Raw genomic sequence first — 59,095 nt, forward strand, 5'->3', positions numbered from 1 at the left:
AGTTTCTGCTTCCAAATATTCCCCTATATTATTCGCAAAGCTACTCTAGAATAACATAAAATGTAGACTTAATGATAATTTATGCTGGAGAGGTTTTGGGGTAAAGGGAACACTCCTGCATTGCTGGTTTGAGTGCAAGCTGGTACATCCCCTTTGGATGTCAGTGTTGCAATTTCTTAGAAAATTAGGAAACAACCGTCCTCAAGACCCAGTAATACCACTTTTCCGTATATATCCAAAGGATGTTCAACCATGCCACAAGAACATATGTTAAACTATGTTCATAGCAGCATTGTTTGTCATAGTCAGAATTTGAAAACAACTTAAACACCCTTCGACCAAAGGATGGATAAGGAAAATGTAGTACATTTACACGATGTTGAATGACACAGCAGAAAATAATATAATAATATCTTGAATTTTGCAGACAAATAAATGGAGCTAATAAACATTATTTTGAGTTAGGTAATCCTGACCAAGAAAGACAATTATCACATGTACTCACTCTTAAGTAGTTTCTAAACATAAAGCAAAGAAAATCAGCCAACAAATCACAATCCCAGATAACCTAGAAAACAATGAGGACACTAAGAGAGACATACATATCTAATATTCATGGGAAGTAGAAAAAAGACAAGATCTCCTGAGTAAAATGGGAGATGGGGAAATGGGGGAGGGTTGAATGGGAGGGGAGAGGCAGGGAGGTAGTAGAGAAAAGTGTTAGCTCAATAAAAATGCATAACATTAAAACATAGAGAAAGGAGATTTATAAGAAAGATAGATGAGTCTCAGTCCATGTCATCCAACAGAGGCTGCTTGTGGAAGGATAGTCCAAGAATGCAGTGCTTACTATATCAGAAGGCTATTTGAATACCCTGTTTTCAAAAATGCTGAATCATGAAGAAGTAGGTCCTAATGACATTAAAGGAATTGACTCTCTGTCAAAGTTAGGCACAGAGCATAAGTTTTCATCTTTGATGTCAGAATAGAGTCTTGCAAAAGAATTTTTGGCTCAGATAAAAGTCTTTGATTTCTTACTTCAAGATATGGATTAGAAATATATTATCCTACTTCAAATTAAAAAAATTTTCATACTTGTGTGACCTTCACTTTTGACTATAAGTTAATTCTATATTTAGTCAAATGATTAACAAGATTAGCCATCACAAGTACACCTCTTGTCAACTTTAAACACAATTATAACTCTTTATGTCATGAATAATTTACAAATTAAAACAATATCCAAGTCATAATAGTGCCTAAATATAATATGACACCACATAATATCACATATGCATTATCTTTAAGTGGGTCATAATTATACATAACATAATATAACTGTTCCATGTACAACTGAAAATATAAATTTAGAAAAGGTGGCAATGCCCCTTGACAGACATTTATGTAATATCGCAAACTGAAATTTGACAACCGTGGATATTCTCTTATTTTATTCAAATAACATTTTTTCACTTATTTTACATACCAAACACAGTTTTCCCTTCCGTCCTCTTCTCCCAGTTTCCCCCTGCTTTCCATAACTTGATTCCCTTCCACTCCTCCCCTTTCTCCCTTTAGAAAAGGGCAGAACCCACAGGCTGGAATAAAACATGGCCCATCAGTATGAGGCAGGACCTAGCTCCTGCACTTGCACCTTGGTTGGGCTGGGTATTCCTCCATGGGGACCATGCTTCCAAAAGTCAGCTAAGCGTCAGTGACAGGACTTGATCTCACTGCAAGGAGCCTTACATAGAGACCAATCTACACAATTGTTACTCAGATGCAAAGTGCCTAGGTTCATGCCGTGGAGGCTCACTAACAATTGATCCAGAGTCCAACAGCTCCCACTAGCTCAGATCTCTCTGTGAGTTCTCCTACCATGACACTCCTGGACTCTTATAATCCATACTCTCTTTCTTCAGGAAGATCTCCAGAGCTTAACTCAGTGCTTAGGTGTGGAGCTTGCATCTGTTTTCACAGTTTCTGGATAGAGTGTCTCTGGTGACAATTATTGTAGTCACTAATCTGATTACAGTAGATCGTGAGTTCAGGTACACTCTCCATTATTCCCAGGAGTGTTAGTTTGGATTATCCTTGTGTATTTCTGGAGGTTTATCTGGTACCAGTTTCTCCCTAACCCCAAAATGCTCCCCCATCAGGATAGTTCTTTAGTTATCTATTGTTATATAATATAATGAATAAATTAAAAGAAAACACAAATATCTGAATCATCATATTCTTAGAAAAACACTCATGTCAACTATAATCCTCACTTCTGTAACTGTTCATGTGGCCGTATCTGATATTTATAACTAGATTCATCTCCCATGCATTTTGGTTTTGCTCCAAACTCAAAAAGCACCATAGGTAGCCTTGCTTCTTTGCCTGGCTAAGAAACCCACACCTTCATTCCTCACTGATCTACATCATCCTACCGGGTTTAGGCTGTTGTAGTTTTCCATTAATCTTAATCACAGGACTTGCTATAAGCAAAGGATGCTTGAAGTGGTTTCCTCATTCCAGACATATCTTCCTATCTCCATTGTGGTGCAGCAATTCAATTTCCCCATTGTAATCTATATCAATCACCCCTCCCAACACTGTTATTTATTTCTTAGTCTTAATTAAAGGGCACCAAAAACCTAAAAGTTGCCAGGGCAAACAGTTCAATGAAATATTTATTGTGGCTTCTGACAGTATTGCTCTCACAACTATATGTAAAAGTTCTAGTCCACAAGAAGTTAATGTGAATGGAAAGGAAACAAAAGTGTTTCTAGTGTGTGAATAGTGGTTATAATGTGTATAAATTTTTTTCAGACTTTGATTCATGAACGAATGGATCTTGGCTATGTGATAAACTATACCAGGTATTAGATGCTTATTCAAAATACATACTGCCCTCTGAGAACCCTATCCAAGTCATCCAGCCTGATGACACGTAATTGACATTGTAACTGTTTTCTTAGGGCTATCCCATTTTTTTATTTTTATTTTTTTCCATTTTTTTTAATTAGGCCAGATGCTCCAGGATGTAAGGAAACGATTAGAAAGTACACACCATGATATGGGGCTTGCAATCACTCTTCTCTAGCTGCCACATGAGTTCACTAGTGAGAAGCAATACTGTACAGAATAATATGGAAGTGGATAAGCTATTCTCTAAGTCCAAAGGTGGTGGTTTTAGTGGAGGTATGTGCAGGAGAGGAATCTTTATAACATAACCAGAATATGTATCCACTTGTATATAGTTAACACATTGTGTTTTACACGAAGGAAGAGGTCCAACATTATAAATCTGCTACAAAGTCACTGGCTGGTCAGCCCAGGTATGGGGCCATATCTGGGACTCTGGTATTTATCTGCTGTGTGAATATCTGGCACTCAGCAATAGGTGTGTTCTGGTCAGCCTTGGTACGGGATGTTGATGTTTTGTAAGCCATTCACAAATCCCATCTCAACAGCCATGGTTACTTTTTATGGGCCCATTTGTCAGGGTAAGGAAAGGTTAAGGGAAAAGGCTGACAATCCACAGAGTGTGTCCTTTTATCTACTGTGTTATTAAGTGCTTCCTCAGTCAACGTCCCAAGCTGATGAGCATTTACATGAGGAACAATTATTTTCATATACCTCACCAATTTGAAGATAACTATCCACAGAAATCTTTCTCAACAATTTTATAATCATGCTCTGCTCAAGACCCTGACCATCCAACAAATCAGGAATCAGCAAACAATCCCACATCTGGCCAATTCTTTTTCAAACAGAATGTATAAGCATGTGTAAAGTCCATTATTCTTGAAATTCTGAAGAATTTTCCTTGCCAATATCTTTCATGGTTGTACCAGAAAGGGGTTGGAATACAGCACCTGCCCACATCTGGGTTGTAACTGCATAACGTGCAGGATGTGTAGTTAATCTAGCCATAGTCTTCTCTTCCTCAGTCACCTAAACATAGGAAAACCCCCATGAGGCTATGTGTTCAAAGCCTGCAGCAGATGTCATTGCAATTGGAGTAGAGACAATAGGCATTTGGACAACTTCATGTAACTTGCTTGTTGTATGACTGCATCATACATATACAACTTCCTTTTGATACATATGGTTGCTGTGAATATCCTACTTTTTGACATGGTGATTCAAATAATACCTAGCACATGTTGGGCAGCTCAGGTTGCAGAGTAATGTGGTATCCCCATGTCAAAAGTTCAGCTTTAAAAAAAGCCCAATAGCAACCAAGAGCTGCCTTTCAAAGAAAGGATAGTTATCTGCACACAAGTGTAGAGACTTGTTCCCAAAACCCAAAGTCTTCTTCTGTGATTCTCTTATAGGGGCTTGCCAAAGGCTCCAAAGAGTATTTCTACCTCCTACTGAGACCTCTAGTACCATCTATTCTTCTAGATCATATGGTCCAAGTGGTGGAGTCACCTGTATAGGAACTTTTACCTGTTGAAGAGCATTCTCCTGTACCAGACCAGATATGAAGATAGTAGCTTTTGAAGACACCTGGTATAGGAGTCAGAGTCACATACCGAAATAAAGAATGTGCTCTCTCTAGAATCCAAAAAACTAAATAAATACTGTATTACTTTTTTGTTTGTGGGAAGGGCTAGGCAGGTGCAATATATTGTCCTTAACTTTGGAAAAAATATCTTTACATGATCCACACCACAGGATTCTTAAGAATTTCACTAAGGTAGAGGGTTTTTAATTTTTGATTGTATTTATTTCCCATTCTCTGATGCAGATATGTGTTTGCAATGAGTTCACAATGGTTGCGTCTTCATACTTATATGGTCCAATTATCATAATGTCTTTACTACAGTGCATCAAAGTAACAGTGTTTGAAAAAGTTATATGAGCAAGGTCTGTTCCAACCAATTTATTTCACGAGTCTGCAGGGTGAATGTATCCTATTAAATTGTAGTTTAAAGAATGCTATATTGATTTTACCACTGTGGAACTAAATGGTGTATAATCCAGGCTATTGTTTTTTGTTGTTGCTATTGTTTTTTTTTCAGTTGACAACAGTGTAACAGATGGAGTGCCAGTGTCTCTCAGCTCATATCTAGAACTGAGAATTTAAGATGATTGTCTTATGGCTCCAGATATTCCCTCTGTTTTACCCATGGATTGCAAGGATTAGATTTCTCCATGTCTCATTAAGTCATAAGTGAGGCTGCTGCTGCAAAACTGAGCAGAAGACATATGTGCAAGTTCTTGAGAAAATGCAACTGCTAGTCTCATCAAGCGAAAAACACATTCTAAATATGCACACCCTAGGTAACTCTCCAATAGCTGTCCTATCCTGAAGAGTTCAAGTCTTGTACCTAATATGCCTTTAGCTAAAGTACAAGAGAATTGTAACTATAACTATCTAGTCTTCAACCCCAACAAAGCTCTGAGAAGAAAAATAATATTACCTGAAGATTCAGGAAGTCCAAGTAAGTGACTTCCAAAAAAAAAAAATGTAAGAAATAATAGAAAGAACAGGTCACCTGGACAGACACCCAATGTTTCTCTGTAACAATGAGACATCTATCTTAGGCTATAGTCTTAGAATATTATCATCATTGTATTCAACATTACCAGTGTCAGCACAGACTTTTCCCCTGGAGGAAATAAGAACACACTAGAGGGACATATAAGTAATCTGTGACTCACAGCTCCTCATGCAGGAGAATCTACAATGATCCTTTGGAGGCTGTTTTCTTCAGGTTGCTGGATGCACTCACATTTTATTATTCTTTGTCTTAGGGTGCTGGGTCAGGGTTAGCCTCTACCATTGTGGTTTCTCTACCATTTGGTTTCTCTGGAGGGGTAAATTCAAAATTTCTGAGTTTTAACATTACCAATGCAATCAGTAAGATATTAATCTCGTTCTGTTGAGTACTACTATTATAATAGTCTCAATCTCAAGATTTTAAATTTCCTTCAATTGTTTACTAAGATTAGACTTGAAAGTGCTTCTCATGGTTCTTAAAGCATCTCTCTCCCATCTATATTTCTATCCCTCTGGAATGAGTGCTAATGCTTTTAACCTAGAATTATTTTTTTCCACCAAAAACCTTCAGAATGAGTCAAAAGCATGAATATATTGTCTTTTTTTGTAATGTGTATTCAGTACAGATTACACATAGTGGTAGTGATAATGTATCTAAAATTTTTATCTCTTTTTGTAAACTTAAAAAAAATTCTTAAAAGAGAGCAAGGCGCCTTTTATCCCTGGCTCATTGGTCTACCAGGGATCCCTGTTTAGGTGCTGAGGAGCTCCATCTGGAAGGGTGAGTGTGTGCTATCCAGGGGAGGATTGTCCCGGAAGAGAGCACAAATCCCCCTCCCCCAGCTCCTTCTGCAGGGCTGTCTTTCTTACACACGATCCCCCCCACCAAGCCTGCGTGGTCTGCAAGGTCCTTTGCTCAGGAACAGTTTTCTGCTCCTACACTAAAGCTACTCACGCAGAGTGGTGAGTGCCTGCCTACCGGGCAGGCCTCAAGGACCCCCAAAGGGAGCACAGGCACCTTCAGCTTGTGCAGCAGGATCTCCTGTGTTCTACTCGACCCCACCCTGCCCCCCAAGTTTGCCCATTTTTCCCCTCGGTCATTGGATTACCAGGCGTCTATGTTTCAGTGCTGAGAAGTTTCATCTGGACGGGAACGGTTCCTGCTTCTATACTGAGTTGATACACCCAGAGAGTCAGTCACAGCAAAGTCTGGACCAAGACACCAGGCCTCTCATGGCTCCATTTGAAGGAAGAGATGGGAAGGTGCCAATGCAAGAATTTCTCCAATAACCTGAAAGGCAACATGACATCACCAGAATCCAGGGATCCCGAAATAAGAAGAATTGTACACCCTACTCCAGAAGAATTAGAAGAAATCAACTCAAAAGTGAATTATATGAAAATAATAGAAGGCCTTAAACAGGAGGTGAAAAACTGCCATAAACAATTAGAGTTTACAAACAAAAAGGTAGAGAAAATGAATAAATCGCTCAAAGATACCCAAGAAAACCAAGAGAAACAAGAAAAAGCAATCAAACAGGTAAGGGAAGCAGTTCAAGACTTGAAGAGTGAAATGGAAGTAATGAAGAAAACACAAACCGAGGAAAGGATGGAGATGGAAAATCTGGGTAAACGAACAGGAACTACAGAGACAAGTACTACCAACAGATTACAAGAGATAGAAGAAAGAATGTCAGAAACTGAAGATACCATAGAGAAAATAAACACACTGATCAAAGAACACAGCAAAACCAACAAATTCTCATCACAAAACATTCAGGAAATCTGGGACACAATAAAAAGACCAAACCAAAGAATTATAGGAGTAGAAGAAGGAGAAGAAGTGCAGCTCAATGGGCCAGAAAATATATTTAATAAAATTATAGAAGAAAACTTTCCCAACTTAAAGAAAGATATTCCTTTGAAGGTTCAAAAAGCATACAGAACACCGAATAGATTGGACCAAAAAAAAAAAAATCTCCTCGCCATATAATAATCAAAACACAAAACATACAGAATAAAAAAAGAATATTAAGAGCTGCAAAGGAAAAAGGCCAAGTTACTTATAAAGGTAAACCTATCAGACTTACAAATGACTTCTGTATGGAAACCATGAAAGCCAGAAGGTCCTGGATAGATGTACGGCAGGAACTAAGAGACCAGGGATGTAAGCCCAGACTACTATACCCAGCCAAGCTTTCGTTCACTATAAATGGAGAAAACAAAATTTTCCAGGATAAAAACAAATTTAAACAATACGTAGCCACAAATCCAGCCTTACAGAAAGTAATAGAAGGAAAATCACAACCCAAGGAGTCCAACAATGCCCACAATAACTCAGACATCTAGAGACCCTTCACCAGCGCAACTCAAAGAAGGGAAACACACAAACTCTACTACCAAAAAAAAAAAAAAAAAAGGACCAAAGTTAACAACCACTGGTCATTAATATCACTTAATATCAATGGACTCAACTCACCTATAAAGAGGCACAGGCTAAGAGATTGGATACAAAAACAGAATCCAACATTCTGCTGTTTACAAGAAACACACTTCAACCACAAAGACAGGCACCTACTCAGAGTAAAGGGCCGGGAAAAGGCTTATCAAGCAAATGGACCTAAGAAACAAGCAGGTGTGGCCATACTAATTTCTAACAAAGTTGACTTCAAACTTAAATCAATCAGAAGAGATGGAGAGGGACATTTTTTATTCATAACAGGAACAACTGATCAGGACAAAGTCTCAATCCTGAATATCTATGCCCCTAATATAAAAGCACTCACTTACATAATAGAAACATTACTAAAATTCAAGGCAGTCATCAAACCACACACACTAATAGTAGGAGACTTCAACACTCTTTTCTCACCAATGGACAAGTCAATCAGACAGAAACCTAACAGAGAAATAAGATGATTAAGGGAGGTAATGAATCAAATGGTCTTAACAGACATCTATATAATATTCCAACCAAATAGGAAAGAATATACCTTCTTCTCTGCAGCTCATGGAACCATCTCGAAAATTGACCACATACTCGGTAACAAAGCAAAGTTAGACAGTTAAAAAAAATATTAGTAACCACCTGTGTCTTATCAGATCACCATGGATTAAAGTTAGAAGTCAACAACAATGCTACCCCTAGAAAGCCTACGAACTAATGGAAACTGGACAGTAAATTACTGAACCACACCTGGGTCAAGGAAGAAATAAAGAAAGAAATTAAAGTCTTCCTGGAATTCAATGAAAATAAAGACTCAACATACTCAAACCTATGGGACACAATGAAAGCAGTCCTCAGAGGAAAGTTCATAGCACTAAGTGCCCACTTAAAGAAAACAGAGAAAGCACACATTGGAGACTTCACTGCCCACCTGAAAGCTCTAGAAAAAAAAGAAGCATACTCACCTAGGAGGAGTAGAAGACTGGAAATAATCAAACTGAGGGCTGAAATCAACAAAATAGAAACACAGAAAACAATACAAAGAATCAATGAAACAAAAAGCTGGTTCCTGGAGAAAATCAACAAGATCGATAAACCCCTATCCAAATTAACCAAACAGCGGAGAGAGAATACACAAATTAACAAGATCAGATGAAAAGGGAGACATAACCACAGACACAGAGAAAATTCAGAAACTCATTAGATCTTACTACAAAAGCCTATATGCCACAAAATTGGAAAATGTTAAAGAAATGGACACTTTTTTTTAGATATACCATATACCAAAGTTAGACCAGGACAAGGTGAACAATCTAAATAGGCCTGTTAGTCGCGAAGAATTAGAAGCTGCTATAAAAAACCTCCCTACCAAAAAAAGCACAGGTCCAGATATTTCAGTGCAGAATTCTACCAGAACTTCCAAGAAGACCTAATACCTATACTCCTTAATGTATTTCACAATATAGAAACAGAAGAGACATTGCCAAATTCCTTTTATGAAGCTACAGTTACTCTGATACCAAAACCACACAAAGACTCAACCAAAAACTCAATTATAGGCCAATCTCACTCATGAACATCGATGCGAAAATCCTCAATAAAATACTGGCAAACCGAATCCAAGAACACATTAAAAAATTATCCATTATCATCAAGTAGGCTTCACCCAGAGATGCAGGGCTGGTTCAACATATGAAAATCTATCAATGTAATCCATCATATAAATAAACTAAAAGAAAAAAAAACATATGATCATTTCATTAGATGCTGAAAAAGCATTTGTTAAAATTCAACATCCTTTTATGATAAAGGTCTTAGAGAGATTAGGGATACAAGGGTCATACCTAACTATAATAAAAGCTATTTATAGCAAGCCGACAGCTAACATCATATTAAATGGAGAGAAACTCAAAGCAATCCCACTAAAATCAGGAACATGACAAGGCTGTCCACTCTCTCCATACCTTTTCAATATACTGCTTGAAATTCTAGCAATAGCAATAAGACAACATAAGGGGATAAAAGGGATTCGAATTGGTAAGGAAGAAGTTAAACTTTCATTATTTGCAGATGATATGATAGTGTACATAAGCGACCCCAAAAACTCCAGCAAAGAACTCCTACAGCTGATAAACACCTTAAGTAGCATGGCAGGATACAAGATCAATTCCAAAAATTCAGTTGCCCTCCTCTACACAAAGGATAAGGAAGCAGAGAGGGAAATCAGAGAAGCATCACCTTTCATGATAGCCAAAAATAGCATAAAATATCTTGGGGTAACTCTAACCAAGGAAGTGAAAGACCTATTTGACAAGAACTTTAAGTCCTTGAAGAAAGAAATTGAGGAGGATACCAGAAAATGGACGGATCTCCCTTGCTCTTTGATTGGGAGGATCAACATAGTAAAAATGGCAATTCTACCAAGGGCAATTTATAGATTCAGTGCAATCCCCATTGAAATCCCATCTAAATTCTTCATAGATCTTGAGAGGACATTAATCAACTTTATATGGAAAAACAAGAAACCCAGGATAGCCAAAACAATCTTATACAATAAAGTAACTTCTGGAGCCATTACCACCTCTGACTTCAAACTCTGTTACAGAGCTTCAGTATTGAAAACAGCTTGGTATTGGCATAAAAACAGAGAAGTCGACCAATGGAATAGAGTAGAAGACCCAGATTTTATCTTACAAACCTATGAACACCTGATTTTTGATAAAGGAGCTAAAAGTATACAATGGAAGAAAGAAAGCATCTTCAACAAATGGTGCTGGCAGAACTGGATGTCAACCTGTAGAACAATAAAATAGATCCATATCTATCGCCATGCACAAAACTCAAGTCCAAATGGATCAAAGACCTCAATATCAGGCTGAACACACTGAACCTGATAGAAGAGAAAGTGGGAAGTACTCTACAACATATGGGCACAGGCGATCACTTCCTACGCATATCCCCAGCAGCACAGACATTAAGGACAACATTGAATAAATGGGAACTCCTGAAACTGAGAAGTTTCTGTAAAGCAAAGGACACCGTCACTAAGACAAAAAGGCAACCTACTGACTGGGAGAAGATCTTCACCAACCCTGTAACAGACAAAGGTCTGACTTCCAAAATATATAAAGAACTTAAGAAACTAGACTTTAAAATGCTAATTAACCCAATGAAAAAATGGGGCACTGAGCTGAACAGATAATTCTCAACAGAAGAAGTTCAAATGGCCAAAAGACACTTAAGGTCATGCTCAACCTCCTTAGCCATCAGGGAAATGCAAATCAAAATAACTTTGAGATATCATCTTACACCTGTCAGAATGGCTAAAATAAAAAACACCAATGATAGCCTTTGCTGGAGAGGTTGTGGAGTAAGGGGCACACTCATCCATTGCTGGTGGGAATGCAAACTTGTGCAACCACTTTGGAAAGCAGTGTGGTGATTTCTCAGGAAATTCGGGATCAACCTACCTCAAGATCCTGTAATACCACTCTTGGGAATATACCCAAGAGATGCCCTATCACATGACAAAAGCATTTGTTCAACTATGTTCATAGCAGCATTATTTGTAATAGCCAGAACCTGGAAACAACCTTGATGTCCTTCAATGGAAGAATGGATGAAGGAAGTGTGGAATATATACACATTAGAGTACTACTCAGCGGTAAAAAACGACTTCGCGATTTTTGCATGCAAATGGATGAAAATAGAAAACACTATCCTGAGTGAGGTATCCCAGACCCAAAAAGAGGATCATGGGATGTACTCACTCATAATTCGTTTCTAGCCATAAATAAAGGTCACTGAGTCTATAATTTGTGATCCTAAAGAAGCTAAATAAGAAGGTGAACCCAAAGAAAAACATATAGTCATCCGCCTGGATATGGGAAGTAGACAAGATTGCAGGGCAAAACCTGGGAACTTGCGGGTGAGGTGGCATGGGGCTAAGTGGAAATGGGGTGAAAAACGTGAAAAGGGGAGAGTGGGGGAGCTTTGGGGAATGGGATGATTGGGATAAAGGAAGGGTGGACACGGGAGCAGAGAAATATATATCCTAATTAAGGGAGCCATCTTAGGGTTGGCAAGAGAATTGACTCTAGGGGGTCTCCCAGGTGTCCAGGGAGATGTCCCCAGCTAGTACCTTGAGCAATCGAGGAAAGGGAACCTGAAATGACCCTATCCTATAGCCATACTGATGAATATCTTGCATATCACCTTAGAACCTTCATCTGGCGATGGATCGAGATAGAGACAGAGACCCAAATTGGAGCACTGGACTGAGCTCTTAAGATCCAAATGAGGAGCTTGGAGGGAGAAGATGAGCAAGGAAGTCAGGACCACGAGGGGTGCACCCACCCACTGTGACAGTGGAACTGATCTATTGGGAGCTCACCAAGGACAGTGGGACTGGGACTGAATAAGCATGGGATGAAACCGGACTTTCTGAACGTGGCGGACAATGAAGGCTGATGAGAAGCCAAGGACAATGGCACTAGGTTTCGATCCTAATACATGAACTGGCTTTGTGGGAGCCTAGCCAGTTTGGATGCTCACCTTCCTGGTCCTGGATAGAAGTGGGAGGACCTTGGACTTCCCGCAGGGCAGGGAATCTGGACTGCTCTTCATTCTAGAGAGGGAGGGGGATTGGAGTGGGGGGGAGGGGGAGAAGTGTAGGTGAGTGGGGGGAGGGGGCGTTGTGTGCGAGGAGGGGGAGGGAAATGGGAAACGGGGAGCAGGCGGAATTTTTTTTTTTTTTGCAACAACTAAAAAAAACATAAAATAAACAAAAAAAAAAAAGGAAAAAAAAAAAGGAGAGCAAGGCACCCTGCCCTGTAGGGAGTCCAAGGCCCTCCCCAACCCAGGCTTAGGAAGATTTCATCCAAAGAGAATAGGATCACAAAAAGCAAGTACATGCAATAGAGACAAGTCCCAGTGCCATTATCATTGGCCCCTTCGTCTGCCCCAACTGTCAACCACATTCATAGGGTCCAGTTTGATCCCATGCTCGTTCATTCCCAGTACAGCTGGAGTTGTTGAGCTCCCATTAGCTCAGGTACACTGTCTTAGTGGGTGAACCAACCCCTCATGGTCTTGATTTCCTTGCTCGTAGTCTCCCTCCTTCTGCTCTTCATATGGACCTTGGGAGCTCAGTCCAGTGCTCCGATGTGGGTCTCTGTCTTTGCCCCAATCCACAGGGCAGGCTGCCTTGTGCTCTTTTAGGATTAGAAGGGGTGGAGGGGAGGGTGTTCAGGGGAGCGGGAGAAAAGTGCAAGGAAGAGATGAAGTGGGAATTTTGATTGATGTTATTTTTAAAGTAATAAAAAAATGAATCTTAGAGAAGAGAAAAAAAATCTTGCAACCTTCAGGAAATCAACCTTAATCCACCTCTCACTGTTCAAATGGACTCCAGATAAATATTCCTGTCAACCAACAGCCTAAATTTCCACCCCCGTTGTCTATGCTTGTTGATGGAATGTCTTCCTCCTTCCTCTGGTTATGGAATTACCCTTCCCCAAGTAACAAAACCTTGAGCCTAGAAGTTTCAAATGCACATCTAAGATAAAAATATTCTCCTAAAATCCTTAACTTCACATTCCATCACTCCTATGTATCTGTTTCAGCAGATTTTAAATTAATTAAAGGCTACAAACATCTCAAATGCTGCCTGCTCTTTCCCAGGCACAGATGGTCACACAGAACCTGGGCAGTGAGTGAAACAACTTGCTCTTTCTGACCTTGGTGAGCATTCCAGCTTTCTTGGATTCCCAAAGATATTGATGCCCCAAGATACTAGGAAACAATCTAAAGAGCAAGGTGTCCCCACTCCTACCTGACCAATCACTCCTTCCTATTTACTTACCTTTTATAATAAAAAAGGAATGGATGTTTTTCAACCCATAATCCAGAATCATGTGCTCCCCCATCACTCACAAGAACTACAACCATTGTCAATACCAAAGACCAATATGACATGTCATTACCAAAGTCCAATGGTACACAAAATAACTAAAGGCCAATGGGACCCAAAATAAATATAAGCCAAATTTACAAGATTCTACTATCACCAGTATTGTGTGTTTTCTTTTGTGTGTGCTCCATATCACCCTCTAAAGCATGTGCCATCACAGCCTGCTCTCTCTCCATCTCGCTCTTTCTCTGTCTATGTCTCTCCCTCTTTCTATCCTAGATTTCATTACTTGTTCTGAGGCAGTCATTTTCATACCATTTTCCCCAATAAATATCTTGCTTATGTCTATTGCACGGTGTGATTTTGTGGCATTCATTGACTCTATAATTGATAGGATAACCTTTTGATAAAAATTCCTTATGCATATTGTAATATATTCATATACATATTTGTTGCGGGAGGTCCTTCCGCTCCTCCAGCCAATAGCCGCTGAGATACCAGCCCATTGGGGAGTGGTCTGTCTCTTTAAAAAACGGGCCACTTCCCTCCTCACTCTCTTTTTGCTTCCTGTTCTGTTTCAGGCGAATAGACTCCTTCCTGATTGCGCAGAGGGCTGTTTTCTGGGACGGTGATCTGTAAGTTTTTTCCCCTTTAAATAAATACCATCCTATTAATCATAATTCCAAACTGGTGTGGGATTGTTTGTGATTTACGCCTTCATCACATATTCCTAATAATAAATACACTTGCCACAGTCTTTATACTGGTACATGCATGTATATTTACAGGTAACTTTATATGTTTTTTTTTTTTTTTTTTTTTTTTTCTTTTTTAAATTTATTTATTTATTAAGGATTTCTGCCTCGTCCCCACAACCGCTTCCCATTTCCCTCCCCCTCCCCCCGATCAAGTCCCCCCCCCCTCATCTGCTCGAAGAGCAATCAGGGTTCCCTGACCTGTGGGAAGCCCAAGGACTGCCCACCTCTATCCAGGTCTCGTAAGGTGAGCATTCAAACTGCCTAGGCTCCCACAAAGCCAGTACGTGCAGTAGGATCAAAAACCCACTGCAATTGTTCTTGAATTCTCAGTATTCCTCATTGTCCGCTATGTTCAGCTAGTCCAGATTTATCCCATGCTTTTTCAGACCTAGGCCAGCTGGCCTTGGTGAGATCCCAATAGAACATCCCCATTGTCTTAGTGTGTGGGTGCACCCCTCGTGGTCCTGAGTTCCTTGCTCGTGCTCCGTCTCCTTCTGCTCCTGATTTGGACCTTGAGATTTCTGTCCGGTGCTCCCGTGTGGGTCTCTGTCTCTGTCTCCTTTCATCGCCTGATGAAGGTTAATATTCCTGAGGATGCCTATGTGTTTGTCTTTGGATTCTCCTTATTTAGCTTCTCTAGGAACATGAATTATAAGCTCAATGTCCTTTATTTATGGCTAGAAACCAAATATGAGTGAGTACATCCCATGTTCATCTTTTTGGGTCTGGCTTACCTCACTCAGGATAGTGTTTTCTATTTCCATCCATTTGTATGCAAAATTCAAGAAGTCCTTGTTTTTTACTGCTGAGTAATACTCTAATATGTATATATTCCATACTTTCTTCATCCATTCTTCCGTTGAAGGGCATCTAGGTTGTTTCCAGGTTCTGGCTATTACAAACAATGCTGCCATGAACATAGTTGAGCATATACTTTTGTTGTATGATAGGGCCTCTCTTGGGTATATTCCCAAGAGTGGTATTGCTGGATCCAGGGGTAGGTTGATCCCGAATTTCCTGAGAAACCGAAACACTGCTTTCCAGAGTGGTTGCACAAGTTTGCATTCCCACCAGCAATGGGTGAGTGTACCCCTTTCTCCACAACCTCTCCAGCAAAGGCTATCATTGGTGTTTTTTATTTTAGCCATTCTGACAGGTGTAAGGTGGTATCTTAAAGTTGTCTTGATTTGCATTTCCCTGATCGCTAAGGAAGTTGAGCATGACCTTAAGTATCTTTTGGCCATTTGAAGTTCTTCTGTTGAGAATTCTCTGTTCAGCTCAGTGCCCCATTTTATAATTGGGTTGATTAGCCTTTTACGGTCTAGTTTCTTGAGTTCTTTATATATTTTGGAGATCAAACCTTTGTCAGTTGCAGGGTTGGTGAAGATCTTCTCCCAGTCAGTGGGTTGTCTTTTTGTCTTAGTGACAGTGTCCTTTGCTTTACAGAAGCTTCTCAGCCTCAGGAAGTCCCATTTATTCAATGATGCCCTTAGTGTCTGTGCTGCTGGGGTTATACATAGGAAGTGGTCTCCTGTGCCCATTTGCTGTAGAGTACATCCCACTTTCTCTTCTATCAGGTTCAGTGTGTTCGGACTGATATTGAGGTCTTTAATCCATTTGGATTTGAGTTTTGTGCATGGTGATAGATATGGATCTATTTTCATTCTTCTACAGATTGATATCCAGTTTTGCCAGCACCATTTGTTGAAGATGCTCTCTTTTTTCCATTGTATACTTTTAGCTCCTTTATCGAAGATCAGGTGTTCATAGGTTTGTGGGTTAATGTCAGGGTCTTCTATTCGATTCCATTGGTCGACTTCTCTGTTTTTATGCCAATACCAAGCTGTTTTCAATACTGTAGCTCTGTAATAGAGTTTGAAGTCAGGGATGGTAATGCCTCCAGACAATCCTTTATTGTATAAGATTGTTTTGGCTATCCTGGGTTTTTTGTTTTTCCATATAAAGTTAATTATTGTCTTCTCCAGATCTGTGAAGAATTTTGATGGGATTTTGATGGGGATTGCATTGAATCTATAGATTGCTTTTGGTAGAATTGCCATTTTTACTATGTTGATCCTCCCGATCCAAGAGCAAGGGAGGTCTTTCCATTTTCTGGTGTCTTCTTCAATTTCTTTCTTCAAAGACTTATAGTTCTTGTCAAGTAGATCTTTCACTTCCTTGGTCAGGGTTACCCCAAGGTATTTTATGCTATTTGTGGCTATCGTGAAAGGTGATGCTTCTCTGATTTCCCTCTCTGCTTCCTTATCCTTAGTGTATAGGAAGGCAACTGATTTTTTGGAGTTGATCTTGTATCCTGCCACATTACTAAAGCTGTTTATCAGCTGTAGGAGTTCTTTGGTAGAATTTTTGGGGTCGCTTATGTACACTATCATATCATCTGCAAATAACGAAAGCTTAACTTCTTCCTTTCCAATACGAATCCCTTTGATGTCCTTATGTTGTCTTATTGCTATTGCTAGAACTTCAAGCACTATATTGAAGAGGTATGGAGAGAGTGGACATCCTTGTCGTGTTCCTGATTTTAGTGGGATGGCTTTGAGTTTTTCTCCGTTTAATTTAATGTTAGCTGTTGGCTTGCTGTAAATAGCTTTTATTATATTTAGGTAGGACCCTTGTATCCCTATTCTCTCCAAGACCTTTATCATAAAGGGGTGTTGAATTTTGTCGAATGCTTTTTCAGCATCTAGTGAAATGATCATATGGTTTTTTTCTTTCAGTTTATTTATATGGTGGATTACATTGATAGATTTGCGTATGTTGAACCAGCCCTGCATCTCTGGGATGAAGCCTACTTGATCATAATGGATAATTTTTCTTATGTGTTCTTGGATTCGGTTTGCCAGTATTTTATTGAAAATTTTTGCGTCGATGTTCATGAGTGAGATCGGTCTGTAATTCTCTTTCTTGGTTGGGTCTTTTTGTGGTTTTGGTATCAGGGTAACTGTAGCTTCATAAAAGGAATTTGGCAATGACTCTTCTGATTCTATATTGTGCAATACATTAAGGAGTATAGGTATTAGTTCTTCTTGGAAGTTCTGGTAGAATTCTGCATTGAAACCATCTGGTCCTGGGCTTTTTTTCGAAGGGAGATTTTTGATAACCATTTCTAATTCTTCGCGAGAAACCGGTCTATTTAGATCATTCACCTGGTCTTGGTTTAGCTTTGGTATATGATACTTATTTAAAAAAATGTCCATTTCTTTTGTATTTTCCAGTTTTGTGGCATACAGGCTTTTGTAGTAAGATCTAATGATTCTCTGAATTTCCTCTGTGTCTGTGGTTATGTCCCCCTTTTCATTTCTGATCTTATTTATTTGCGTGTTCTCTCTCTGTCGTTTAATTAGTTTGGATAGGGGTTTGTCGATCTTGTTGATTTTCTCCCAGAACCAGCTTTTTGTTTCATTGATTCTTTGGACTGTTTTCTGTGTTTCTATTTTGTTGATTTCAGCCCTCAGTTTTATTATTTCCAGTCTTCTACTTCTCCTGGGCGCGTCTGCTTCTTTTTTTTCTAGAGCTTTCAGGTGTGTTTTTAAGTCCCCAATGTATGCATTCTCCGTTTTCTTTAAGTGGGCACTTAGTGCTATGAACTTTCCTCTTAGCACTGCTTTCATTGTGTCCCATAGGTTTGAGTATGTTGTCCCTTTATTTTCATTAAATTCAAGGAAGACTTTAATTTCTTTCTTGATTTCTTCCTTGACCCAGGTGTGGTTCAGTAGTTGACTGTTTAGTTTCCATGAGTTTGTCGGTTTTTTGGGGGCAGCGTGGTTGTTGCCTTCTAACTTTAATCCGTGATGATCTGATAAGACACAGGTGGACACTGATATTTTTTTGTATCTGTGGAGGTTTCCTTTGTTACCAAGTATGTGGTCAATTTTTGAGAAGGTTCCATGAGCTGCAGAGAAGAAGGTATATTCTTTCCTATTTGGGTGGAATGTTCTATAGATGTCTGTTAAGTCCGTTTGCTTCATTACCTCCAATAATTCTCTTAATTCTCTATTAGGTTTCTGTCTGATTGACCTGTCCCTTGGAGAGAGAGGTGTGTTGAAGTCTCCTACTACTAGTGTGTGTGGTTTGATGTCTGCCTTGAGTTCTAGTAATATTTCTTTTACATAAGTAGGTGCTTTTATATTGGGGGCGTATATATTCAGGATTGAGACGTCCTCCTGATGAATTGTTCCTGTTATGAGTATAAAGTGACCGTCTCGGTCTCTTCTGATTGATTTTAGTTTGAAGTCAGTTTTGTTAGAAATTAGTATGGCCACACCTGCTTTTTTCTTAGGACCATTTGCTTGAAACACCTTTTCCCAACCCTTTACTCTGAGTAGGTGCCTGTCTTTGTGGTTGAGATGTGTTTCTTGCAAACAGCAGAATGTTGGATCCTGTTTTCGTATCCAATCTTTTAGCCTGTGCCTTTTTATAGGTGAATTGAGCCCATTAATATTAAGTGATATTAATGACCAGTGGTTGTTTACTCCGGTTATTCTTATTGCTTTTGGTAGTCGAGATTGTGTGTCTCCCTTCTTTGAGATGTGCTCGTGAAGGGTCATTAGATGCCTGGGTTATTGTAGGCAGTGTTGGCAGTGTTGGATTCCTTGGGTTGCGATTTTCCTTCTATTACTTTCTGTAGGGCTGGATTTGTGGCTACGTATTGTTTAAATTTGTACTTATCCTGGAATGTCTTGTTTTCTCCGTTGATAGTGAACGATAGCTTGGCTGGGTATAGTAGTTTGGGTTTGCATCCATGGTCTCTTAGCTTCTGCAGAACCTCTATCCAGGACCTTCTGGCTTTCATAGTTTCCATCGAGAAGTCAGGTGTAAGTCTGATCGGTTTTCCTTTATAAGTTACTTGCCCTTTTTCTTTTGCAGCTCTTAATATTCTTTCTTTAACCTGTATATTTTGTGTTTTGATTATTATATGGCGAGGAGATGTTTTTCTTTGATCCAGTCTGTTTGGTGTTCTGTATGCTTCTTGAATATTTAAATGAATATCTTTCTTTAAGTTGGGAAAGTTTTCTTCCATAATTTTGTTGAAAATATTTTCTGGGCCTTTGAGCTGTGACTCTTCTCCTTCTTCTATTCCTATTATTCTTAGGTTTGGTTTTTTTATTGTGTCCCATAGTTCCTGAATGTTTTGTGTTGAGAATTTGTTGGCTTTGCTGTTTTCTTTGATCTGTTCGTTTATTTTCTCTATGGTGTCCTCAGCATCTGAGAGTCTTTCTTCTAGCTCTTGTATTCTATTGATTATGCTTGTTTCTGTAGACTCTGCTCGTTGGCCTAGATTTTCCATATCCAGCTGGTCCTCAGTTTGTATTTTCTTCTTTGCCTTCATTTCAGTTTTCAATTCTTGAACTGTTTCCATTACCTGCTTGATGGTTTTTTCTTGGTTTCCCAGGGTATCATGTACGTATTTACTCATTTCTTCAAACTTTTTGTTATACTTCTCATCCATTTCTATAAGGGCATTTTTTACATGTTGTTTAAGGGACTCTATTATCTTCATAAAGTCGATTTTTTCCACTTCTTCTGTGTTAGGTTGTTCAAATACTTCTGTTGTAAGATCATTGGGTTCTGATGTTTTCATGTTGTTTTTCGGATTATTGGGTGAATTCTTACCTTGGCGCCTGCCCATTTCCTCCTATTGATCCTATCCAATGGGTCCTTTAAAAGCCGGATCAGGTTTCCCTGCTGGCCAAGGGCTCCGCTTACAAAATGCCCTCACTCTCTTTCGTGGTTCCTGCTGCAGGCCAAGAACCCTCTCACCCCTCCGAAGGATCTTCAGGACAGGACCAGGCTCCCCTGTGCCAGTGACCTGGCCAACCAAAAGCCTACCTCTTTGATTCAATTGTAGTAGGGCGAACTGCTCTCCTTATTGCACGCCTGTCCTCGCCGCTTGGGTCTGCAGCTGCGCAGGTCCCCGAAAGCCTCTTCCTGTATGCGGTGTTGCTCCGCCGCGTCTGGCCGCCGCGCCGCTCCGCCGCGTCTGGCCGCCGCGCCGCTCCGCCGCGTCTGGCCGCTGCGCCGCTCCGCCGCGTCTGGCCGCCGCGCCGCTCCGCCGCGTCTGACTTTATATGTTTTTGTAGATGTAATTAAAACGTTTTGTGCCTGTGTTTGTATATAGTTTTGAGCAGGCATCTGAATAAGCCCTAGAATAGTGTTAGAGGTGTGTCAATGTTGTTGTAGGCAATTGTGAGCCTCCATATGTGAGTACTGAAAACCATGTTGCAGCCCCTTTCAAAGCAGTAACCCCCTTTATCTCTTTATTTGTCTCTCTTGTCCAATTTATTATACATTTTCTTAAAATTAAACTACATAAAAGATTGTTGTTTTAAGTATCTGGAAATATTTAGTGTTGTATCTTTTAATAGAAAAACCCAATTGAACAAAGTGTAAGTATCTTGATCCAGTTTTACAGAAACCCTTATTTTAAAACATTTTTATCTGTGTATAGATTGCATAGGTTGCACGAACGTTTGCTTCTGCACTGACACTGATGTGTAGGTAGACGTATGTCTGCATTCACCACTGCTATAGTGGCTAAGAGGAACCAACAAAGTAGCTTTCTTGGAATTTATGGAAAAGCTTATGAGTGATGTCGTTTGCCATGAAACATAACAAAATAACAGCAGATAGAAATTGATATTTAAGTTGTCAACCCTCCAGGAGGATCACCATGGGGGGAAAACATCCTGTGAAGTGACAGAAACACATGATTTTAAAGAGTTTATAGCCTCATGCTTTATAAGACGACTTCTCTAGATAGATAACAAAATGACTGTTCCTTTCTTGGCATCTGTAAGGTGCAGCTCACAAATTAGGGAGCTGACATAGAAAAATGTTCCATCCTTGCTATGTGATGAGTTATTTATATTTATTTCATGTGAGTAATTGGAATAACTCTGTTTTTATCATTTACTTGAGAATTGAAATGTGACATTCAAATGTTGCTCCTGGATTACTTGATAGATTCTGTTGGGTAAATATATCTGTGAAGAACACAGAAGAATTGAAAAGTTCAACATAAGAAAATAAAAAAGTATCCATCAAGAGAATGTATAAGGGTCTTTTCTCCTCAAACACTCAGGTAGAAAGTCTTAGTTGATTTCTTTCATACGCTGGGCAGTTTAGGAGTTTTCTCTTTCTAGGGTGTAATTGTTATATCTCATTTAATAACCTCCAGTGCTGCGGGGAGAGAATATAGCCACTAACATAATAAAAATGATGCTTCCTCTGACTGTTATTCTTGCTGAAGAGAAGATGAAAAGCAATATGGAATTGAAATACATGCCCAGGATTAAACACGAAGAAACAAATCAAAAACATATTTAAAATGTTTGCATTTTGTTTACGAGCAAAGCATGAAATGACTGTATTCTCCCTGTATATTCTACCTCTTTTTCTACAGCTTGCTGCCGCTCCTATTCACTGTTTATCTCTTTATAATGCAAGTGCTTCCGTTGAAAATGCAAGGGGATTTCCAGCTAAAGAGCTTTCTCACCGCATCCTTTTCAATAATTTCTTTTGCATATGTGAGTTCCAGGGAAGAATATAGGCCTATGTGTGTACATGATAACAGACTGCTTGTACAATAGTGAGTAGTTGCCTCTTTGTGTGTTGTGTGTGTGTGTATGTGTGTGTGTGTGTGTGCACCTGCATGATCATGTGGAGGTATGAGTTCAGTCTTTGGTGTTGTTACAGGGTATCCCTATGAGACTCAAGGCTTGGCAATTATACAGGATGAGTTGTTTCTATCCAGGGATGCTTTTGACTCAGTCTCCCACTGTGGTATAAATAGTAATCATCACCAGGTCTGACCTTTAGGTTTTGTTTTGAATATAAACATATGACAAGAACATTGCTGTCTGAGTCATCTCAACAGTATTCCTATTTTACATTCTGAAAATTTCTTGTTATATAGTCCAGCAGGACCTTTGGGAACTCCTTTTTCTTTCATCTCTTATTAAAACTGATGGAAAGTCTGTTGAAATCAGAAATACAAATTTAATATGTTGTTGTCAATGACATACAGGAAATACAAACATTATATAGTTGGACCCTATACACTTTATGTGGAAGCCATGTTAATTATCGGTTTAGCTACATGTGAATACAAGGGATAGTAAGAGTGCTACAGAGAGTATGAAATGGCAAATATCTTTGACGATTACTTCAGAGACTGTAAAATGGAGACCAGATGATGACCGTGAGAAATTAGAGAGCGGAAGCTGTGAGAATGTGGAAAGACACCGTATGCCTTCCGGGAAAGTGTTAAATACAAGGTTTGAGGGTGATTTCAGAGAAGAACACAGCAGGAACCAGGCATCTGATCTTCATTAGACAGGAATGAAGCAGAGCTGTAAAGGGGGAGGTGATACAGAAATTACATTGACTTGTGGGGTATCATTGATGTCTTTTGGGGGAACCAGAGATTTCAGCTTGAAGTTCTGTAAAATGGTGGTCAGGAACAGAAACAGCTCCATGCGGGCCAGACCTTCTCCTAAACACACTCGTTTTCCTGTAGGGAAAAAAAAAAGTCAAAAAAGGTAAGTGTGCCTTGTATTTGAGTGAGTGTGGGATGCAGTATGTTTGGAACTAGCATAAGAGACTAATGTAAGTGCTGAGTTATTGGACGGTTGGTTAGCTGTAGGGGTGGGTTAGAGGACAATTGCTTAAGCAAATAAATAAAGATGGCGTGTCAGGAGCTGTGTAATCCAGTCTCAGATCAGCATATATAAGCAAGTCCTATGGGTCTCTGCAAGGGAATTCCAGTGGAGATGGTATGTCACTTGTCAGGAAAGAGTGGATCTGGGCACATAGAAGGACAGTGACAGATTTGCTAGGCTGGTGTGCACTCTTCTCTCTCATTATATTGATGAATCTTTTGGTGATTTTTACTTTCACTTTGGCCGCCACACATGCGACAGCTCTAATTTTCCCTGCAAACTCCATTCTTCCTCAAATGCTTTCCCTAAGATTCCTCAGGGGTTAGTACTTCTCAATTTTCTTATTTGGAAATATTAACTGCAATGCCTTATTGTGGAAACTTTCTTGATTCAGTAGAGGGAGTAAAAATGAACTAGACAGGCTTTCTTAATTGTTTTCAGGGAAAGGTAGACAGCAATACAACATGAAGAAAAGAACTCAGAATGGTAGTTCCAGGAAATAATGGGTTCACGTGAGGAAACAACACCTGGAACATTAACCATACCTTACAGTACTGGGAAGGAGATTGCGGTAATCAATACATAAAAAGGGGAATTACACAGTACCAACTGATGAGAATAAGTTCCCTAGATACCAAGCATTAATGGTAGGATATAGTATACTACAATAGGACAAAATCTAATGCAAAGTCTTTAATGGATAATTCAATTTTTACCACACACAGGAGCAATTTGTTGGTGGAAGAAGAAAGATACAGTGGAATGGGACAAGAGTGTTGACAAAGTTTGTCTTTTATAGAAAGAATGAGAGGAATAGCACCATCTTGAAGGCCAGGCAAATATAGAAAAGTCTTTCCTACAGTCCCAAAAGAACTCCTGAAGTTTAAATATTTTTGTCCTTAGAGCAATGTACCCATGTCTAAATCTTTAACTTTTATACTGTGAGTAGCTGCCAGCTTACATATGTGCTGCAAGAACAGTATGTGCTTGGCTAGATAGTTAATTAAACTCGCAAAAGTGCAAGACTCTATGCCTACACTGAGGTTATATAAGGGATGAGAAAATGTGTTTGTGTGTGTAGGGGCTAAAAGTAGTTTTCATGATGACTATGATGTACTTCTTAGAAGTCAGTAATAGAAACCAATAATAAAACTATTCATGGAATCCTAGTAGAACAAGCTCTGATAATGTATAAATAAAGATGGCTCATGTTATTTAGTGCTAATTGTGTGTAATCATTATCTAGTCATTAAGTGGCTCTGAACTTGAGGCAGGATGATGGCACTGAGTACATGTTTTTCCCAAATAACATACGATCTTAAGAAGTATATTGTTGAAGACAGCTTATCCAGAAAGAAAAACAAACCAGAGGAATGAATGAGCTATATAATTATATAGCAACATAAATCAAATTAGCGTAGCAGATATTTTCTGACCATTTCACATAATCATTGATTATTTACCTTATTCTGAGCTTCTGACCATTTCACATAATCATTGATTATTTACCTTATTCTGAGCAGTTCATGAACCTTTCTCTAAAACTGAATACATACATGGACACAAAGCATTTCTCAACAGATGCAAGAAATTTTAAAGAAGACCTTGCAAGCTATCTGATTGCCATGCACTAAAGATAAATACCACCACCTAAAGAAACTCTTGAAAGTTTAAAAACTCATGGAAACTGAATAAATCTCTACTGAATGAAAACTAAGACCTACGATGAAGTCCCTCCTAAGAAGTTAGGTCATAGACCTCATTGTCCAACAAAACAAAACAAGGGAGAAAAAGAAAGGGTGGTAAAGAGAAAGAGATACAGAGAGAACACACATTAACTAAATGGCACACCTGAAATCTCTAGAAGAAAAGGAAAAAATAATATCCAGGAGGTGAAGCTGGAAAGAAATAATCAAACGAAGGCTGAAATGAGTAAATATAAACAAAACAACAAGACAATGCAAAGAATCAATGAATGTTAGAGTTGATCTCTTGGTAAAAACAATACACTTGATAAACTTTTAACAAATATATTAAATATACTAAAAGGTGAAGAGAAACAATCTAATTTAATAAAAGTAGATTTGAAAATGGCATAAGCAAAAACCACTAAGGAAAGTCTGATGACAATAAGGGCACAGTGCAAAAATATGTATCCAACTAAACTGGGAAACCTAATAGACAGATATAAACTTTTGATATATACATATTACAAGAGTTTAATCTGGTGTTAGATAAGAGATTTAAATAAACTTATGAATCATAGTGGAAAAGAAGTAGTAATTAAAAGTTTTCAATCCAAACAAGCCCAGGGTCAGATAGACTCTGTGAAGCAATTTATCAGTTTCAAAGAACAGTGATTAAAATTTTCTCCAAATTATTCTGCAAAATAGAAACAAAAGGAACATTGTCTATTTATTTTTATGAGGTCACAATTACTCTGATATGGAAACCACATGAAGACCTAACTGAAAAAGAGAATTCCAGGCTGATAGGTGTGCTGAGGCCTTTTACTCAGCACTCGGTAGGCAAAGGCAGCAGTATTTCTATACATTCAAGACCAGCCTGGTCTTGAGAGCAAGTTCCAGGACAACCAGTGCCTTTACACAGAGAAACCCTGTCTCAAAAACAAACAAAACAAAACAAGGAGGAGAGAGGGTGACAGAGAGAAAGTATTACAGAATTATTTTTCAATTTGCCTCATGACCATACAGTTAAAATTCTCAATAAAGTCCTTGCAAACCAAATACAGGACCACTTTCAAAAGATTATGTACAATGTTAAAATAGGCTTCATTTCAGAGATGAAGGAATGGTTGAATATACATATATAAAAAATTTGATTCACCATATAAAGAAAGTAAAAGATAGTGACACAATTATCTTATCATTAGTAAAGGTTTTTTCCCAAACAGCACATTCCTTCCTCTGAAAGGTCCTGAAATAGACAAGGGATATTAGGAACTGAGGTCAACATAATAAGAGTGACTTAGCATTAACCCATAGACAAAGTCAACCTAAACAAAAAAATCTCAAAGTATTTCTACTAAAATCAGGAACACGATAGGAATGTCCACTTTCTCCATGTTTTTTAAAAATAATATTTGAAGTATCAGTTAAAGTTATAAGGCAACTAAAAAAAATAAAGGGAAGGTAAATAGGAAAGGAAGAACTAAAAATAGTCTTTACTTGTTGATGATATGATTATTTAAACCCTAAAATCTACACAGGACTATCAATAGCTGAAACGCTCTTTCAGCAAAGTGACAGATTATAAAATTAACGCAGAAAAATTAGCAGGTTTTCTATGTTCAATTGAGAATTGTTCTTAGAAGGAAACTAAAGAAAAAATCCTTTCACAATATTCTTAAACAATGAGAACAAGAGCAACAAAAATAAAAAAAAACTAACCAAACTAAAAAATATACAAGCAAGCAAGCAAGCAAGCAAGCAAGCAAGCAAGCAAGCAAACAAACACATTTTAGAGTATTTCTAACAAAATAAGTGAAATATTTAAGATAAAAACTTCAAGACATTGAAGAAACAGACAAAGATATCAGATGATGGGAGTTCTCCTGTGCTCATGTGTTGGGACCAGTGAGACCCCAGATCCTGAATTTCTTGTAATCCCCTGATCTGAATGCCTACAGCTGTTCAGAGCAAGAGACCTTCAGGAGTTCCTGATGGCAGGAGAGTGTTTTCTGGTAGGTTTGGCTGGGACGTAGCTATCTCTATATAATCTGCCCCTGAACACAATAAAGGGGGCATTCTTGGGGAATTCAAGGATGACCCGTGTCTCTGTCTCTCTGTCTGTGTGTGTCTGTGTATTTTAACCTCCAGCTCCCTTGCCCGAAGCTCGCGAACAGAATAATAGCGCACAGAGCGCAGAAACGGGGGCGCGGTGCGGGGTACTCATGGATCAGCAGGATTAATATAGTGAAATTGAGCACCATATCACATCAATCTACAGATTCAATCCCATTTCCATAAAAATTCCAAGACAAGTGTTTATGAAAATTGAGAGGAGAATTTTCAGCTTTACAAAGAAATACAAAAGAGCCAGGATAACTAAAAGTATCTTGAATGATAAAAGAATGACTACAGGCATCACTGATTTCAAATTATTCTACGAAGCTATAACAATAAAAATCAGTATGATATTGGCTCAAAAAGAAAGAGGTTGAAGGAATCATGTTATGAGTTTATTGTCAAAAATACTTGATCCATGAAGAAACATCCATGTCAAGCTATATATCAGAACATACTAGTAGGTGTGAAGATGCAATATTTGTGACAAGCACCCTGCTTGGTGGAGTAGAGGGGCCCCAAAGATTCCAATAGAGTCTCCTGCCACAACTACAAGGATTCTATGACCTCGAAGTTTCTTACACCTAGACCTAGGATTATATATATATATATATATATATGTATATATATACATATATATATAATATGTGTGTGTGTACATAAAACTCTATTTTCTTTCAAACAATTAAACATGTTAGAATGTGTGCGTGAATGAATATGTCAAAGTTACTTGTTTAGGAAGTTCAGAGGATGGCTCCTGGTCTCCTGGAGCAGGGAAGCCAGGTGGTTGTGAGTTTCCCAGGATTAGTGCTGGGCATTTGGCTCAGGTTTATGGCAAAGGAAGCAAATTCTTTTAATTGCTGATTCATTTACCCAGCCCTTTATCACCTTTGCAAAAATGGATAACATTATCCAAAATTCCAGCCAGGACTGGGAATATGCTCAAAAAATCCCCACTCTAATGAAGAGATATGGACAGATAGAGGCTACTCAAGAGTAGATCCAGTTTTCAATCATGAATTTGGCTACCTTTAGGTTATTGCTGCTTTAGAGTATGTTGCTAAACTTAAGCACACTAGAAGGACATAGTACACTCGGTGCTTTAAGAATGTGTTGAATGGCTGGGGCAGACTGAGAAGCCACTAGCAGCAGCACCAGGATTTATCCCTACTGCATGTACTGGCTTTTGGGATCCTATTCTATTAGGATGTATATCTTGCTCAGGCTAAATATAGTAAGGAGGGCCTTGGACCTTCCACAAGGCAATGTGCCTTGCCCTCTCTGAGGATTGGTTTTGAGTGGGGTGAGAGGTTTTGTGGGGGGAATGAGCAGGGGGGGGAGAGTGGAAACTTGGATCGGTATTTTTTATATTTTAAAAATCTATTAAATTAAAATAAAGAAAAAGAAAAGGGGTGGAAACTGGAAGAGGAATAAAAGTGCTGTATACTAGTTGTATACTAAAGAAAGAACATGTACGAAGTTGTAAGAAAGAATAGTGCAGGGTGAGAATTAAAGGCACTTGATGATTGGGTTGAAATATAGGTGTGGTTTTGATGAGAAGTCATTGTATACATATATAAAACTCAAACAATAAGAATGAGAATGTAAAATTATTTTAATTTTTGGTTTTATCTTTCATTTATGTCCTTTTTGTCAGATAGAAAGTCATAAATTACAATGTTGATTCATATTTGTGTTTTATATTTAAAGTATTAGAGAGAAAAATTGTGCCTATTTCTCCCTAGCAACTGTCTTGGTCAAGGGTGGGTGATTCTCTCTAAACACAAGTCCAAGCACATCAACCTCTTTTTCATCTGCTTCCCTGAGTGGGCTTCATCCCATCTGAGCTTTTCTGTAGTTTTTGGAATGTGTTTCTACATAGCTGAGCCTAGAGGTGTGAAACAACCAAAATAAAAGTAAAATTATGGCAGTCTTTATTTTATGGTGATTGTTCAAAGGCTAGGTTACATTTATTCTCTATGATGATTGTCTTTTGTATCCATGAGATGTTCATATAAAGGAAGACTGCAAATTGTATAACGACTAGCATTCTTTACTTTATTGAAGTGTGTGAAGTAAGTGTAACCTCCAAATTTGATTCCAGCAGGGAAGAGGTATCAACGACAGTGCATAGGTTCTAATCATGCACAAAATACAATTCTGAGTCCCTTAGGTGTCACCTGTAAAATTTCCCACAGCTCCTCATGTCACCAAAGTCATGAAAATGAGGTTATATTACCTGTTGAGAAAGGCATAAAGTAGTCACTTTTCTTAAAGTTTCCTTTTGCATCCAAAAAATGACCAGGATCAAATGTCTCTGGATTGGGGAATTCGTTGCTGTCATGCAAAACTGATGATAGTGATGTTACTATGGCTGTTCCCTGCAAACAACTCACAAGAAGACACCAAGTTACAAAGATATCATGTCTCCATAAAGTAGGTACAAAGAAGATCAGGGATATTTCAAAGGACAGAACATGCAGGGAACAGAGAGGAGACTGAGACAAACCACAGTGCTATGGCTAATGTGCCTCTACTGAATTTGAAGTCAGCACTTAGGTTTTGGTACTAATCCTTCTGAGTCTGTCCCTGCACACTTGGACACGGGTGTTTCAACACCTGCTGCTCTAGTTTATCAGTTGCTTTATATGAATCATTGCTTTATATGAACTCATTGTAAACACATATATGCATCAGAGGATGGGAAATAAATCCAAACATAAATCAAAAGCCCTCTACCTTAGTGAAATTCTTAAGAATCTTGTGGTGTGCTGTGACAGTGGAACTGATCTATTGGGAGCTCCCCAAGGCCAGCAGGACTGGGACTGAATAAGCATGGGATGAAACCGGACTTTCTGAACGTGGCAGACAATGAAGGCTGATGAGAAGCCAAGGACAATGGCACTAGGTTTCGATCCTAATACATGAACTGGCTTTGTGGGAGCCTTGCCTGTTGGGATGCTCACCTTCCTCGTCCTGGAAAGAAGTGGGAGGACCGTGGATCTCCTGCAGGAAGGGAATCTGGATTGCTCTTCATTCTAGAGAGAGAAGGGGGAATGGAGTGGGGGGAGGGGAGAGGGATAAGGGAGGAGGAGGGAAGGATGTGTTGAGGAGGGGGAGGGAAATGGGAAAGGGGGAGGAGGCGGAAATTTTATTTTTGCAACATCTAAAAAAAAAAAGAATCCTGTGGTGTGGATCATGTAGAGATATTCCTTCCAAGGTAAAGGATAATATAATGCACTTGCCTAACCCTTCCCACCAACACAAAAGTAATACAGTATTTATTTAATTTTTTGGATTCTGGAAACAGCACATTCTTTATTTCTGACTCCTATACCGGGTGTCTTCAAAAGCTACTATCTTCATATGTGGTCTGGTACAGGAGAATGCTCTTCAACAGGTAAAAGTTCCTATACAGGTGACTCCACCACTTGGACCATATGGTACTAGAGGTCTCAGTAGAAGGTAGGAATACACTTTGAAGCCTTTGGCAAGCCCCTATAAGAGAATCACAGAAGAAGACTTTGGGTTTTGGGAACAAGTCTCTACACTTGTCTGTAGAGAGCTATCCTTTCTTTGAAAGGTAGCTCTTGGTCGCTATTGGGCTTTTTTTAAGCTGAACTTTTGACAAGGGGATACCATGTTACTCTGCAACCTGAGCTGCCCAACATGTGCTAGGTATTATTTAAATCACCATGTCAAAAAGTAGGATATTCACAGCAACCATATGTATCAAAAGGAAGTTGTATATGTATGATGCAGTCATACAACAAGCAAGTTACATGAAGTTGTCCAAATGTCTATTGTCTCTACTCCAATTGCAATGACATCTGCTGCAGGCTTTGAACACATAGCCTCATGGGGGTTTTCCTATGTTTAGGTGACTGAGGAAGAGAAGACTATGGCTAGATTAACTACACGTCCTGCACGTTATGCAGTTACAACCCAGATGTGGGCAGGTGCTGTATTCCAACCCCTTTCTGGTACAACCATGAAAGATATTGTCAAGGAAAATTCTTCAGAATTTCAAGAATATTGGACTTTACACATGCTTATACATTCTGTTTGAAAAAGAATTGGCCAGATGTGGGATTGTTCACTGATTCCTGATTTGTTGGATGGTCAGGGTCTTGAGCAGAGCACGATTATAAAATTGTTGAGAAAGATTTCTGTGGGTAGTTATCTTCAAATTGGTGAGGTATATGAAAATAATTTTTCCCCATGTAAAAACTCATCAGCTTGGAACTTTGGCTGAGGAAGCACTTAATAACACAGTAGATAAAAGGACACACTCTGTGGGTTGTCAGCCTTTTCCCTTAACCTTTCCTTACCCTGACAAATGGGCCCATAAAAAAGTAACCATGGATGTTGAGATGGGATTTGTGAATGGCTTAGATAAAACCAACGTCCACTCACCAAGGTTGGCCTGTCAACACCTATAGCTAAGTGCCAAATGTTCACACAGCAGACAAATACCAGAGTCCCAGATATGGCCCTATACCTGGGCTGACCAGCCAGTGACTTTGTAGCAGATGTATAATGATGTACCTCTTCCTTCGTGGAAAAGACAATGTGTTAACTATATACAAGTGGATACATATTTTGGTTATGTTATGGAGATTCCTCTCCTGCACATACCTCCACTAAAATCACCATCTTTGGACTTAGAGAATAGCTTATCCACTTCCATATTATTCTGTACAGTATTGCTTCTCACTAGTGAACTCATGTGGCAGCTAGAGAAGAGTGATTGCAAGCCCATATCATGGTGTGTACTTTCTAATCGTTTCCTTACATCCTGGAGCATCTGGCCTAATAAAAATTGTTTCCTTTCCGTTCGCATTAACTTCTTCTGGACTAGAAGTTTTACATATAGTTGTGAGAGCAATACTGTCAGAAGACATAATAAACATTTCATTGAACTGTTTGCACTGGCCACTTTTAGGTTTTTGGTGCCCTTGAACTAAAAGGCTTAGAAATAAATAACATTCTTTGGAGGGGTGATTGATATAGATTACAATGGGGAAATTGAATTGCTGCACCACAGTGGAGATAGGAAGATATGTCTCGAGTGAAGGAAATCACTTCAAGCATCCCTTGCTTATAGCAAATCCTGTGATTAAGATTAATAGAAAACTACAACTGCCTAAGCCTGGCAGGATGATGTAGGCCTGTGAGGAATGAAGGTGTGGGTCTCTTAGCCAGGCAAAGAACCAAGGATATCTGTGGTGCTTTTTAAGTTTGGAGCAAAACCAAAATGCATAGGAGATGAATTTGGTTATAACCATCAGATACGGCCACATGAACAGTTATAGAAGTGAGAATTATAGTTGATATGAGTGTTTTTCTAAGAATAGTTGATTCAGATCTTTGTGTTTTCTTTCAATTTATTCATTATATTATATAACAATACATAACTAAAGAACTATCCTGATGGGGGAGCATTTTGGGGTTAGGGAGAAACTGGTATCAGATAAACCTCCAGAAATGCACAAGGATAGACCAAAATAACACTCCTAGGAATAGGAGAGGGCATACCTGAACTCACAATCTACTGTAATCAGATTAGTGACTACAATAATTGTCACCAGAGACACTCTATCCAGAAACTGATGAAAACAGTTACAAGACACACCTAAGCACAGAGTTGAGCTTTGGGGATCTTCCTGAAGAAAGAGAGGATGGATTGTAATAGTCCAGGGGTATCATGGTGGGGGAACTCACAAAGAGATTTGAGCTAGTGGGAGCTAGTGGACTCTGGATCAACTGATAGGGAACCTCCACGGCATGAACCTAGGCCCTCTGCATCTGTGTAACAGTTGTGTAGACTGGTTTCTATGTAAGGCTCCTAGCAGTGAGATAAGTCATGTCCCTGATGTTTAGCTGACTTTTGGAAGCATGGGCACTATGGAGGATTACCTACCCCAAACTTGATGCAAGTAGAGGAGCTAGGTCCTGCCTCATCCTGATGGGCCATGTTTTCTTCCAGCCTGTGGTTTCTGCCCCTTTCTAAAGGGAGAAAGGGGAGGAGTGGAAGGGAATCAAGTAGATGGAAAGCTGGGGAAGAATAGGAGAAGAGGAGGGAAGGGAAAACTGTGTTTGGTATGCTAAATAAGTGAAAAAATGTTATTTGAATAAAATAAGAGAATATCCACGGTTGTCAAATTTCAGTTTGAGATATTACATAAATGTCTGTCAAGGGGCATTGCCACCTTTTCTAAATTTATATTTTCAGTTGTACATGGAACAGTTATATTATGTTATGTATAATTATGACCCACTTAAAGATAATGCATATGTGATATTATGTGATGTCATATTATATTTAGGCACTATTATGACTTGGATGTTGTTTTAATTTGTAAATTTTTCATGATATAAAGATTTATAATTGTGTTTAAAGTTGATAAGAGGTGGATTTGTGGTGGCTAATCTTGTTCGTCAATTTTACTAAATATAGAATTAACTTAAATTCAAAAATGGAGGTCGCACAGGTGTGAAAATTTTGTTTAATTTGAAGAAGGAAGATCTATTTCTAATCCATATCATGAAGTAAGAAGTAACACACATTTATCTGAGCCACAAATTCTTCTGCCAAACTCTATTCTGACATGAAAGACGAAAACTTGTGCTCTGTGCCTAACATTGACAGAGAGTCAATTCCTTTAATGTCATTAGGACCTACTTCTTCATGATTCAGCATTTTTGAAGACAGGGAATTCAAATAGCCTTCTGATATAGTAAGCACTGCATTCTTGGACTATCCTTCCACAAGCAGCCTCTGTTGGATGACATGGACTGAGACTCATCTATCTTTCATATAAATCTCCTTTTTCTCTATTTTAATTTTATTCTTTTTTATTGAGCTCTTCACTTTTCTCTACTTCCTCCCTTCCTCTCCCCTCCCATTCAACCCTCCCCCATTTCCCCATCTCCCATTTTACTCAGGAGATCTTGTCTTTTTTCTACTTCCCATGAATATTAGATATATATGTCTCTCTAAGTGTCCTGATTGTTGTCTAGGTTATCTGGGATTGTGATTTGTTGGCTGGTTTTCTTTGCTTTTTGTTTAGAAACTACTTATGAGTAAGTACATGTGATAATTGTCTTTCTTGGTCTGGATTACCTAACTCAAAATAATGTTTACTAGCTTCATTAATTTGCCTGCAAAATTACAAGATGACATTATTTTTTTCTGCTGTGTAGTACAACATTGTGTAAATGTACTACATTTTCCTTATCCATTCTTCAGTTGAAGGGTGTTTAGGTTGTTTTCAAATTCTGGCTGTGACAAACAAGGGTGCTATTAACATAGTTTAACATATATCCTTGTGGCATGATTGAACATCTTTTGGATATATACCCCAAAGTGGTATTACTGGCTCTTGAGGAAGGTTGTTCCCTAATTTTCTGAGAAATTGCCACACTGACATCCAAAGGGGATGTACCAGCTTGTGCTCACACCAGCAATGCAGGAGTGTTCCCTTTCCCCACAACCCCTCCAGCATAAATTATCATAAAGTCTATATATTATGATATTCTAGAGTAGCTTTTCTAATAATATAGGGGAATATTTGCAAGCAGAAACTAAGTACAGAAAGAATGATGAACTAGACAATGAAGAGGAAGAAACTGTCTGTCAAAGTACAAGATACACTTGAAAGAAAATAACATTTTGAATCCTATTACTTTGTGAAATGAACATATGCTAATTACATATCCATTAACTATTTTAAATAATCACAAAAACAAGCATACAGTAGAAACTGTAAACTGGCAAAATTATACTATAATTTCAGAATAAAATACTTTCTAAAAATTAACTATTTTAAATAAAGACAGACTTTCACAATATCAAAATCATTGTTCATATTTATCACCAATATTTGGTCATAACTATATAAAATTAGGTCAAAATCACTAAGAGGCACCCTATAAAGGACAAGGTTAAATAACTGTTCATTTTTATTTTTTGTTTTCACAGGGACAAAGTCTAGTTGGAAGAGAGCTTAAACAGTGCCTAGTTGGTTACTCAATAATGCTCCAAAGTACAAGAGGACAATTCTATGACCACATTATAAAACCTCTGTACTACCTGATCACACTTGTGCCAGTGGGAAGGCTAACCATGGATCTGGTCATGGGCTCAGTGCTCATTCTGACATGTCTGCTTCTGTTCTCATACTGAAAACGGAGTTGTAAGAGAGTGAAGCTATCTCCTGGACCGACTCCTCTGCCAATTATTGGCAATATCCACCAGATAGATGTAAAAAATGTTCACCAAGCCTTTACCAATGTAATTATACTTTATGCTTGACTGGCACTTTGTAAAGAGAGATAAAAGTGATGCTGCTTTCAAAGAAACTCTAGTACTAGAGAACATATTTTTTAAATGGATGTAGAGTGAAAAACAGTAAAGTTGTTTTTGTCTTTTCTGAGACTTGCCTGTAGTACTGCAGTTGGAATGAGTAATAAACAAGTTTTCAAATACTGCTTTCATAAACATTTTCTATTATTTTGACTAATGGTGAAGACTGAGGATTATAGTGATATTTTGTGATCTAACAAATAAATCTTGCCTAAAGATCAAAGTGCAGAACTAATTTCAGGTATGTGCTAATCAAATTACAACTAATAAAATATATGTGCAGTGGTGGCACATAACTTTAATTCCAGGATTTGGAAGACAAAGGCAGACAGACCTCTGTGAGTTCAAAGTCACCCTGGGCTACACTATACTGGTGCCATCCCAAAAAGAAACAGAGCCGTGTGGTAGTGGCTCACACCTTTAAATCAAGTACCAGGGAGATAGAGAAGGGAAGTGATATGGTTGGGCAGAGAGAGAACTCAAGGCGGGAGGAGACAAGAGCTTAGATGTACTCTGAACAGGCCTGAGGATACAGTCTGAGCATTCAGTCTGAGGATTCAGTCTGGAGATGCAGTTTGAGGTTCAAAAGACAGGATCACACCTTTGAATCTGAGGATTTTGCAGAGGTAAAAGTCCCTCTAGTGGCTGGCTGAACTGCTTCTCTGATCTCTCAGCTCTCACCCCCTAATATCTGACTCTAGGTGTTTAGTATTAAGGCCAATTGGAATTAGCATTACAATGAATATTATTTAAATGAGTCATAAATGTAGAGATATATTGTTCTTGGATTATTCATTCATGCCTTACTCTGTAGAATTAACTGGATCCTGATTAAAAGTAAAGTAATGGGCATGGAATCGCACAGGAAAAGGAAACCATAAACAGTGTTGCTTAGCTTATACTGTGGTTTCCCGATCTCCTTTGATTCCATACAAAGCCTATGCCTAGGACCAAAAATATTTCATGATGAGAATATTTTTTCTACAGTTCTGTATATTGTGGTGCAGCTTCTGTAACGCTTACTCTGTACTTTTGTAATAATAGATGAGGACTGAATTTGAACTCTTGTGCTGACCCAAGAGTTTAGATGTTTACCCTTCTTCACAGGTTTTGTAATTTTCAACAGAAAGTATTTCACAACTGGGTCCACAGAAATCATGTGACTATTGATGTCTATGTCAGTATGTAGTTAGCGTGAGAATGATCTGCATTATCCATAAAATGGATAAGAATAGTGTGGATTTGAAGGCTCTACTTCTTTGCATTAGAACCCAGGAAATGAGTGTGGAATTTTTACTTCAGGTACTTTGTGAACTATGACAAAGGAACTTGGTGAGTATCATAGTAAGGTGATTCCTTCTCTTTAGACTATAAGTGTCCTGGGATATTGCTGGAACCCAGAAGGTCATTTATATGTAACAATCATCATATTGAAAGGTATATACAAACTTCAAACTTAGTTTTTCTGCATAAATATTTTTTAACACAGTTCTATTACCAGTAAGAATAGGTAAACTACAGTGGCATTTTTAGAATATTTGTTTTCTATTATCATTACAGTTCTCTAAAATCTATGGCCCTGTGTTCACTCTGTATTTTGGCATGAAACCTACAGTGGTGTTACATGGCTATGAGGCAATAAAAGAAGCTCTCATAGGTCATGGTGAGGAGTTTAGTTGAAGAGGAAGTGTCCCAATGTTTCAGATGATTGCTAAAGACCTTGGTAAGTATGCATGTGCTTCTGTGTATACTGGGTAGTATACATAGTGAGGTGGAAGGTGGAAAGCAGAAGTCATGTTGCTCTTCATGAATAAGTTTTGGAATCTATACTGAGATCAGTCTGTTCCTTTATCTGTCTCTCATACATGCTCCCTAATCTTCTATTCCAATTTCTTTAGGCATTGGTTTTAGCAATGGAGATGCATGGAAAGAAACAAGGCACTTCTCACTCTTAACCTTGAGAAAACTGGGCATGGGGAAAAGGAGTATTGAAAACCAAATTCAAGAAGAAGCACAGTTCCTTGTGGAGGAACTGAAGAAAACCAATGGTAAGTGAAGGTTTATAATCTGACATTTATTTCTTCTACTATGTATATCTACATCAGTCAATTTTTCCCATCCTATTCAAAGCATTGTTTTCTAAAGAGATGTCATAGGTATGGGTCTCATGTTAATTTTCTACAGCAGTATGGAGCCATATATTCCTCTGATCAAAAATACTGTTTCTGTTTTCGGGCAGCAGCCCAGAACAGGGAACTCAGAATTTCCACATCCCTCCTACCCTTCCTGGTCATCCTGCAGGGGCTATACTGCCTGATACTTCCTCTCTCTTCCTATCCCACCCAGCTTGCATCCAGAACCCTCCTCCCCCCATCTGACTCCCTCCCCTCTTTGGCCACATAACATCTCCCAGCTCAACCTGTTCGGGTGCTGAGACCGAATCTGAATTGGGAGGGCAACTGGGAGGGCGGTAGTTCCTTTGTCTCAATAGCCTGCCTGCAGCAAGCAAGGTAGGCCCTTTGTTTACGAGATACCCAAGCAGCACGGAGATCTGATCTGGGCACCAGGAGAGCCATCATTGGGGTGAGTGAGTTTCTGACCCTTGGCAGCAGCCTGGAACAGGAGAGCCATCATTGGGGAGTGACATCATTGGGAAGGTACATCAGTGGGCAAGGGGACCTGATCCTGTAAAAGAAGATCCATAGGGGACCATTCAGAGGAAGAGATGGGCAGGCACCAATGCAAGAATTCACCCAACAATCTGAAAAACAACATGAAACCACCAAAACCCAGCGACCTCACAACAGGAGGACATGAACACCTTAATCAAGAAGAATTAGACAAAATATCTTTCTTTATGTCAAGAACAATGGCAATGGGTTTTTGATCCTACTGCACGTACTGGCTTTGGGGGAGCCTAGGCAGTTTGGATGCTCACTTTACTAGACCTGGATGGAGGTGGGTGGTCCTTGGACTTTCCACAGGTCAGGGAACCCTGATTGCTCTTCGACCTGATGAGGGAGGGGGAGGGGAAGGGAAATGGGAGGCGGTGGAAGGGGAGAGGCAGAAATCATTAATAAATAAATTTAAAAAAAGAAGTAGAAAAAATTGACTTTATGAAAGTGATAGAGGCCCTTAAACAGCATGTAAAGAACACCCTTAAAGAAATGGATGAGAAGCATAAGAGAAAGTTTGAAGAATTGAATAAATCAGTAAATGATACCCTAGGAAAACAAGGAAAAACAATCAAGCATATAATGGAAACAGTTCAAGACTTGAAAACTGAAATGGAGAGGAGGAAGAAAACACAAACAGAGGGCCGCCTGGACATGGAAAATCTAGGTAAATGAATAGAGACTACAGAAACAAACATAACCAACCAAATACAAGAGATAGAAGAGTCTCAGATTCTGAAGACACCATAGAGAAAATAAACGCACTGATCAAAGAAAACAGCAAATCCAACAAACTCTTATCACAAAATATTCAGTAAATCTGGGATACAATAAAAAGACCAAACCTAAGAATAATAGGAGTAGAAGAAGGAGAAGAGGAGCAGCTCAATGGTCCAGAAAATATATTTAATAAAATTATAGAAGAAAACTTTCCCAACTTAAAGAAAGGTTCAAGAAGCATAAAGTACAGCAAATAGACTGGATCAAAGAGACTATGAATGCAAGCCCAGACTACTATATGCAGCCAAGCATTCGTTAACTATAATGGAGAAAACAAAATTTTCCAGGATAAAAACAAATTTAAACAATACGTAGCCACAAATTCAGCCATAAGAAAGTAATAGAAGGAGAACCACTAACCAAGGAGTCCAACAATGACCACAATAACTCAGACATCTAGAGACCCTTCACCAGCACAACCCGAAGAAGGAATACACAGAAACTCTACTAACAAAAGTGATCGGAGTTACCAACCACTGGTCATTAATATCACTTAATGTAAATGGACTCAACTCACCTATAAAAAGGGACAGGCTAAGAGATTGGATACGAAAACAGGATCCAACATTCTGCTGTTTACAAGAAACACACCTCAACCACAAAGACAGGCACCTACTCAGAGTAAAGGGCTGGAAAAGGCTTATCAAGCAAATGGACCTAGAAACAAGCAGGTGTGGCCATACTAATTTCTAACAAATTTGACTTCAAACTTAAATCAATCAGAAGAGATTGAGAGGGACATTATATACTCATATCAGGAACAAATCATCAGGATGAAGTCTCAATCTTGAATATCTATGCCCCTAATATAAAAGAACCCATGTACGTAAAAGAAACATTGCTAAAACTCAAGCCCGTCATCAAACCGCACACACTAATAGTAGGAGACTTCAACACTCCTCTCTCACCAATGGACAAGTCAATCAGACAGAAACCTAACAAAGAAATAAGAGAATTAATGAAGGTAATGAATCAAATGGACTTAACAGACATCTATAGAACATTCCACCCAAATAGGAAAGAACATACCTTCTTCTCTGCAGCGCATGGAACCTTCTCGGAAACTGACCACATACTCGGTAACAAAGCAAACTTCCAGAGATACAAAAAAATATTAGTAACCACCTGTGTCTTATCAGATCACCATAGATTAAAGTTGGAATTCAACAACAATGCTACCCCCAGAAAGCCTACAAACTCTTGGAAACTGAACAGTCAACTGCTGAACCACATCTGGAACAAGGAAGAAATAAAGAAAGAAAATAAAGCCTTCCTTGAATTTAATGAAAATAAAGAAACAACATACTCAAACTTATGGGACACTATGAAAGCTGTCCTAAGAAGAAAGTTCATAGCACTAAGTGCCCACTTATTGAAAACAGAGAAAGCACACGTTGGAGACTTAACAGCCCACCTGAAAGCTCTAGAAAAAAAAGAAGCAGACTCACCTAGGAGGAGTAGAAGACTGGAAATAATCAAACTGAGGGCAAAATAGAATCACAGAAAACAATCCAAAGAATCAATGAAACAAAAAGCTGGTTCCTGGAGAAAATCAACAAGATTGACAAACCCCTATCCAAACTAATCAAATGGCAGAGAGAGAATATGCAAATTAATAAGATCAGAAATGAAAGGGGGATATAACCGCAGACACAGAGGAAATTCAGAGAATCATTAGATCTTACTACAAAAGCCTGTATGCCACAAAACTGGAAAATGTAAAAGAAATGAACACTTTTTGAGATAAATACCATATACCAAAGTTAAACCAGGACCAGGTGGACAATCTAAATATACCTCTTAATCGGGAAGAATTAGAAGCGGTTATCAAAAACCTCCCTACCAAAAAAAAGCCCAGGACCAGATGGATTCAATGCGGAATTCTACCAGAACTTCCAAGAAGACCTAATACCCATACTCCTTAATGTATTTCACAATATAGAAACAGAAGAGGCATTGCCAAATTCCTTTTATGAAGCTATGATTACCCTGGTACCAAAACCACACAAAGATTCAACCAAGAAAGAGAATTATATGCCAATCTCACTCATGAACATCAACGCAAAAATCCTCAATAAAATACTGGCAAACCGAATCCAAGAACACATTAGAAAAATTATTTTGATCTAGTAGTCTTCATCCCAGAGATGCAGGGCTGGTTCAACATACGAAAATCTATCAATGTAATCCATCATATAAATAAACTGAAAGAAAAAAAACATATGACCATTTCATTAGATGCTGAAAAAGCATTTGACAAAATTCAACATCCCTTTATGATAAAAGTCTTGGAGAGATTAGGGATATAATAGACATACCTAAATATAATAAAAGCTATTTACAGCAAGCTGACAGCAAACATCAAATTAAACGGAGAGAAACTCAACGCCATCCCACTAAAATCAGGAACACGACAACACTGTCCACTCTCTCCATACCTCTTCAATATAGTGCTTGAAATTCTAGCAATAGCAATAAGACAACATAAGGGGATCAAGGAGATTTGAATTGGAAAGGAAGAAGTGAAACTTTTGTTATTTGCAGATGATATGAGAGTGTAACTAAGCAACCCCCAAAACTCCACCAAAGAACTTCTACAGCTGATAAACACCTTTAGTAATGTGGCAGGATAAAGATCAACTCCAAAAAATCTGTTGCTCTCCTATACAGAAAGGATATGGAAGCAGAGAGGGAAATCAGAGAAGCATCACTTTTCACCAGAGCCACAAACAGCATAAAATATCTTGGGGTAACTCTAACCAAGGAAGTGAAAGACCTATTTGACAAGAGCTTTAAGGCATTGAAGAAAGAAATTGAAGAGGATATTGGAAAATGGAAGGATCTCCCTTGCTCTTGGATTGGGAGGATCAACATTGTAAAAATGGCAATTCTACCAAAGGCAATTTATAGATTCAATGCAATCCCCATCAAGGTCCCATCAAAATTCTTCACAGATCTTGAGAGGACAATAATCAACTTTATATGGAAAAACAAAAAACCCAGGATAGCCAAAACAATCTTATACAATAAAGGAACTTCTGGAGGTATTACCATCCCTGACATAACACTCTATTACAGAGCTACAGTAATGAAAACAGCGTGGTATTGGCATAAAAACAGAGAAGTCGACCAATGGAGTAGTATAGAAAACCCGGATTGTAACCCACAAACCTATGAACACCTGATTTAAGATAAAGGAGCTAAAAGTATACAATGGAAGAAAGAAAGCATCTTCAACAAATGGTGCTGGCACAACTGGTTGTCAACATGTAGAAGAATGAAAATAGACCCATATCTGTCACCATGCATAAAACTCAAGTCCAAATGGATCAAAGACCTCAATATCAGGCTGAACACACTGAACCTAGTAGAAGAGAAAGTGGGAAGTACTCTTCAACAGATGGGCACATGAGATCGCCCAGCAGCACAGACATTAAGGGCAACATTGAATTAATCGGACCTACTAAAACTGAGAAGCTTCTGTAAAGCAAAGGACACTGTCACTAAGACAAAAAGGCAACCTACTTACTGGGAGAAGGTCTTTACCAACCCTGCAACAGACAAAGGTCTGATCTCCAAAATATATAGAGAACTCAAGAAACTAGACTTTCAAATGCTAATTAACCCAATTAAAAAATGGGGCACTGAAATGAACAGAGAATTCTCAACAGAAGATGTTCAAATGGCCAAAAGACACTTAAGGTCATGCTCAACCTCCTTAGCCATCAGGGAAATGCAAATCAAAACAACTTTGAGATATTATCTTACACCTGTCAGAATGGCTAAAATCAAAAACACCAATGAGGGCTGGAGAGATGGCTCAGTGGTTAAGAGCACTGGCTGCTCTTCCATAGGTCCTGAGTTCAATTCCCAGCAACCACATGGTGGCTCACAGCCATCTATAATGAGATCTGGTGCCCTCTTCTGGCCTGCAGGCACACACAGAAGGAACGTTGTATACATAATAAATAAATAAATAAATCTAAAAAAAAAGAAAGAAAACAAACTATCCTTTAAAAAAAAACAAAAACAAAACAAAACAAAAACCAAAAACACCAATGATAGCCTTTGCTGGAGAGGCTGTGGAGGAAGGGGTACCCTCATCCATTGCTGGTGGGAATGTAAACTTGTGAAACTACTTTGGAAATCAGTGTTTCGGTTTCTCAGGAAATTTGGGATCAACCTACCCCTGGATCCAGCAATACCACTCCTGGGAATATACCCAAGAGATGCCCTGTCATATTACAAAAGCATTTGTTCCACTATGTTCATAGCCACATTATTTGTAATAGCCAGAACCTGGAAACAACCTAGATGCCCTTCAATGGAAGAATGGATGAAGAAAGTGTGGAATATGTACATATTAGAATACCACTCAGCGGTAAAAAACAATGACTTCTCGAATTTTGCATGCAAATGGAAATAGAAAACACTATCCTGAGTGAGGTAACCCAGACCCAAAAAGAAGAACATGGGATGTACTCACTCATAATTGGTTTCTAGCCATAAATAAACGACATTGAGTCTATAATTTTTGATCCTAAAGAAGCTAAATAAGAAGGTGAACCCAAAGAAAAACATATAGTTATCCTCCTGGATATGAGAAGTAGACAAGATTGCCTAGCAAAAATTGGGATCTTGTGGGAGGGGTGGGATAGGGGTAACGGGAGATGGGGAGAGAAATGTGAGAAGGGGAGGATGGGGGAAACTTTGGGAATTGGGATGGCTGGGATAAAGGAAGGATGGTTATGGGAGCAGGGAAGCATATATCTTAATTAAGGGATCCAGCTTAGGGTAGGCAGGAGACCTGAACCTAGAGGGGCTCCCTGGTGCCCAGGGCAATGTCCCCAGTTAGTTTCTTGGGCAGCTGAGGATAAGGAACGTGAAATGGCCCTATCCTATAACCACACTGATGAATATCTTGCATAACACCATAGAACCTTCATCGGAGGATGGATGCAAATAGAGACAGAGACCCACTTGGAGCACTAGAATAAGCTCCCGTGATGGGTGAGTGTCATATATCAATCTGTTGATTTCATTGGTTAAGCAATAAAGAAACTGCTTGGCCCTCATAGGTTAAAACATAGATGGGTGGAGAAAACAGAACAGAATGCTGGGAGAAAGAAGGTGAGTCAGTGAGTCGCCATGATTCTCCTACTCCAGACAGACACAGGTTAAGATCATTCTTGGTAAGCCAGCTTGTGGGCTACACAGATTATAAGAAATGGGCTAGTCCAGGTGCGAGAGTTAGCCGAGAAAAGGCTAGTTATAATGGGCCAAGCGGTGTTTAAAAGAATACAGTTTCCGTGTAATTATTTCGGGTAAAGCTAGCCATGTGGGCAGCCGGGTGCTAGGGATGCAGCCCGCTTCTCCTACTACAACAGAGTGGCGCCCAGACGTGATGGACTAAATCCACGTAAAAACCTGAGAAGGCTTAAAAATAAGGTTAAGAGAGTTTAACACAGATTTTTGCTGTTTGTTGGTGGCATGCTGTAGAGAGATTTCCTGATTTGGCAACAGCAGCAGAAAAAACGCTGTGTCATTTTAAGGGCAGCTTCTTGGGGCTGTGCTGCCAGCGTGAACTCTGGCTTTAAAGCATTTCAATGGATTTTATGGGACTGGATGTTTGTGTTCCTGCTTGGGATCGAAAGCAGAGTTCTCTGAGATCGTGCTAATGGCTCAGTGCTTCCGCCCGCACCTGGGCAGACTGCAGAATCAGGCTTAGGCAGGCAGAAGAGCATGGCAGAAGAGACCGGTTTTCAGACTGTGCAGTGCTCTGTGTGTCAGATTTGGTTGTAACTTGGATAAAAAGAGTTTCTGTGCTGCACGCTCAGTCTCAAAATTAAACTGCTGAGTGTGGCTCCAATGTGGACTTGCTGTGTGCCTGGAACTGTGCTCAGCTCAGGGGCACCAAATGGATCTGAGGCAGGAGAGGCTGCTCCATGCTGAACTGTGCTGACCTCAGGTAGGAACTGCCATAATTACCATAATAACAGCGCAGTTAAGGTTTAGACTTGGCAGTAAACAGGCAGTACCGTATTACCCCTATGTGGTGCAACTTAAGTTTTTAAGAATGCTTAACATTTTAAGAAATGCTCCTGGATAGTAAAAAAAAAAAAAAATGTTACAGATTCACAATAAAATAGATTCAGACATAAAAGACCACACTGTTGGATGAATGTACGTAGGCTTGAGAGAGAGAAGAAAAAGAATATAGAGAATAAAATTAATGGTTAAAAAAAAGGTAAAGTCTTTAAAGAGACAGGGTACAGATAGTTATAGATTAAGAGAAATAAAGTAAAAATAAGCCACGTAAAAATGGAAAATTCACAGAGAGTCTGGATTATGTACATTGTGTTTTCTTTAAAATTTTTGACTGTGAAGGAGCTAAGTACAGAGAGACATTTCATTGCATGGGCTGCCAAGCTAAACCAGAATGGATATAAGGGTATTACGAATTCAAAATTTGGGTCTAAGGATATGATGCTTTGGAGAGGGTCTTCTTTCGTTTTCACAGAGGACCAGACCCTGTGGATTGCATCTATCCCGATATGGTATGATAGACCACAACCTCCTGAAAAGTTTCTGTGAACACCCTCAAAAAATTACTTCATTCAACTGCCAACTGAGATAAACCTGGCACACAGGTTACACCCTAAATGATCTGATTAACAGCGCCCCCATTCAGCAGGAAGCAGTTTGGAGAGAAAAAAACTGTGCCCATGTTCCCAAAATATTGTTTATAAATGTTCTTTTACATTTAAAGGGGGAAATGATATAGGTATGAATAATTTGCATTGGTGTGGATTTTAAGGTCAATTTTGCTATATGTATATGTATTTCTGCTCTTGATTAAGATATTGTGATTGTGTAGTTCATAAAAAATGTAATGTATAATTAAGAAATATAGGTTAATGGATAATCATCAGTAATAGTCAAGCTTGTAGTCATGTTAGTTAGATTTTCTAGATATATAGAGATACATTTCAGTTAGATAGACATTCTTCATATCTTTCAAAGACTGCAGAATATGGTATTTAATGTTTTAATAACTTAGGGCTTTTCATGACAATGAGATACAACTGCTCCTGGCAGCACCAATCAACTTCAAGAAGAAGATGGGCATCGAAGAGGATCCTTATGGAGTTTGATAGCTATTTGGGCAAGAAACTGTTCTTGCCTGGACTGTTGCATAAACTGGACAAAGAGAACCTGCAGAGAGAGGACTGCTGAACTTGCCTAAAGGTGAGATGGTCTTTCGGGGTTCCTGACTCATGAAAGAGTCTGCGAGACATTCTGCAGGACACAGCAGAAAGTGACTGAACTGTCTTTGGAATTTCCTGCTTCATGGAAATGTCTGCTGGGTACTATGGGCCTGAAGGCTGAAGATGGATGCCCCAACGGTACAAAAGAACTTTGGGTGACTGTCCAGGCAGCGAGATGTCTCTGTCATTTCTAGAGTTTTCTTATTTCTTGTTTACTTAGGTAGTATTATATCCTTCTGGAGTCTTTGATGGAATTGAAGAATGAATAGATAGTTATAGTTTTCCTTAGTTATGATAAAATATAAAATAGATATAAATATTGTAACTGTAATTCTTGCTTGATAACTGTTTTGCTATATGTAATTTTGCTATGTTAAAGTTAAAGCCTTCCTTTTTTTGTTTAAACAGAAAAAGGGGAAGTGATGGGGGAGTGTCATATATTAATCTGTTGATTTCATTGGTTAAGCAATAAAGAAACTGCTTGGCCCTCATAGGTTAAAACATAGATGGGTGGAGAAAACAGAACAGAATGCTGGGAGAAAGAAGCTGAGTCAGTGAGTCGCCATGATTCTCCCACTCCAGACAGACGCAGGTTAAGATCATTCCTGGTAAGCCAGCTTGTGGGCTACACAGATTATAAGAAATGGGCTAGTCCAGGTGCAAGAGTTAGCCGAGAAAAGGCTAGATATAATGGGCCAAGCGGTGTTTAAAAGAATACAGTTTCCGTGTAATTATTTCGGGTAAAGCTAGCCATGTGGGTGGCCGGGTGCCGGGACGCAGCCCGCTGCTCCTACTACTACACTCCCAAGGTCCCAATGAGGAGCAGAAGGAGAGAGAACATGAGCAAGGAAGTCGGGACCTTGAGGGGTGCACCCACCCACTGAGACAGAGGGACTGATCTATTGCGAGCTCACCAAGGCCAGCTGGACTGTGACTGAAAAAGCATGGGATAAAACCCGACTCTCTGAACAATGAGGACTGATGGGAAGCCAAAGACAATGGCACTGGGGTTTGATCCTACTTCATGTGCTGGCTTTGTGGGAGCCTAGCCAGTTTAGATGCTCACCTTCCTAGACCTAGATGGAGCGGGGAGGATCTTGAACTTTCCACAATGCAGGGAACCCTGACTGCTCTTCGGACTGGAGAGGGATGGGGAAAGGAGTGGGGGGAGGGGGAGTGGTGTGGGAGGAAGGGGAGGGAAATGGGAGGTTGGGAGGAGGCGGAATTTTTTTTTTTATTTTTCAATAAAAAAACGAAAAGAAATATACAAAAAAAAAAAAGAACCTCATTCTGCAGAGATCCAGTAATTTCTCTAGAGCAGACATTCTGAGTTTGCAAGCATTTCATACTGCCCGTGTGAAGCACAAATTCTAGCTGTTCTTAATAAAAAAAAATCTGGAGTCAGATGTGAGGGAGTAAAAGCTGAGAGATCAACGAAGCAGTGCAGCGCGACTAGCATGACCTTTCACCTCTACTGATGCTCAGACCAAAAGGGCGATTCTGTTCTCAAACTGTACCCTCTTACTGACCTACAGACAGCATCGTCTGATTGACTGCTTTAGATTGCATCTCCATACTGCACTGAACTCTCGTCTCGTCTCCTCCTGACTTATATTCCTCTTTCTGCCCAGTCATATCCTTCCTGTCTCTACTTCCCCAGTGCTAGGATTAAAGGTGTGGAACTCCCAGATCCTGGGATTAAAGGTATGAGTCACCACCACCTGGCTTCTATTGGCTTAACTCTGAGCTCTGATCTTCAGGGAAGCTTTATTTGTTAAAACACAAACAAAATATCACTACATCCGTGTGTTACACAGCTGCCATATCGTCTCTGACCGCAGGTGCCTAGCAACGGTGCCATCCTCCATGACATTGTTTTTCCTGCTAAATTGAGAGAGGGGGGAGTAAGTTAAAAATAACAAAGTGTTATTTGAACCCGCCAATCTCGTGTCAGGCCTTTGTCTTAGCTTTTCTCTTACTTAGGAGACTCTAGTGTTTTCAAGACCATGCTTGCTTTTCATTATCTAGAACTTTGCTGCCATTTTATAGGCATCAATATCATAGATTTAATGATTGAGTATATGTTTTGGTGGGTGAACCCATGTGTAATTGGGTGCACTCTCCAATGTCTGAGTTTGTACAAGCTGGAAGCCAACCTCGGGTATTTTCCTCTATTTCATTTACTTTTTGAGGCCAGGTCTCTCATGAACCTGAAGCTTTTTCTTTTGAAAAGACTGGCTGAACTCCAGGCCCCCAATATTTTTCTATCTTCACTCCCCCGGCACTGGGATTATAAATGTTTACTACCATACGTGGCCTTTACATGTGTGCTGGGGATTTGAACTCAGGGCCTCATGTTGGAGCAAGCAAGTAGATATTTGATGAGTTGTTCTGTACATGGGTTGATTACCTCTCTTTCCACATTGGAAGGTTTGTGCTGATAGAATGAAACTTGTTATATTCACTGCAGAATTCTGTAAAGGGAACAAATAATAAAATAATGTTTATTATTATAAACATTAATAATACATTAAAAATACTGTTTTCCTTTGCTTATCATCTCACCACAATACAATTTCCAATAACAATAGTTACTAAGAAAACATAAGAATCCTAGAAAAGATTGTATTAGCTTTCTTTGCATCACCTTTCTTTTCTTCACTTTTCCTTTCTTTCTTGAACAGCAATGGTCTAGACTGCTTCTCTTAAGTGTCTAAGGGTCCTTCTTGTATTATGTTTGTAGTTTTTGGCAACTGTGGTATGATGTAATAATTTTATTTCTCATTGAGTGTAGTAGAATTTTTTTGATTAGGGAATCTCAGCTATTTGCACAGTATCAAAATGATATTGTTATTTCTTCTTGCATAACATTTAGTGGTTTGATTTATGACCTTAATAAAACGTGTTTGAACACTAATATTCAAAATAAATGTACACTTGTAAATAACTAAACTTAGTAGTTTTACTTAAAAACTTGGCATTGTTGGCTCTCTAGCATTTCCCTGTGTGTATTCAGTCTTCATGTCATTTTCCCCTTTAAGTGTTTGCGTTAGAAAAGGGATGGTTGTTACTTTGCCAACACTCTGGATGCTACTCGCCTGTTGCTTGTAAAGGAAGAATCTTCTTACGTCTGTGCAGTTCTAAATGAATTTGTTTTAGATTTTTGTTCCAAATATAATAAAAGACTGGCTATTAAATTTTTAAATTTGAATGGCATGCACACTTACAATAACAATCTCAAAGTCTTACCTTCCATATGCTTTGCTTGAGCATATTGATTAGAGTACTGTGTTATGTTGAGGGAGCTGCGGGCCTCTTCCCACAGCCTGGCTCCCGGCCGCCTGGCTAGCTTATGCCCCAAAATAACAACACACAAATTGTATTCTTTTAAACACTGCCTGGCCCATTAGCTCTAGCTACTTACTGGCTAATTCTTACATCTTGATTACCCATTTCTATTAATGTGTGTAGCACCCCAAGGTGTGCTTACCAGGAAGATTCTAGCCTATGTCCATCCTGGGTCAGAGCTTCATTGTGTCTGCCCCAGAGTGGAGAGTAAATGGCATCTCAGCTCACTTCCTCTTCCTCCAATCATTCTGTTCTGTTTACTACACCCACCTCAAGGCTGGCCTATCAAATGGGCCAAGGCAGTTTCTTTCTTAGCCAATGACCTTCCTCCATCAGTATTATGTTAATTGTAAGGTAAAATATCAATAAGTTCAAGGAATTTCTTATGCTCACTAGTCCAACTTTGTTAAATCATTTGCCCTTATTTGAGTTTACATAAATTAGGATCAATTTCAATACAAACAATTTTGGTTTCTTGGTCACAGCAAATTCACCACTGAAAGGAATAAAAAAAGGAAATAATCATTTTCTACTATCTTTTTATTCTTTTCTGTGTTGTCCTAAAAATAATTTACCCAAGTGAGTCATATCACCCATAGCATGTTGAGTCCTCCCTCATCATCAGAAATGCAGGAAGAGCATGAAAAGATTATGAACTCAGTTTAGGTTGTTGGAGCATTTACTCTTCCAACTTTTCTTCTTTTGTGCCAACTTGTGGTTTGTGTCAACTTGGCTAAAACTAATCAATATAGAATCTGATTACTCATTTTCTATACTTGTGAAATCAATTACATGATCTATGTACTATATACATTTTAATCATTTCTGTGATATACTATCTTGCTTTTACTCTAAAGTAGCAATGAAAATATCCACAACTGTAAGTTTTGCTCAAATGTATTAAATGCGAAGTTTGGCCATGATTAATATTATTTTCTTTCCAGAAAATAGCATTGTTGAAACTCCACTGTATTCTGGGATGAGACCATGGAAACAAGTTTCTAATGAAAAATCATTAGCTTTGTTTTAAGTCACACTGATTTTTTTCTCCATTTTCCTCCATTATTTCCACTTAACATTCAGATTTGCTTTATCATACGTTCACTACAGGTATTAACATGAAATAATTATTTCATAAACAGCCAAATTCACTGTTTTAATCATGAATATGTGAAAAGGAGTGTCTTCAATAGTTTTCTCATGTTTTTGTTTTACCTGGAAATGATTTTGCAAATATAGGCTCTTGTATAATTTAGTTATGTAAACAGATCATGTCATAATTAAAGGGTTTTTAAAAATTTTTTATTGAGAAAAAAAAGTTTCTGCCTCCTCCCAACCTCCCATTTCCTTCCCCCTCTTCCTGCCCCTCTCCCCCTCCCCCCACTCCTCTACCCCTCCTTCTCCAGTCCAAAGAGCAGTCAGGGTTCCCTGCCCTGTGGAAAGTCCAAGGTACTCCAACCTCCGTCCAGGTCTTGGAAAGTGAACATCCAAACTGGCTAGGCTCCCACAAAGCCAGAACATGAAGTAGGAACAAATCCCATGCCATTGTCCTTGGCTTCTCATCAGCCCTCATTGTTCGCCATGTTCAGAGAGTCCGGTTTTATCCCATGCTTTTTCAGTCACAGTCCAGCTGGCCTTGGTGACCTCCCAATAGATCAGCTCCACTGTCTCAGTGGGTGGGTGCACCCCTCATGGTCCTGACTTCCTTGCTCATGTTCTCCCTCCTTCTGCTCCTCATTGGGACCTTGGGAGCTCAGTCCGGTGCTCCAGTGTTACACTTTTCTCCATAGATCGCTGATGTTCCCTGTTTTTCAAATTTTTTCCTCCTAATTCTTTGATGTTTCTACACGATTCAATATATTCCACATTACTGGCACAATAGATTATTATTTTTGTTTTGCTTTGGGTTTTTGTTTGTTTGTTTGTTTATTGAAATAGGATTTCTCTGTGTAGAGCTGAATGGCCTAGAAGTGGATCTGTAGACAAGGCTTGCCTGGAACTCAGATTCACCCATGATTCATAGAATTGTCCTCCCCAGTTTTCCAGGATAGGGCACTACTGACTCAGATGGGAGCATTGCTGAGATTGGCCCATAGGCTTCTCACCCCTGCACACACAAGCACGGACAAACTGCCAATCCAGACAGATTCCAGGGACTCTTTTTCCTATCAATGATGAGCAACAAGGGCTTATATCTTTATTTGAGAAAGGAGATGTTGAGTCGTCACTGGTACCTATTCTCAGAAAACATTTTACAGAAGCAAAAAGATTAAAATTTAGTGGTAAAAATGTTTTCATGTAAGCAAGAACGAACACTTACAGTAAATTATGTCAGTCCTTACTGCGGGACTTATCCTCCAGAAAAACAAAACAACAACAAAAAATTACAATGAAAGAAACATTCACCTGAATGTTAAAACAACTGGTATGCCAAAGTACCCATCAATGCCAATCCCACTGTGACAAACTCTTTTATTACAATAACTTGCCTCATTTGATTGCCAAGGATGAGGGATAAGACTAGAATCAAAAGAGTTAGAGTCAACATGGATGGCATTTCATAGGCCTCCAGTAGTTTCACCTAAATATTTTGTTTGTGACCTTGGAGCACAGACCCATTTTGATCTCAAGAATCACTACTATATTTTCAATGGATCTTATGGGACAAATAAGCTGCAGGACTTATTGATAGATTCAAAATTTTTTTTTCTGACCTGAGTGTGAGAATCTTGAAACAGATCTGCATGTCATGCCAAAGGAACAAACAATAGGTGATTCTTATAATGTCTGTGGGTACCAAAGTTTTTCACATATATCATACATTCTGGACATTCATTATCAAAATCCCTAGTGAGAATGGTGACAGCATTTTAAGTCCTTGGGTTCACCTTCTTATATAGCTTCTTTAGGATCACAAATTATAGACTCAATGTTGTTTATTTATGGCTAGAAACCAATTATGAGTGAGTACATCCCATGTTCATCTTTTTGGGTCTGGGTTACCTCACTCAGGATAGTGTGTTCTATTTCCATTTGCATGCAAAATTCGAGAAGTCAGTGTTTTTTACCGCTGAGTAGTATTCTAATGTGTACATATTCCACACTTTCTTCATCCATTCTTCCATTGAAGGGCATCTAGGTTGTTTTCAGGTTCTGGCTATTACAAATAATGCTGCTATGAACATAGTTGAACAAATGCTTTTGTAATATGACAGGGCATCTCTTGGGTATATTCCCAAGAGTGGTATTGCTGGGTCCAGGGGTAGGTTGATCCCAAATTTCCTGAGAAACCGAAAAACCGATTTCCATAGTGGTTGCACAAGATTGCATTCCCACCAGCAATGGATGAGGGTACCCCTTCCTCCACAGCCTCTCCAGCAAAGGCTATCATTGGTGTTTTTGATTTTAGCCATTCTGACAGGTGTAAGATGATATGTCAAAGTTGTTTTGATTTGCATTTCCCTGATGGCTAAGGAGGTTGAGCATGACCTTAAGTGTCTTTTGGTCATTTGAACTTCTTCTGTTGAGAATTCTCTGTTCAGTTCAGTGCCCCATTTTTTCATTGGGTTAATTAGCATTTTAAAGTCAAGTTTCTTGAGTTCTCTATATATTTTGGAGATCAGACCTTTGTCTGTTGCGGGGTTGGTGAAGACCTTCTCCCAGTCAGTAGGTTGCCTTTTTGTCTTAGTGACAGTGTCCTTTGCTTAACAGAAGCTTCTCAGTTTTAGTAGGTCCCATTTATTCAATGTTGCCCTTAATGTCTGTGCTGCTGGGGTTATACATAGGAAGCGATCTCCTGTGCCCATCTGTTGTAGGGTACTTCCCACTTTCTCTTCTATCAGGTTCAGTGTGTTCAGCCTGATATTGAGGTCTTTAATTTATTTGGACTTGAGTTTTGTGCATGGTGATAGATACGGGTCTATTTTCCTTTTTTCTACAGGTTGACATCCAGTTGTGCCAGCACCATTTGTTGAAGATGCTTTCTTTCTTCCATTGTATACTTTTAGCTCCTTTATCGAAAATGAGATGATCATAGGTTTGTGGGTTAAAATTCGGGTCTTTTATATGATTCCATTGGTCGACTTCTATGTTTTTATGCCTACACCACAATGTTTTCATCACTGTAGCTCTGTAATCGAGTTTGAAGTCAGGGATGTTAATGCCTCCAGAAGATCCTTTATTGTATAGGATTGTTTTGGCTATCCTGGGTTTTTTGTTTTTCCATATAAAGTTGATTATTGTCCTCTCAAGGTCTGTGAAGAATTTTGATGGGACCCTGATGGGGATTGCACTGAATCTATAAATTGCCTTTGGTAGAATTGCCATTTTTAGTATGTTGATCCTCCCAATCCAAGAGCAAGGGAGGTCCTTCCATTTTCCGATATCCTCTTCAATTTCTTTCTTCAATTCCTTAAAGCTCTTGTCAAATAGGTCTTTCACTTCCTTCATTAGAGTTACCCCAAGATATATTATGCTGTTTGTGGCTATCGTGAAAGGTGAAGCTTCTCTGATTTCCCTCTCTGCTTCCATATCCTTTGTGTATAAGAGGGCGACTGATTTTTTGGAGTTGATCTTGTATCCTGCCACATTACTAAAGGTGTTTATCAGCTTTAGAAGTTCTTTGGTGGAGTTTTGGGGGTTGCTTAGTTACACTATCATATCATCTGCAAATAATGAAAGTTTAACTTCTTCCTTACCAATTCAAATCCCCTTGATCCCCTTATGTTGTCTTATTGCTATTGCTAGAACTTCAAGCAATATATTGAAGAGGTATCGCGAGAGTTGACAGCCTTGTCGTGTTCCTGAGTTTAGTGGGATGGCTTTGAGTTTCTCTCCGTTTAATTTGATGTTAGCTATCGGCTTGCTGTATATAGCTTTTATTATGTTTAGGTATGACTCTTGTATCCCTAATCTCTCCAAGACTTTTATCATAAAGGGATGTTGAATTTTGTCAAATGCTTTTTCAGCATCTAATGAAATGATCATATGGTTTTTTCTTTCAGTTTATTTATATGATGGATTACATTGATAGATTTTCGTATGTTGAACCAGCCCTGCATCTCTGGCATGAAGCCTACTTGATTATAATGGATAATTTTTCTTATGTGTTCTTGGATTTGGTTTGCCAGTATTTTGTTGATGATTTTTGCGTTGATGTTCATGAGTGAGAATTGGCCTATAATTCTCTTTCTGGTTGAGTCTTTGTGCAGGTTTGGTATCAGAGTAACTGTAGCTTCATAAAAGGAATTTGGCAATGCCTCTTCTGTTTCTATATTGTGAAATACATTAAGGAGTATAGGTATTAGGTCTTCTTGGAAGTTCTGGTTGATTTCCGCATTGAAACCATCTGGTCCTGGGCTTTTTTTGGTAGGGAGGTTTTTGATAACCGCTTCTAATATTTCACGACTAACAGGTCTATTTAGATTGTTCACCTGGTCCTGGTTTAACTTTTGTATATGGTATTTATCTAAAAAAGTGTCCATTTCCTTTACATTTTCCAGTTTTGTGGCATACAGGCTTTTGTAGTAAGATCTAATGATTCTCTGAATTTCCTCTGTGTCTGTGGTTATGTCCCCCTTTTCATCTCTGATCTTATTAATTTTCAAATTCTCTCTCTGCCGTTTGATTAGTTTGGATAGGGGTTTGTCAATCTTGTTGATTTTCTCCAGGAACCAGATTTTTGTTTTATTGATTCTTTGTATTGTTTTCTGTGTTTCTATTTTGTTGATTTCAGCCCTCAGTTTGATTATTTCCAGTCTTCTACTCCTCCTAGGTGAGTCTGCTTCTTTTTTTTTCTAGAGCTTTCAGGTGGGCTATTAAGTCTCCAATGTGTGCTTTCTCTGTTTAATTTAAGTGGGTAATTAGTGCTGTGAACTTTCATCTTAGGACTGCTTTCATAGTGTCCCATAAGTTTGAATATGTTGAGTCTTTATTTTCATTGAATTCCAGGAAGACTTTAATTTCTTTCTTAATCCAGGTATGGTTCTGTAGTTGACTGTTCAGTTTCCATGAGTTTGTAGGCTTTCTGGGGGTAGCATTGTTGTTGAATTCTAACTTTAATCCATGGTGATCTGATAAGACACAGGTGATTACTAATATTTTTTGTAACTGTGTAAGTTAGCTTTGTTACCGAGTATGTGGTCAATTTTCGAGAAGGTTCCATGAGCTGCAGAGAAGAAGGTATATTCTTTCCTCTTTGGGTGGAATAATCTATAGATGTCTGTTAAATACATTTGCTTCATTACCTCCATTAATTCTCTAATTTCTCTGTTAGGTTTCTGTCTGATTGACCTGTCCATTGGTGCAAGAGGAGTGTTGAAGTCTCCTACTATTTGTGTGTGCCATTTGATGGCAGCCTTGAGTTTTAGTAATGCTTCTTTTACGTACGTGGGTGCTTTTATATTAGGGGCATAGTTATTCAGGATTGAGACTTCATCCTGATGAACTGTTCCTGTTATGAGCATAAAATGCCCCTCTCCATCTCTTCTGATTGATTTAAGTTTGAAGTCAACTTTGTTAGAGATTAGTATGGCCACACCTGCTTGTTTCTTAGGTCCATTTGCTTGATAAGCCTTTCCTCAGGCTTTACTCTGAATGGGTGCCTGTCTTTGTTGTTGAGGTGTGTTTCTTGTAAACAGCAGAATGTTGGATCCTGTTTTCGTATCCAATCCCTTAGCCTGTGCCTTTTTATAGGTGAGTTGAGTCCATTGACATTAAGTGATATTAATGACCAGCGGTTGTTAACTCTGGTCACTGTCTCGGTGGGTGAACCAATCCATCATGGTCTTGACTTCCTTGCTCATATTCTCCCTCCTTGTGGTCTTCAACTGGACCTTGGGATCTCAGTTCAGTGCTCTGATGTGGGTCTTTGTCTTTGTCTCCACACACAGGGCTAGGTGCCTTGCCATCTTTTAGGATTGGAGGGTGGTGGAGGAGAAGGTGTTGGGGAGATTTGGAGGGAAGTGGGAAGAGGAGAGGAAGTGGGAATTTTTATTGTTATTATTTATAAAGTAAAAAATAAATCTTAAAGAAGAGAAAAAAATCTTGCATCCTTCAGGAAATCAACCTTAATCCATCTCTCACAGGTCAAATGGACTCCAGATAAGTATTCCTGTCAACGAACAGTCTCTCTTTTCACACCTATTGTTTATGCTTGTTGATGGGATCTCTTCCTCCTCACTCTGCTTATGGAATTACCCTTCCCCAAGTAACAAAACCCTGAGCCTAGAATTTTCAAATGCACATCTAAGATGAAAATATTCCCTAAACTCCTTAACTTCACATTCCATCACTCCTATGTATCTGTTCCAGCAGATTTACATTATTTAAAGGCTACAAACATCTCAAATGCTGCCTGCACTTTCCCAGGCACTGATGGTACCACAGAACCTGGGCAGTGAGCGAAACAGCTTGCTCTTTCTGACCTTGGTGAGCATTCCAGCTTTCTTGGATTCCCAAAGATATTGATGTCCCCAGATAACAGGAAACAGTCTAAAGAGTAAGGTGTCCCCACTCCTACCTGATGACTCCCCCATCACTCACCAGGCCTTCAATCATTGTCTTCACTAAAGGCCAATGTGACATGTCATTACCAAAGTCCAATGGTACACAAAATACCTAAAGGCCAGTGGGACCCAAAATAAATATAGGCCAAATTTACAAGTTTCCATTATCACCAGTGTTTTGTGTTTTCCTCCGGGTGTGCTCCATATCACCCTCTAAAGCATGTGCTATCACAGCCTGCTATCTATCTATCTATCTATCTATCTATCTATCTATCTATCTATCTATCATCTCTTTCTCTCTCCCTCTCTCTATCCTTTGATTTTATTACCTGTTCTGAGGCAGTCATTTTCACGTTGTTTTCCCAATAAATATCTTGCTTATGTCAATTGCACGGTGTGATATTCTGGCATTCATTGACTCTATAATTGATAGGATAACCTTTAGATAAAAATTCCTTATGCGCTTATTTTAATATTATATACATGTTCCTAATAATAAATACAATTGCCATAGTCTGTATACTGATACTTGTATGTATATTTACAAGTAACATTATATGTTTTTATAGATGTAATTAAACTTTTTTGTGCCTGTGTTTGTATATACAGTTTTGAGCAGGCATCTGAATAAGCCCTAAAATAGTGTTGGAAGTGTATCAATGTTGTTGTAGGCAATTGTGTGCCTCCATATGTGAGTACTGAAAACCATGTTGCAGCCCCTTTCAAAAGCAGTAACCCCCTTTATCTCCTTATTTGTCTCTCCTGTCCAATTTATTATACATTTTCTTAAAATTAAACTATGTAAAAGATTATTCTGTGTTGTTTTAAGTATCTTGAAATATTTAGTGTGACATTTTTTAAAAGAAAAATTTAATTGAACAAAATATAAGTATCTTCATTCAGTATTACAGAAAACCTTATTTTAAAACATTTTATCTGTGCATAGGTTGCATGAACATTTGCTTCTGCACTGACAGTCATGTGTATATAGACGTATGTCTGCATTCACCACTGCTATAGTGGCTAAGAAGGAACAGACAAAGTGGCTTTCTTTCGAATTGTTGGGAAAACTTATGAGTGATGTCATTTGCCATGAGACATCAAAAAAAAAATAACAGCAAATGGAAATTGATATTTTAGTGGTCAACCCACCAAGAAGAATCACTCTGAGGGGAGAACGTCCTGTGAAGTAACAGACAGAAACAAATGGTCTTAAAGAGTTTGTAGCTTCATGCTTTATAAGACTACATCCCTAGATAGATAACAAAATGACTGTTTCTTTCTTGGCATCTGTAAGGTACAGCTCACCAATTAGGGATGCAACTGAGAAAACATATTCCTTCCTTGCTATGTGATGAGTTATTTATATTTATTTCATGTGAGTTATTGGAATAACTCTGTTTTTATCATTTACTTGAGAATTGAAATGTGACATTCAAATGTTGCTGCTGGATCACTTGATAGATTCTGTTGGGTAAATATATCTGTGAAGAACAAAGAAGAACTGAAGAATTCAACATAAGAGAATAAAAAAGGATCCATCAAGAGAATGTATAAGTATCTTTTCCCCAAAATATTCAGGTAGAAAGTCTTAGTTGATTTCTTTCATACCTGGGCAGTTTAGGAGTTTGCTATCTTTAGGTTGCGATTGTTATTTCTCATTTAATAACTTCTAGTGCTGTGGGGAGAGAATATAACCACTAAAATAATAAGAATGATGCTCCCTCTGACTGTTATTCTCGCTGTAGAGAAGACGGGAGCTTAGAGATATGGTAAGCAATATAGAATTGAAATAAATGCCCAGGATTAAACATGAAGAAACAAGTAAAAAGCATATGTAAAGTGTTCGCATTTTGTTTACGAGCAAAGCATGAAATGACCGTACTCTCCCTGTATATTCTACCTATTTCTCTACAGCATGCTGCTGCTCCTGTTCACTGTTTATCTCTTTAAAATGCAAGTGCTTCCAGTAACTGTAGGGGATCCCCAGCTAAAGAGTGTTCTCACCCCATCCTCTTCAAAAATTTCTTTTCATATGTGTGTTCTGGGGAA

The 59,095-nt window shown here is 38.8% G+C and overlaps 1 protein-coding gene and 1 pseudogene across 1 annotated transcript; one reads left to right on the forward strand and one right to left on the reverse strand.

The window, feature by feature from the left end:
* Positions 1-22,963: 22,963 nt before the first annotated feature.
* On the reverse strand, positions 22,964-31,755 carry LOC121454103 (cytochrome P450 2C26-like). Its single transcript, XM_041661308.1, has 3 exons — positions 31,738-31,755; positions 29,339-29,480; positions 22,964-23,145 (listed from the first exon to the last, which is right to left on the reverse strand). Exons 1-3 carry the CDS (start codon positions 31,753-31,755, stop codon positions 22,964-22,966), a joined length of 342 nt encoding a protein of 113 aa, XP_041517242.1.
* Positions 31,756-35,227: 3,472 nt separating this feature from the next.
* LOC121454104 lies at positions 35,228-48,959 on the forward strand (annotated as a pseudogene).
* Positions 48,960-59,095: the final 10,136 nt, after the last annotated feature.

Source organism: Microtus oregoni, unplaced genomic scaffold (assembly GCF_018167655.1).
Source record: "Microtus oregoni isolate MIOR12 unplaced genomic scaffold, Mior012 000012F_ref0000307, whole genome shotgun sequence".
Classification (NCBI taxonomy): Eukaryota; Metazoa; Chordata; class Mammalia; order Rodentia; family Cricetidae; genus Microtus; species Microtus oregoni.

Excerpts from the sequence above, each read along its gene's own strand:
- LOC121454103 (XM_041661308.1), bottom strand. Across the intron at positions 23,146-29,338 it reads CTTTATGCCTTTCTCAACAG|GAAAACGAGTGTGTTTAGGA; the intron begins GTAATATAACCT and ends TTTTCCCTACAG.